The sequence below is a fragment of the Nymphaea colorata genome, chromosome 5 (assembly GCF_008831285.2).
Source record: "Nymphaea colorata isolate Beijing-Zhang1983 chromosome 5, ASM883128v2, whole genome shotgun sequence".
Taxonomy (NCBI): Eukaryota; Viridiplantae; Streptophyta; class Magnoliopsida; order Nymphaeales; family Nymphaeaceae; genus Nymphaea; species Nymphaea colorata.
In genome coordinates, this window is record NC_045142.1 from 23,391,688 (window position 1) to 23,452,635 (window position 60,948).

General features: G+C 35.9%; 5 protein-coding genes across 7 annotated transcripts; all 5 read left to right on the forward strand.

The window, feature by feature from the left end:
* Positions 1 to 15,232: 15,232 nt before the first annotated feature.
* LOC116253880 (40S ribosomal protein S12-like) lies at positions 15,233 to 18,433 on the forward strand. Its single transcript, XM_031628857.2, has 4 exons — positions 15,233 to 15,360; positions 16,773 to 17,064; positions 17,490 to 17,555; positions 18,119 to 18,433. The coding sequence occupies exons 1-4, from the start codon at positions 15,353 to 15,355 to the stop codon at positions 18,176 to 18,178; spliced, it is 426 nt and encodes a 141-aa protein (XP_031484717.1). The 5' UTR covers positions 15,233 to 15,352; the 3' UTR covers positions 18,179 to 18,433.
* Positions 18,434 to 20,356: 1,923 nt separating this feature from the next.
* On the forward strand, positions 20,357 to 23,588 carry LOC116253963 (40S ribosomal protein S12-like). The gene is made up of 4 exons (XM_031628969.2): positions 20,357 to 20,515; positions 21,952 to 22,243; positions 22,645 to 22,710; positions 23,285 to 23,588. The coding sequence occupies exons 1-4, from the start codon at positions 20,508 to 20,510 to the stop codon at positions 23,342 to 23,344; spliced, it is 426 nt and encodes a 141-aa protein (XP_031484829.1). The 5' UTR covers positions 20,357 to 20,507; the 3' UTR covers positions 23,345 to 23,588.
* A 12,578-nt stretch (positions 23,589 to 36,166) lies between these two features.
* Positions 36,167 to 53,762, forward strand: LOC116254886 (calmodulin-binding transcription activator 6). 3 transcript variants are annotated; one of them, XM_031630517.2, is made up of 14 exons: positions 36,167 to 36,317; positions 36,442 to 36,577; positions 37,346 to 37,471; positions 38,838 to 38,953; positions 41,467 to 41,555; positions 42,273 to 42,318; positions 43,757 to 43,922; positions 44,121 to 44,264; positions 44,344 to 44,390; positions 46,226 to 46,639; positions 48,133 to 48,842; positions 51,597 to 52,146; positions 52,297 to 52,599; positions 53,405 to 53,762. In XM_031630517.2, exons 2-14 carry the CDS (start codon positions 36,487 to 36,489, stop codon positions 53,435 to 53,437), a joined length of 2,835 nt encoding a protein of 944 aa, XP_031486377.1. In that variant the 5' UTR covers positions 36,167 to 36,317; positions 36,442 to 36,486; the 3' UTR covers positions 53,438 to 53,762. The 3 variants fall into 3 exon arrangements, with proteins under 3 accessions (XP_031486377.1, XP_031486378.1, XP_031486379.1); XM_031630518.2 differs by having other exon boundaries at positions 36,182 to 36,337; XM_031630519.2 differs by lacking the exons at positions 36,167 to 36,317; positions 36,442 to 36,577 and adding an exon at positions 38,651 to 38,725.
* Positions 53,763 to 55,649: 1,887 nt separating this feature from the next.
* On the forward strand, positions 55,650 to 56,518 carry LOC116254887 (uncharacterized). Its single transcript, XM_031630520.2, has one exon. The coding sequence runs from the start codon at positions 55,710 to 55,712 to the stop codon at positions 56,265 to 56,267; it is 558 nt and encodes a 185-aa protein (XP_031486380.1). The 5' UTR covers positions 55,650 to 55,709; the 3' UTR covers positions 56,268 to 56,518.
* Positions 56,519 to 59,821: 3,303 nt separating this feature from the next.
* On the forward strand, positions 59,822 to 60,608 carry LOC116254796 (uncharacterized). The gene has a single exon (XM_031630375.2). The coding sequence runs from the start codon at positions 59,928 to 59,930 to the stop codon at positions 60,402 to 60,404; it is 477 nt and encodes a 158-aa protein (XP_031486235.1). The 5' UTR covers positions 59,822 to 59,927; the 3' UTR covers positions 60,405 to 60,608.
* Positions 60,609 to 60,948: the final 340 nt, after the last annotated feature.

Below are 60,948 nucleotides of genomic sequence, written 5' to 3' on the forward strand. Positions count from 1 at the left end.
GTCTGGTAAGTCGTTATCAAAGTAATACTGGATAGCCTCATTGGCAAGCAGTCAAAAGAATTTTTCGGTATATTAAAAGAACAAAAGGACTGAACTTGTCTTATCAAGCAGATGAGCTAACTTTAGTTGGCTATTCTGATGCAGATTTTGCAGGCTGCAAAGATGATAATAAATCCACTTCAGGGTATGTTTTTCTCTTTAGAGGTGGGGCGATAGCCTGGTCCTGTAAGAAACAGGGATGTATTGCTCAGCACACACAGGAAGCAGAGTATGTTGCTTGTAATGTTACAACTACCTTTGTTGTCTGGATAAACCGGTTCTTGAAAGAATTGAAATTAAATCTTGATCATGAACCTGTTCAATTGTACTGTGATAATCAGGCAGCTATATCTCTTATGAAGAATGGAGCTGTTATCTCAAAAAGTAAACATATAATGGTGAAATACCATTATGTTCATGAAATGATCAAGAAAAATGAAATCTCGGTTGATTACTTGCCTACCAATGATATGGTGGCTGATCCCTTAACCAAGGGAATATCCAAAGACTTGTTTTCAAAACATGTAGCTCATATGGGGCTAAGATATATTTAAAAGGTTGCGAAGGAAAAACTATTGAATAGAAAACCTCGCTGTAAACCTTGAAAAAAGGTTTAGGTTGCGTTGGAAAAGCCAATTAAGGAAAACCACGTAACAGATTTGAAAGGATTGCGAAGGAAAAACCATTGAATGGAAAACCTCGCTGTAAACCTTGAAAAAGGTTAGGTTGCATTGGAAAAAGTCAACTATGAAAAACTACGTAACAAATTGAATAAAGAAAACCCACATAGAGTGGAAGCAAACTGGCGGTCTCATGACCAAGTGGGAGATGTTGGATATTGGATAGTGGCCAGTGAGCCCTATCCGGATATCTCATAACTGCCTGGCAGTTACGAGATCAACCCAAAATCAACTCACGAGATAAGAATTCATCTTTATCTCAATCAGTTTCCAAAATTTTCTCTCCCACTAACCGCAGCTGGGGTTTGGGAAAAACCTAAGGGGCTGGCTATATATATCCCAGTAATACTCAGTCTAACTAGTAGAAGAGAAATCCGTGAGGAGCCCCTTGGAAGGAAACCCCAAAATCTAACTTATTTCCCTTTCGTCTCTATTTCTTCCTTCTTGACTGTTAGACACTTCAAGTCTGGAGCAAACAGTGGCATGGTGAACAATAGGAGCTTCAGACGTCGTTTCACTGCCTTCATTCCAACAAACTGCCTACCGATCAAGGAAGATTGCTCACAATGCGAAAAAGACTTGCCTCTGGAAAATTGCAGGGATAACAAAAGGGAGGGCGCTTTCCTGCATTGCACTAAAGAAAGAGGACCTGGATAGGAGTCTCTCCTTGGAGGTTTCTTCCTCCATCACCCACCGCTGCCCGGGCCGCATTAGAGGGGATTTCTGTTTCGCAAAGCAGCCAAAGACAAAGGCCATTATCCATACCAAAATTGTCATTGTATGTCATTATCCATCAACAAAATGGAATGCCATTCTTCAAATCACTCTAGTGGTTGTTTCAGGACATCCTCAAATTTCACCCCTTCCGTCAGTAGGTTGAGCTAGGGCATTTATAACACGACCCAAATCAGCCTCACTCACCGGTATTTGAGCAATTTGTCCTATTGCTTTTACAGAACTACCCTCTTGTATCATCAAACTGTCACCCATTAATATTAATACAACGCCAACATTATTTGATTCAAAAAGCTAATAGCAAAATGAACTATCAAATCGATAGATGTCAAAGAAAGATCTTCAACGAACAGCAAAATCCCACCATAATGATGAACTCCATTACTCATATGATAGCAACAGACCCTGAAGAACCAAGAGATGTGATTCCATACCTTCCCGACAGGCATTAGCTCAACCAATAATCCAAGACCAGAAGTCTTCTTTGGGTGGCCTTTTGGCCTATGAGAGAGAAATGAAATTCCAAAGAAGGATTTGAGTCTAGAACCAAAATCTAGTGAAGAAGATGAGGGTTGAGACAATTCCAAATCCAAGGCTGTTGGCAGATCTCAAAATTCTGGGAGCTCCCATGCTTCAAACAATCAAATCCAAATGGAAACTTGTCACTCTTCTTTCTTTCCTCATGGGCAGGAAGCACACCAGTAGTGTGCGTTGCATGATTCCACTGTATTTGCACTTGACTGGGTGGACAGTTGACCGGAAGAGAACTTCGGTTCACCCGTCCAACGGATGGGTGGCGTGCTTATCTTGTGTGACAACACCAAAAAGCTGAACAAGAAGGCTTTGCTGTGATGTGACATGGCCTTCAGCCATTCAAAGTTGCAAGTGCTTTTTGGGTACAAAGGGAAGATCTTTGTTTTTGCCATAGATAAAGAACGAACAAAAAGAAGGGTCTTGCATGGTCCGAGAGTGTCTTTTCCTATCTCTCTCTAGAACGCAAGACCCATCCCGATTCTGGAGCCTCGGGGAGAAGACAATCGACTAGCTTTGCCTACTTTGTTTTTCTTCCTTTTAACCACAGCAGGGAAGTTCATCTGCAACCCGTCTAGGCAAGTGACGCCTTCATAACTTGACTTCACGGGGCGACGGTTGTGTTTTCTACCAGCCTTTCCCCTGTAGTCAAGCATAGTAGGTGAAACTTGACGGCCTAACGATGAAAAGATTGATCCAGAGACATACGCGATGCTATCCGAGGCTACTATGTGGAAAGGTTGGTGAAAAGTCTCTCAGTTGGTTAGAGTGTTCCATATGGATCTTTCAACACTACTTTCCGTCCTTTTGGACTCACCTCTGGTATCTACGAAAGACAAAAGACCGCTGCCATACATGATATGGGATCTCATGTTTCATGTTCATGACAGGTTGAGGTCTACCACTCCTCCTTTACTGGTTGATTCTGGTTCGTCCAATAGGTTCCTTTATGTGAATTTGAATCGAGCCCCTTATAGAAAGCTCAAGCTCAGCTCGGCTACACAAAATCGAGCTCGAACTCGAATCGTTTAACTCGTTTAGATGTTAACTTGTGTAAGCATTTAACTCATGTAAGCATCAACTTATGTAACTTGTGAAAATTTGTTTTTGCCCTAAAAGTCAAAACAAGTGATTCGGTGAACCAGTTTTGGTAATATTACATAGATTGTTGGTTTGCGAGTCGAGTCAAATATAAACAAATCGAATTCCTGAAACTCGTACTCGACTCGTCTACTATTTCGAGTACCTTTGGAAGCTCGAACTTGGCTCATTCATAAACGAGTCGAGCACAAGCAGAGCTCTTTCAAGAGAGTTTGAGTCGAGCTTGAGTTGGCTCGGCTCATTGTACAGCCCTATATGCAAGGTTCCTAACCATAGATCACGAACCTGCTCTCAAGGGCCGATTACTGGATTTTCCAAGGACTCAGAAAGTAGACTCCCAAGAGGAGCAAAGGAAAAGGAAGAACAATCCCCCTTCGAAAAAAAACTTAAAACCAACAAAGATGCCCAGAATCCATGCTTTTAACCTAGAGAAAGTGGAGGTGTAGAATAGCTGGTTAATAGGAGGGGTAAGATATGGCATGTCATTTATTCGATTCCCATACGCATTCCTCTCCTTGTGGTGTTTAAAGTTGTGTATTCTCAAATTTTAACTCCTAATTGCTGCTTGTTAATTGCATTTGGTACTTACTAGTCAAGCCTCAAACAAACAGATAAGCTTTGGTCTCTCTCTTGCCATCGCTCTCTTTGGATTTAAAGGTATGGATTCTGTCCATACTTAATGGTTGAGAGGCTGATCTTCCTTTTCTTTCGTTTTTTTTTTTTTTTGCTCCTCCTGAGAGTCTACCTTGTAAGTTCTCAGAAAATCACAATCTATGGCCTGATATGCATGGAAAAGGCTTTGAGATTCAAGCTTCTCTCTCATTTTCCCCTCGTTGGGGCTGCATATCCTTCCTGGATTTGGGATCATTAGTTCAAGAAAAAATGATTTGAAATATTGAGTGGAACACTTGAACATAAGCATTTTTTTTTAGGCAATATCTCATGTTGATGTTCAAGTGGTTCACCCAATATCTCATGTCCTTTTTTCTGGAACCAACGATCATGAATATCTAGAAAGGTTTTAGGGTTTTGTTTGAAAAGGGGCTGTTCTTTCTTTTTTCTTTTATTTTGTCTACCTTGCAAGTTCTCAGAAAATCTAGTAACTCATCCTTTGAGAACATGTTTGAGATCACAATCCAGGGTCAGGAACGCGACACTGATGGAAGATGAAATGGAAAAGGCTTTGAGATTCAAGCTTCTCCCACATTTTCCCCTCTTTGGGGCTCCATATCCTTTATGGATATTCGGGATCATTGGTTCGAGAAAAAATGATTTGAAATATTGGGTGAAACACTTGAACATCAGCATTTTCAGGCAAGTTCACCCAATATCTCATATCATTTTTTCTCGAACCAACGATCCCAGATATCCAGAAAGGTTTTAGGGTTTTGCTTAAAAAGGGGTTGTTCTTCATTTTTCCTTCTTTTATTTTGCTCCTCCTGAGAGTTTACCTTGCAAGTTCTCGAAAAATCTAGTAACTTGGCCTTTGGAAGCATGTTTGAAATCACAATCTATGGTTGGGAACGCAACACAGATGGAAGCTGAAATGGAAAAGGCTTTGAGATTTAAGCTTCTCTCGCATTTTCCCCTTTTTGGGTCTCCATGTCCTTTTTGGAGATTTGGGATCGTTCGTTTGAGAAAAAATGATTTGAGATATTGGGTGAAACACTTGAACATCAGCATTTTCAGGCAAGTTCACCCAATATCTCATATCATTTTTTCTCAAACCAACGATCCCAAATATCCAGAAAGGTTTTAGGGTTTTGCTTAAAAAGGGGTTGTTCTTCATTTTTCCTTCTTTTATTTTGCTCCTCCTGAGAGTTTACCTTGCAAGTTCTCGAAAAATCTAGTAACTTGGCCTTTGGAAGCATGTTTGAAATCACAATCTATGGGAACGCAACACAGATGGAAGCTGAAATGGAAAAGGCTTTGAGATTTAAGCTTCTCTCGCATTTTCCCCTTTTTGGGTCTCCATGTCCTTTTTGGAGATTCGGGATCGTTCATTTGAGAAAAAATGATTTGAGATATTGGGTGAAACACTTGAACATCAGCATTTTCTTAAGCAAGTTTACCCAATATCTCATATCATTTTTTCTCGAACCAACGATCCTGAATATCCCAGAAAGGACAGAAAGCCCTAGGGAGTGGGAAAATGTGAGAGACGCTCGAATGTCAAAGCCTTATCCATCCATCTTCTGTCCTTGCAAGGTTTCCAGCCATGGATCATGAATCTGCTCCCAAAGGCCGGGTTACTGAAGCAAGTTCTCCAACAGTTGTGATCAATGCAGCATGAAGATGGTTTGTAGTGTTCAATGCATCAGAAAAGAATTGATGCACTGGAGTTTACCCCTTTCCCTTCATTCTCATAATTTCATTTTTCTTTGGTTCTGATTTCAAAATGGGGAACCTTGATGGGTTTGATCTTGTGAATCATGTGAACCCTCTACATGAAATATTGGGCACAACTATTGGAGCAAGTGACAGTGCCTATGCTAGACTGCTCCAATGCCAAGATCTAAATTTTTAATGGCCTGTTGATGTTTCAAATCCATCTGGTTATATTGAACAGCCATCACAAATTTGGATCCTTTTCTTGAGGCAGGCAAGCTTAGGAGCAGTCACAAACAATGCCAAAACAGATGCAGATGCTCCATCAGTGTGTTCAATTGCTTCAACATGGAGAGGATCAACAAAATCAAACCCATCGGGGTCCCTCCATTTTGAAATCAGAACCAAAGAAAAAAAGAAATTATGAGAACGAAGGGAAAAAGGCAAACCCCAGTGTGTCAGCTCTTTTCTAATGCATCAGTCATGGTCATGGCCAATGCGTTCAGAAGGTGTTGAGGGATGTGAGGATATCAGGAAAAGGCTGGCCACCATCAGCTTCTTGTTGGTTGTCAAGTTTCTGCCATGAAAGGCAACAGAATAAAAAAATAGAATGAATTTCAGAAACCACAAAGCATCAGCCGTAGAGGTGATGCAAGATCTGAGAGTTAAAGAAAAGATATATATATATATATATATATATATATATATATATATATATATATTATAGAGAGAGAGAGAGAGAGAGAGAACATAGATAAGGCATACCTGAAACAGGCCTTCCCCATAGAGAGCAAAACAAGAAAAAGCAAGATATATCTACAAAAACCATAACACATCAGCCATGAAGGCGATGCAAGATGTGAAATAGAAAGAAAAGAGAGACAGAGAAAGAATGTGAGGACTATGGTTTTTTAAAGTCCAAACCTGTGGAAGAAGAACTATGAAGGTGGATTGGGGAAGAAGAAGAAGAAGAAGAAGAATGGTGGGATATGGGGAAACAGTTCAAGAAATAAAAATGAAGAAGAAGAAGAGGAAGAAACAATTTAACGTGGTTTAGTGTTTAATCACTACATTCAGGGAAGGCCGCAGCTTTTGACGTTGGGGTTGACAGAGCACAGCATTTCATTATATAGCAGTCATACATTCAATATTTGATCCTTATGTTAAAAGCGATTGCAGCTTCTTTTTGTTACCATTAAATGCAAAAGATTTTTCATTTACAAGGCCATTTTCTTCCTGCCATAAAAATATTCTATTGAGATTTTTTCTTTGTTTGCAGCTTGACCTTTGATATGTTTATTCCATGTATGTACTCGATTTCATACTTTATTTCAAGTTCATGCAATTTACTTTATAATTAAAGATGTTATTTGAAACTTAATTCAGTCGTTGCCTTTCTAAATAGAGCAACAATCTGCATATCGTATGCAGGTCATTCTCAACGCATATATTTTTCATTTAGCAACTTACTCTGATACCATGTTAACAAAAATAAAAATGAACATGAAAATGAAGCAATTTAACATGGTTACACGGTCATGTTTAAATCAGCTATATTCATAGAAGTTAACAACAGACCTTAGGGTTGACAGAGCGTAGCATTCATTGCATGGTACTCATACATCCAACATTGCTCCTTGTGTTGAGGAGCTATTACAACTTCTTTTTTATTAATCTTCAGGGTATGTCTATAATTTTTATGAATTTTAACACATTTTTGTAGTTATTCTACTGGTTTTTTAGGATTTTTTATAATGAATTTATCAAATAAAAAATTGGAACTAATATATAAAAGAAATTAGCTGCAATATTTTTATATACTATTTTGCAATATTACTAATTAAATTGTATCCTTACCATTTTAAGCAAAGTGTGACTTTGATTTTACAACTGACATATTTTATTTTCTTAATCTTAAAAATGCAAGCATGGAAAGAATCTTAGTGAAATCCTATAATAATAAGAGGGCTTTCAATAGTTTGACCTTATTCCCTTTGTCCCCAGCATTCGACCCGACCTCCTTCTCCTTCTCCTTCTCCTTCCAATATGCATACTTTCACAATGCATAGTGACATTATAAATAAGCTATTTATTTAAAAATAAATTTATGCTGATCTGATCTCATATTTTTTTATATATGAATCTGAATTCGACCTCTAATTCAAAACTTATATTCATTTAAAGACAGAGTTGGACCACACACCAATCATATTTAGATGCGAGTAAAAATTTTAGGCAAATCAAATTTTAGACAGAGGTAGTATTTGCTTTATATTCGGATCCTCATTCTGCCATCTCTTGTACTACATTCTAAATTATTCTCCAAATTTGCATTATATATGATTGTATACTCTGAGGTTAGGGATGTCAACGGGTCATATTCAGACTTGGATTCAAATTCAGATGAAAAAAAGCTTATGCCATATCTGAATCCGACTGTAAAATCTACATCCAAATCCGAATTTTAAATTATTTTTGAATCTGATCTGAATCCGACTTTTAAGTTGTATCTAAATCTGATGTGAATCCAACTTTTAAGTTATATCTGAATCCGAATACAATTTAAATATGAACTTAAAGCCATATGCAAGTCTGATCCAACTCTAACTTTTAAAAACTATCCAATTCGAAATGTAATTTAATTAATTAGATAAGTTTAAGAAATATGTTCGTAGATTCATAATTTGAATACTAGCCAAATATAATAAGATAAACCAAAGAACCTATTTTTTTTAACTTGTACCAATATTAAAGTAACAAGTAAATAATGAAGTAATGTATTCAAGTAACTATGAAGGTAATATGTACCAAAAATATACAGTAAACACCAAATGAACTAGAAAACCAATCTTAATCTCACACTAACCCAAACTTGACTAGTGATAATTGTCAAGCTTATTAAGAGAGAGAGAGAGAGAGGGAGAGAGAGAGAGAGAACAAACAAAAAAAAAAGTATATTAGTTAAACTACATCATCAAATTTCATTCTCTATAGCATGCAAATTTCAATTTTCAAAATTATACTTGGCTATTATTCATTTGTGCAACAGAAGACTAGAGGAGTCATCCTTAACAACTTCAAAAAAAAAAGGAAAAAACATTTCACCTTATAGTACAAGCTTGCAAAAATTTTCTTTCATTGCCTCCATTCAACACAATGGATATGTTCTTCCTATTTTGACATATACTTCAACCATGTTGACACTATATTGAGGATAATGCTATCAAATTAACCTGTATTATGCAAATAAAAATTTTAATTAAATAAACTGAATAGCCTCAAGCAATCCGTTTATCAACTAAATAAAATTTTTGTGAGGTTGCTTGTGCATACAAAAATAATATGTTTTATTAATTATTAAAATAATTTGTTAAACAAATAAATTATTCATATGATTTTCATTCTTTTTTCATATTGACTGTGCATATTGAACTATGATTTTTATATTTTAAATTTTAATTTAGTAGACAACTTTTTGTATGATGATCACTTATTGCTAATTATTACATCAGGTTACTCATACTAGTTCTCATTTACAAAATACATTGTCTAAGGAAATTTTCTCATTTCATTGGGTAAATTAAAATAATTTGCTTTACATATGTTTAAAAAGTGTTCAATGATGTCAAACCTTCATTCGCTCCACATCATCACTAGCTCTTTGGGTTAGTCCTCTTAGTATATTAGTTTGCTTAATTACTTAAATAGAACAACTTATAAATTGATCCATTTACACATTCTATTGTTTTTCTTTGAAACAAACTGTTCCATTTTCGCATTTGATGCTCTTAATTTTTGAATTGATTTCATGGTTCAAATATTCAATCAATATTTTTTTTCCTATTAGTTAAAGGTTTTTGTTTTGAAATTGGTGAATTATGTGTCATATATCAAATAAGCAAAACTTTCAAACAAGTTGTATGGTTATACAAAATAATTTACTTGATTGATTAAATAAGTGATTGATAAATTGATAAACAAAACCCTTTTTAAAAGTTTTGCAATTTTTTCATATTAAACATATTTATTTGATATTAACTTTCATATTTATGAAAATGCCAATTCTGCTGAAATTTTTTAATTGAAGTTTTCTTTATTATTTACAATTAAATAAATACATTATTTAAGATATCCTACTTAGTTGATGTCTTAACTATAATAGTTTGCTTGATTACATAAAATTATTCAATTAAACATAATATTAGTTAATTAATTAATTAATTAAATTTATTTTGTATGATGTAGTTGTAAATATTTTAAGTCAAATGGTGCATATGGCCATTATTATTCATAACTCCATGGCCGTATCTAGCATGATCGAGTCCATCTCCTGCTCTAAGTGCTTGGTTGGCTTCAGGCCCTTTCGGCTCTTGTCTCTTCTCAGCTCTCCTTCTCTTCTTTCTTTTTAAGCAAAGCGAACCTGCGCTTTCAGTGTACAAATCTGGCCCCTATTTCTTTTTAGTATTAGAGCCTAGTACGCTCTTGGTGTTGTAAGTATGTTTTCTTATTAATGAAAGTTTTTATATGTGTTTGAAGTTTTACTTTGTGCTTAGCTTAGAAGTTGAACGGAAAAGTCTCTTCCCTAGAAAAATGTATTTTTGCATACACCTATATAATCTGCTATTATGACTCTGTGTTTTGTACTGGAAGTTCTGGCCCTAGCCAGGATCGATGAGTAGGAACCATGAGTTATAAGAAAGAACTTGTTAGAACATGATCTGTTTTTTATGTTGTTTTCATGTTTCTAAGTTTTTGATTCCTTGGATGAGCCACCATATAAATCCTTAAGGACCAAAAGGCTATTATGGAAAAGAAGTACCCCCGAGGCAGGGGACCATTTAAAGAAAAAATTGGGTCAAATCTTGCTACCTTCTTTTCTATCCACCTTTACTTCCACTGCAGCTATTTTTTTTATATTGTCCATCCTATTTTCTGCTACGAGGATTCTTCTTTCAATAATACATCCTTTCGTCATGTCTTATTTTCCATAATAAATTAATACTGTCTATCTTCCAAATAAAATTTTCAGGCTTCAACCATACAAATTTTGCATTGGAATCTAAGTTTTATACTTGGATAACCATTACATAATATGCGTGGATGATCAATACTTCCTTATCAGTATTTCCATTCATGTTCATATTTATATTCTAATTTAGCTATAGTTCTAGAGATGTAATCCATGCTTAATGCAAAATTATTTGCTTAATCTCTTTTATTATTTTTACTATTTCAATATAGTTTTGATCTGATTTTTGTGGGTATTTAAAACTTTCTAAGGTTTGTTTTTGTAAAACTTCAATATTAAGTGTATATTCCTGCAGACTTCTGACTTTACTTAGGATAGTAACTTACTGGTCTTTTAAATATCTTTGGTTTTTTTATATTTCTTTAATGGTATGATTTCTAAATGTATCAAATATGGGCTGCCAAAAGGCCTGATTTTTTATATTATAAGATTTTAGGTTTTGTGCTAGGTAAATATGTAGGTCGGTTATACTATTCAGTTGTTGAGACATGCGACTAGTGTCTTCGTTATGAAGTAAATGTTTTCCATTTTGGAAGTAACAAGTATGGCTAAACTGGTTATCTTTTATGGTACTTTTAGATTTTTGGTATAGTTCTAAATTCAAATATTTGGTCTATTCATATGATGGTATGATGATATGAAAAATTGATATTTCTAATTAGTATAGTAAGTTTTAATATCTCTAACTAGTGGAGTTAAAATTTTTAACTAGTGTTTTAGTATTTTTTAAGTTTTTAACAAACATGGTTTTAGAAGATCAAAAGTTTCTTTAGCCTACTAGGTACTCATTATCTCGCAATTGTATGTATAATTCATACTCTGTTTACGAGTCTTTGTTTTAAGCTGAAAATTTTTGAACAGGGTACTACGAACAGATAACACATCTCTTGTAAAAAAAAGAACAAACTAGAACATGGTAGGCTTATGGTATGATTCTTTTGATTTTGAAAACCTTTTAGATTTCCCTTTCATAGAACACCATGTGCGACATGCGACATCATGTCATCCCATTCATGTCCTCCTTTGAGTTCATTTGCACGTAACTATTTTTGTTTGTTGGCGTTTAACTTGTTCAGGAAGGAATCCAACTCATTTTCCAAGTTGTATTTGTTTTGAAGTCTGATGCCTATTTAAGCATTACCCTGAAGTCTATAACCTTCCATCCACATCTACATCTACCGTCAAGTACTTACTTCTAAGTGCTTAGACCATCTCCCTTCTTCGCTCCTCTTCCATCCTTTCCCTCTCTTACTCTTCCTCTCATGCTTAATTACATAAATATAACAACTTATAAATTGATCCATTCGCACATTGTATTGCTAATCTTTCAAACAAATTGTTCCATTTGCACATTTTACGCTTCGAATTATTGAATTGATTTCATTATTCAAATATTCAATCAATATTTTTTTCCTATTAGTTAAAGGTTTTTGTTTTGAAATTGGTGAATTATGTGTTACATAACAAATAAGCAAGATTTTTAGACAAGTTGTATAGTTATATAAATAATTTACTTTATTGATTAATTAAGTAACTGATAAATTAATAAACAAAACCATTTTAGGTGTTTTGCAATTTTTCCGGTTTTGACATTAATTTTCATATTTCTGAAAATGCCAATTTTGTTGAAATTTTTTAATTGAAGTTTTTTTATTATTTACAATCAAATAAATATGTTATTTTAGATATCTTGCTTAGTTCATTTTTTAACTATAATAGTTTGCTTGATTACATAAAATGTTCAATTAAACACAATTTTAATAAATTAATTAATTAATTAAAAATATTTCACATGACGTAGTTGTAAATAGTTAAGTAAAATGGTGTATATGGCAACTATGTGGCCATTATTATTCATAACTCCATGAAAGTTATTAGCAACTAGTCAGGCTTTTCTTCATATAGAATTTATTAAATCTTATAATATTATGGTGTTAAGTTGGTGGGTTTGGCTAGACCTTTTACAAGTTGAAGCCGACTTATGGATATCAACTCTCATGATTCGGATTCGGATATCATGTTACAGTTCAAATTCGGATATCAATTCATGGTTCGGATTCGGATGTCATCTCATGATTTGGATTTAGATATCAAGTTACAGTTTGGATTCAGATATACTTGTTAAGGTGTTTATTATTTGATCAGATATTTAGTTAAAACCGAATCTGAATCCGATCAGAAGTTATTTCTTAGATCCGAATCTGATCTGATTTCTTAATCGGATATTAAATTTCTTTCCATATCTGATTTTTTTAAAGCAATTTAGATGGATATCCGATCCGAATCCGATTTGTTAACATTCCTGAGGTAGGGTTTGGATGACACCTGGACCTTTATAAAAAGTCCTTATGTAAAAACAAGGATTTTTTAAAACTTGGTTTTCAATTTGTTTTTGGAATTTGGCTTCTATATGTGGGTTTGAAAAATGATGTCAATGGATCAGATTTTTATTGGATATACCTTTAACCGTATTCACTTTTTCGGATATTTACACTTTAATACTCGAATTCGGTTTTAAATATGAACAAAGAAAAATATATCTGAATCCGAAAACAAATTTCACAGTATGAAACCATTCTGAATCCGAATCTGATCGAATATTTATGCATATCTAAATCCTATTGGGTATCATTTCTTAAATATGAATCAGATCTAATTTCTTAATTAATGTTTAATTTTTTTATGTTATTTTTTCTGAATGGTTCAATCGAATATCTGATCCACATTAGACATGTTCACATTCCTAGTTTTTGAAAACACTGTGTTAACATATTTGGCTCAGTATTGAACTCTTATTTTTCTTCAACTAATTAAAAGGCTTAAACCAACCAACATAATAATTAGATGTGCAATTCCATAAAACCATGCTCAAAAAATCTATTTTCCTCACCTTGGTGGCTTTGAAACTATATGTTATCTAATTAAATGGCCATTTATTCTTTATGGTGCAAAAATAGTTCATGGTGCTTTAACAATGGTTTATAATGCTTTTAGCAGTAAATTTTTTACCTTTAACTATATATTCAGCAACATCTGGAATCCAGGAGATTTGAATCCTCCCATCTTAAATTAAATAGTGAAGGATTGCACATGTTATAAAAGCGCCTGATTTTGGATATTTGTCTGTCTCTCAACTATTTAATGCATTAATAAATTTTAACAAATTTTAAATTATTTACAAAAAATGGCTTTAAGGTAAAATATTGTACTATGATATCAAAATGATGATACTTATGTTTTGTAGCAAAAAAATGAAAAAAAAAAAATAGAAAACCTAGTAGCAGTATGATTAACCACATACTTGCATTTTGTAAATAATAACAGTCATAAACCATACAACACAGTGTCCATGTGACTTAAGAAACTATTATGAATACCATTAATGTTATAACACAGTCTCCTTGTAGATATCAATATTAATTGTCATGATTGAAGAGATTGAATGTTCGCTATTTGAAGTGAATTCTCATTACCAACATCCGTAAAAAGAACTTATGAGATGATGCATGCATCCACATGCTAAAGAGTCGAACACAATCAATGCAAATAATTAGTGGAAATATGCAAGTTTTAATACATAACTGCACGGATATAGCTAATAATAAACAGTTTATAATTGTAAACCACCATAACATTTTTTCCAAAAATATAAAATGGTGGTGGAGGTAAAATTTGAGCCTGTTTGACAGGTAAATAATAGAGAATATTTTAGCTTTTCACTGTAATAAAATTGTTTTGTCATCTATAAATTTTTTTAGAATCGAAACTAATTAGATTTATTAAAATTGTTTGCCGAATTGACATGGCATCAGCGGTAGGTGAAAATCCGCTCGACAACCTCCTAACGTGGATCTTAAAAATTCATGCTACATTATAGAAAACATGGATTTGAGGTCGGATAGGCGGGGGGCTTTGGGCTTTCTTCGCCGATCTCAGATACATAGTAGCATTTATTGTTTCATGAATTTGCCTCAATGTTTAGTGTTTCATGAATGTGTCATGATCATTAAAGTTTCATAAATTTATGAAACACTCGAATCGTGATTCATGTTACTAAATGCTCTCACTACCTGAATCTATGTTTGTTTAGTATATATCCGATTTGAATTTGATATCCAACCGAACTGATCCGAAAAAAATTGGATATAAAAAAAATTAATATTCGATTAAGAAATTGGATCAGATTTGGATTGGATATGGATTTAGATTTAGATATGCATAAATATCCGATCAGATTGGTTCGGATTCATTTTTAAACAAGTATCATCTAATTCTATTAGATTGTGAAAATTGGCAAAATCCGGTTTAAAATTGGAATTTGGATATGAATATAAAAATCGGATTCGGATTATAAAATTGAATTTGGATTTATGTATGACTTATGTATGACTTTTCTTTATTTGTATTTGAATCCAAATTTTAATCTGAATATATGAATATTCGAAAAAGCAGATATGTTTAAGGATATATCTGATCCGAATCTTAACATCCCTATCCAAGAGTGCCACATATGAACTCTTAAATATTTTAGAATTCTATGGTTTTTGTACTTTCAATTAAGTTCACACTATTTTTCATTTATTTTTTACGAAAAATGATTTTTTTTGGCTGAATCGGTTGTAAATTGGACAATTCACCAAATCAGCCGTCCCGCCGATTTGGTCCACAAACCGTTTTTTGCAACTCGTATCGGCTTTTTAGTTTTAAGGGTTATGAATCCGAACGAACCAAGAACATTTAGTTTTCTGACCCGAATCCGATCCGTTTTAGCCTTAAGAGAAAAGGATCATTTTACTACGACAGCGGTTAGTCTAGGGTTTTTCTGTCTTCAGAGGATCAGCTGTCTTCCCTCACCAGTTCCCACGCTGTGACAGAGAGAGAGAACGAGAGATCTTGTCAGATCGTCACGATGTCGATGTATGCTTTTGCATTTCTCTCTCGTTCAATTCCTTTTCTTCTTTATGTTTTTCTTTCCTTCATTTTATTGGTGTTCTTTTCTCTTCTGCTATGCTGATTTTGCTTTCTGATTGTCCTTCCCTTCAATTTATCTGGTACTTTCAACGTCCTGATATGTGTTGGTGCTGGTTTTCCTTTCATTGTCGATCTTGTTGTGATGGTTTTTTTTGTTTATTCTGTGTTGTAGTGGTTTTGTTCTTCGAACAAATTAGAGCTACAATGTTTTCAACTTTTATGTCATTTGGTTTCGTGGGTCTAGTTGGTCCTTTGTGGAAAAAGTAGTCATCAAGCATTCTTCGACTCCTTGTCAGCTTTAGTTCCCTGGGCATTGAAGCGAAGCCGTGTTTCTTTGCGTTTCTCTTTTTACCGAATTAAAAGGAGTAAGAATAATTTTCCTCTGAGTGGGTTTGTGTTTGGGGCACCCGTGCGTTTAGGTAATCTGTTGAATATTGATACGAATTCCCTCTGAGTAGGTTTGTGTTTTCTATGTGTCTTGTACTCATTTTTCTGCTTCTATTTATATATCTGTGTGTGTCTGTGTGTGAATATAGATAATTTAAATTTATGAGAGAGTGCTGTACAACCTCTCGTTCTCTTCAAGAGAAAAAGCGAAGCCCGTAGTTTGCCCACCTTCGGGAAAAGGTAAGAGCATAAGGGAGAAAATAGAAACATGGGGTGAAGTAGCTAGGCTGCAATAATTAGTCAAATTGCTCGATCTTGAGTCATGATGGAAGCTCCACTCCAGCTTGAGTTGTAGAAGCTCCGGTCAAAGTCAAACTCCAGCTGGACTTGTTTACTGACCAAGTTGACATTGAATAAAGTGGTTAATGGACTAGTTACAACATACATGAGTTGTTCTCTAGTTAAGTGGGCTTGACTGGCTTAGTCTCATTGCAGCTCATTCTACAACTCACTTTACCTTTACAACACCAAGAGTACCTTTACTAAGTAGGGCGTCTTTATGCACATTCTAAGTTATCTCTTCCTTTCAAAACTCTTGTCTCCTCTTTGAAGTAAATTTGTACAAGAAAGTCTTCTTCTAATGCTTGGTTCAGGTGGGCTTGAGCTTTCTTGAACTCAATCGAGTTTCCCTCTACAAAAAATTTTTCACATGGATATGAACAAACTAGAATCTTGTTCAGCAGTGAATTGTTGAAGTGGGGTTTTGAGATGCACTAGAGATGAGTCCATGCAGGTGTGTGATGCATTTACTAAGTAGGGTTGTTTTTCTTGTGTATGTAATATGTGTACTTCTATTAATAATAATGATACTGTTTGTGAGTTGACGGCTCATTATGTTGATCTTAATTAGCAACTGTATGCTTTCCTACTCAGAGTTCATCATATTTGTTTCTTTACGGTGAACTTTGCAGGGAGGAAGGTCCTACAGTTGCTGCCGAGTCACCAGCACCAGCTCTAGGAGAGCCAATGGACATCATGACAGCTTTACAACTTGTTCTAAAGAAATCACTTGCTCATGATGGGCTTGCTCGTGGCCTTCATGAAGGGGCCAAAGCAGTTGAGAAGCACGCAGCACAGCTATGTGTGCTTGCTGAGGATTGCGACCAGCCAGATTATGTGAAGCTGGTTCGTGCGCTCTGTGCTGACCACAATGTGAGCTTGATAACTGTTCCCAATGCCAAAACTCTTGGCGAGTGGGCTGGGGTAAGAGAACACATGAGCATTTTCTTGTAGAAACTAGAAAGTATATTAGAATATTGCATTTTTTTTCTCAGTTTATGGAGATTTGGAAATGAAAATCTTTTTTTGGTAGGACATTCTGATGATCTTTACAACTTGCATTCGGGCTTCTATTACAATGCTTGGACAGTAATTCCAGAACTGGGGCTCATTCCATAAGAAAGAGTTTTTCTTTTAGACTCTCAAGCTTCTGGAAATGCCTGGGTTTTGTCCCCATGTCTCCATTGAAATGAACTACCAAAATCATCTTTAATTGTTTGTCTCAACTTCATTGTATTATCCCATGTTTGGCAGTAGAAAATTAATTTGCTTTTCAGCATTTCTGTTTCCTTGGTCACTGTGCCATCATTGTTTAGTGTCCTGAAATACCCTTTGCTTTTCTTGTGCAGCTTTGCAAAATTGATTCGGAGGGAAAAGCCAGGAAAGTTGTTGGTTGTTCCTGTGTAGTTGTCAAGGTATATAGAGGCATAAGATAGACCTCGTATCTGCTTGGTTGTGTTGGCAATATAACGGAAATTGAATGTCAGAAGCTGTTACTGACTGTTCTTCTAGTGGACTAATTCTTATTCTGATTCCCAACCAAATTATGCTTTTTTTTCTTTGTTAATCTGAAAATGGAGAATTGCTTTTCTCTTGTTCTAATCCTTGTGTCAGCAGAGCTTATGTTTTTTTCTGTTGAGAAATTTGGAATGTTCTATCTCCCTATTCTATGCATGCGCTGGCCTAGACAGCTTGGTGCCTGGCATAAGAATGCAAAGAGAGATTCTTGCACAAATTCTTCTCGTGGAATTGTGGGTGAAGATATAAATGGATTTCTTTGCTCCAAATATGCCATTATTACTTCTGCCTTTAAAAGAATTAAGATCCTTAGACTTTGAAAGTCCCACTAGTATGGGGTTGGTGGTGCAAAATGCGGGATGTATTGGCTTTTTGCATTTGGTTTTAGCGATAAATAATTCTGGCTCAAAATTATTTTTCCTTCAAAAGATGTTTTCTGATGATGTGTTGTGCACTGCAGGACTATGGTGAGGAATCTGAGGGGCTTCACATTGTTCAGGAATACGTGAAATCTCATTGATTTCAGCGGCTTTTCTTTAAAGTATTTGCTGAGGACTAGAACGGTCTTTAATTAGAAATCAATCTTGGTGTGTGTGTTGGCGGCTGTATTGGAGGAATGGATCAGTTTTTCTGGTCACTTGGTGGTCTCTTTCACATTGAATAGGGTAGATATCTCAGCTCTCTTTTTCCCTTGTTCATCAGTATTCCTTTTTTGTCAGAACATTACATTTTTATACTGAATGACAACGTCTCTCCTTTTTGAACCTTCACAATATTGTTGAGTACTTCTCAGTTCCTGAATTTCAGGGTCTAGTTTCCTCTTTAGTAGCAATGAGTGCAAGCCAGTTCTTGTTTTTGCTTCCTTTTTCTGAGAAAATGCTTATGATCTCGAGAAACTCTGGGCACATTTTTTGGGATGTCATAAAGTTAACTCACCTGCTGGAGAAATGTACAAAGCCATTTCACTGTAGAGAGAGAGAGAGATAGAGATGTTGCAAGGAAAAGACGGGGAAAGCTGAATGCCGGTGCTTTTTGAAAGTTAAGAGAGCATGAATTTTCCAGGTTATCAACACTCTAATTGCTATATGGTTTTTCTCCTAATATTCTGTTTTTTCCGCATATTGGTCTAATATGTGGTCAAGGGGGATACTTGAGATTGGTCTTGAGAAAGAGATTCCAACTTTTTCTTCAGAATCAAGGTTCACTTCCTCAGCTAGGATTTGCTCGGCTGTGAAAATGTCGTATGCTTGTTGATTTTTTATTGCAGAACTGCTCCTGATTCTCAGGTGTAGGGTTCCTTCTCAGGGCTTGCAAATGTACCATTAGTTCTGGACAAAAAGACTACAGTTGGCGTCATTTTGCCTTAATCCAAGTCTAACTAGACGGCCCAGAGAGCGGCCGAGTACTACGTATTTTCCCGTCGAATGGAGGAGCGCATTCTACTGAGTTGTTGCATTCCCATATACGAGATGTTTCTATATTTTCTTCCTTTAATTAATGTGTATGAAACTACAAGTTCTAGAGCTACGTACGAGTCGGAATGTAACCCAGTCCATACTTTAGCAGTTAGGGACTTGGGGCCAGTTTTCTCTGTATCCTCAATTCCATGTAAAAAATTTGCTTTGGAACCGAGTTGGTGAGGGTGCCTTGTCAGTGTATCGGCGATTTGTTGATTTCCAAACGCCCTCATTGATAGATCGGCTTGAATCTATGTTTTATAAGTTTGCACTTCTATTTAAAAAAAAAAAAAAAAAATTGGTTATTATTGTATTTAGTTTTTCTGATTGATGCGGTTCGCTCAGTTCAAATCCGCATCATTAAAATCGGCTCGAATCGGCCCGTTCAAATTGAATTGGTTGCAAATCGATTCGATTTTGTGGCCGGTTCAAGAGTACCGCGTGTAGGTCCTGAACTATTGTTTCAATTATAAGAATTTTTAGTTACATTAAAACATTGTTTCATTTATTAGCTTGAGTTGTAAAACAAAAGGCACGGTTTATATATTTAAGAGATCCTGAGAACCTATCACTATGTGTTCGCCATGCCAAATGTTAAAAAGATTATTGACTTGGCTGGTCACTTACAGCTAAGATTTGGATCTAATCTGACCCGTTTGCTTTTTTTCCAGATAACCAAATATGATTTTTTTATTTATATGTTTAGTTTATCCAAATCCGAGATATGTAGCCTCAAATCGAACTATTTGTCAGCTATTTGATAGAAAGAAAGTCTAGAGGGGCAAGCATCCAGTTTAATTACAGTAATATATCCAACTAAATCTATATTTTTTATCCAAATCTTTATATGAACACTCGGATCTGATTAACATTAGCATAAATGTTATTGCTTCAAAATTTGTCTTTAGAATTGGCCTAAATCAGCTGGAATCACCTGATTCGAATCGAATAGTGTCGTGAACCGATTCAGGAGTGCCTCATGTCAACTTTTAACTAATTCAGAATTCTTTGATTTTTTTTTTTGTGCTTTCAATTTTGTTTATACCATTTTCCATTTATTTGGAAATAGGAGTTTTTTTTTCAGGTTGAATCGGTTGTAAATTAGACAATTAACCAAATCAGCAGTCCCGCCGATTTGGTCCACAAACCGGTTTTTACAACTCGTATCGACTTATAGTTTTAAGTGTCTTGGATCCGAACGAACCAAGAACATCTAGATTTTTTACTCGAGTCCGATCCGTTTAGTGTCTCCAGGAAAAGGATCATCATAGTCCGCTGTCCGCCCCAACGGTTGTTGGGTGGACTAGGGCTTTTCTCTGTAGGATCAGGGTTTCACTCTTCCCTTCCCCGTTCCCACGTTGTGAGCGAGAGAGATCTTCTCAGATCGTCAGGATGTCGATGTATGCTTTTGCAATTCTCTCTCCTTCAATTCATTTTCTTCGTTATGTTTCTCTTTCTTTGATTCTATTGATGTTCTCTTCTCTCTTCTGCTATGCTGATGTTGCTTTCTGATTGTCCTTCCCTTCAATTTGTCTGGTACTTCCAACGTCCTGATCTGTGCCGGTGTTGGTTTTTCCTTTCATTGTCGAGCTTCTTGTTTTTTTTTTTTTTATTGTGTGTTGGAGTGGTTTGATTCTTCGAACAAATTAGAGCTCGAATTTTCAAACTTTTAGGTCATTGGTTTCGTGGGTCTAATTGGTCCAAAATTTTAGCTGTGAGTCCTTCATAAAAAGAGTAGTCATCAAGCATTTCTCGATTCATTGTTAGGTTTCGAACCCTGGCATTGAATCGAAGCCGTGTTTGTCTACGTTTCCATGTTTCCCAATTAAAAAGAATCAGAACGATTTTCCTTGTTTGGGCACCCGTGCGTTTAGCTAATCTGTTGAATAATGGAACTAATTCCCTCTATGAGTGGGTTTGTGTTTTCTACGTGTCTGGTACTCATATTTTCTGCTGCAATTCGGGGTTGTATTCATCACCGAAATTTTTTATTTCTGCTACTTTACATCGTTGCACCCTCTATTATATATATATATATATATATAGTGCTGTACAACCTCTCGTTCTCTTCAAGAGAGGGAGAAAGGGCCTTAGTTTGCCGACCTGCAGGAAAAAGTAAGAGCATGAGAAAATAGAAACATGGGATGAAGTAGCTTGGGTACAAATAGTCAAGTTGCTCGATCTTCGGTCATAAAAGCTCCATTCGAGCTTGAGTTGTAGAAGCTCAGCAGCTTGACTTGTTCACTGACCAAGTTTACTTTAAGCTAGTGGTTAGTTGGACTAGTTACAATTTACATGAGCTGTGCTGTAGTTGGGTAGGCTTGACTGGCCTAGTCTCATTTTAGCTTATTCTACAACTTATTTTACCAGCACCACTAGTAGCTTTACTAAGTAAGGCACTTTTATGCACATTCTAAGTTAGCTCTTCCTTTCAAAACTCTTGTTTCCTCTTGAATTAAAATTTTTTCAATAAAGTTTTCTTCTTATACTTGGATCAGGTGGGCTCGAAATTTCTTGAACTCAATCGAGTTTTTCTCTACAATATTTTTTTTTTTATTTGAATGGATATGAACAAACTAGAATTTTATTCAGCAGCCAATTATTGAGGTGGGGTGTTGAGATGCACTAGCGATGAGTCCATGTGGGTGTGTGATGCATTTACTAAGTAGGGTTGTTTTGGTTGTGTATGCAATTTGCATGCTTCTATTAATAATAATGGTTCTTTTTGTGAGTTGACGGCTCGTTGTGTTGACCTTGATTTGCAAGTGTATTCTTTCCTACTCCCGTGAAGTTTATAGCATTCATCATATTTGTTTTTCTACGGTGAACTTTGCAGGGAGGAAGGTCCTACAGTTGCTGCCGAGTCACCAGCACCGGCTTTAGGAGAGCCAATGGACATCATGACAGCTTTACAACTTGTTCTAAAGAAATCACTTGCTCATGATGGGCTTGCTCGTGGCCTCCATGAAGGAGCCAAAGCAGTTGAGAAGCATGCAGCACAACTCTGTGTGCTTGCTGAGGATTGCGACCAGCCAGATTATGTGAAGCTGGTTCGTGCGCTCTGTGCTGACCACAATGTGAGCTTGATAAGTGTTCCCAGTGCCAAAACTCTTGGCGAGTGGGCTGGGGTAAGAGAACAGTATTTTCTCTTGTAGAAAATATATTGGCAAATATTGCATTCCCTCAGTTTATAGAGTTTTGAAAATGAAAATCTTTTTTCGATAGGACATTCTGGTATTCTTTACAACTTGCATTTGGGCTTCTATCACAATGCTTGGACAGGAATTCCAGAACTGGGGCTCATTCCATAAGAAAGAGTTTCTTTTTTAGACTCTCAAGCTTCTGGAAAATGCCTGGTTTTTGTCCCCATGTCTCCATTGAAATGAACTACCAAAATCATCTTTATGTTCGACTCTACTTAATTGTATTATCCCATGTTCAGCAGAAAATTAATTTGCTTTTCAGCATTTTTGGTCACTGTGCCATCACTATTTAGTGTCCTGAAATACACTTTGCTTTTCTTGTGCAGCTCTGCAAAATTGATTCGGAGGGAAAAGCCAGGAAAGTTGTTGGTTGTTCCTGTGTAGTTGTCAAGGTATATAGAGGCATAGGATAGATCTTTCATCTGCTTGGTTTTTGGCAATAGAACAGAAATTGAATGTTCAAGGCTGTTACTGTCTGTTCTTCTAGTGCGCTAATTCTTATTCTGATTCCCAACTAAATTATGCTTTTTTGTTATTTGTTAATCTCAAAATGGGGAATTGAATTTCTCATGTTCTAATCCTTGTGTCAGCAGAACTTATGCTTTTTCTGTCGAGAAATTTGGAATGTTCTACTTCTAGCTCCCTATTCTTGGCCTGCACTGGACTAGACAGCTCGGTGCCTGGCATAAGGATGCCAAGAGATATTCTTGCACGATTGTTTCTAGTAGAACTGTAGAATTGTGGGCGAAGATATAGATGGATTTCTTTTTTCCAAATATGCTGTGATTACTTCTGGATTTAAAAGAATTATGATCCTTAGACTTTGAAAGTCCCACCATTTTGGGGTTGGTGGTGCAAGATGCAGGATGTATTGGCTTGTTGCATTTGTTTTTAGCGATAAATAATTCTGGCTCAAAATTATCTTGCTTTCAAATACGTTTTCTGATGACGTGTTGTGCATTGCAGGACTATGGTGAGGAATCTGAGGGGCTTCATATTGTTCAGGAATACGTGAAATCTCATTGATTTCAGGGGCTTCTCTTTAAAGTATTTGCTGAGGACTAGAATGGTCTTTAGTTAGAAATCAGTCTTGGTGTGTGTGTCGGCTGCCGTATTTTGAGGAATGGATCAGCTTTTCTGGTCGATCGGTGGTCTTTTTCACATTAAATAGGGTAGATATCTCAGCTCTCTTTCCTCTCGTTCATCAGTAGTTTGCTTTTGTCAGAACATTCCAATTTTATACTGAATGATAACGTCTCTCTTTTGTGTACCTTCACAATATTGTTGAGTGCTTCTCAATTCCTGACTCTCAGTGTCTAGTTTCCTCTTTAGTAGCAAATGAGTGCAAGTCAGTTCTTGTTTATTCTTCCTTTTTCTGAGAAAATGCTTATGATTTCGGGAAACTCTGGGCACATTTTCTGGGACGTCATCAAGTTACCTCGCCCGAGAGAAAAATGTACAAGCCCATCTTCCATTGTAAAGGAAGAGTGTGTGGTGTGTTTGTGTGTGAGAGGGAGGGAGAGGGGAGATGTGGGAAGGAAAAGACAGGGTAATCTGAATGCCGGTGCTTTTTGAACAATAAATTCAGCAAAATTTGAAAGAAAATGTATTTTGCTACTAAATTTTTTGTTGGATAGATTTTTTTTTTTTTGTCCTAAAACACCATCAACCATTGCTTAATACCTTGAAAACCCATTGCCAAAAAAACTATTGCTCGTCCACTTTTTCCGACCATTTTTTCGTACTTATATATATTGCATAGAGGAAGGAGCTCCTATGAGAATCAAAACTAAGTGGTACACTTCATATGCACCTTCTGCGTCACTAGCTATATTACACCGGAGAGTGGGAGGGAGAGAGAAAGAGAAATACTAGTATTAATGGCATCATATACTTCTGCCTGAGAGGAATAGTCTGTGTGCATACCAGCAGCATCATAAAGGTGTTGTAACTTTATAATATGTTTTCTAGAATCTAGTTTATGCCTTTCGTCACAATCTACCTTTGATGACCCAGCATGACATCAGACGGATAAATCAACTTTTTGCATTCTAAGTAAAAAAGCATGCGAGATATTTTCAGCCGTTTGCTTTTTGCTCATTAAAAAATGTGGCGGATTTCCACTTTAATTATCAGTTATCATATCTTATATATATATATATATATATATATATATATATATAAAAAAACTGTGGACGTCTCCATCAAGGTCTGGCCAGGCCACAGGAATTGTTCAGCCTCTGACATCTCAAGACATATATAAAAGACATGAAACTATGTGTTTCCTATGTATGAAGAAATGGACTGGACTGGTTTGGTTTGGTTTGACAGTATCTAACTTGACAACCTCAAAGGGTGCACGTTTATCATGTCTTCTTTCATTTTTCTTGTCAACCACAATGTGTCCCCATTTACTGGCGGTTTCCGTTTGTTCCTGTTTGGAATCAGTAGGCACGGCAAAATTGTCTCTTTAATGAATTCATTACTTCATTGATTTAGCTGAATCAATTGTAATGAACCCAGAAAAAAGTTGTATGGAAAGTTTCAATCCATCTTATTTCAGATGTGGTTTGATAGTTAAAAAATTAAAAAAGATATACTACTCAAAAGCAATCACCGCATGAATATTAGTAACACCAAAGGCTTATGATAGTTTTAACGATGGTTTAAAATACTTTTAACAATAAAACTTTCATTTAACCACTCAACAACATCGACATCCAGCAAATCCAGATACTCATATATTATATATAATACATTTATCTTTAAAAATGTTTAGAAAATAAATGAATGAACTGTCTATAAACAAAAGTTATACTTAAGATTGTGTTTGATAGCCTTGAATCTTAGATTTGAGGCTGCACAAAACCATGAATTACAAGTTAAAAACCATGGATTTAAGGTAGGAGATCTGCAGTGAAACCAACACACCTTAAATGGTAGTCGTAAAAGGGTAGACATGTATCAAGCTTCCAGGGCATCAACTTTTAATATTATAAAAGAAAGACATTGACATGCATGTTGAAGCATAGCAGCATTCAGAGAACAGCTTTTCCACAAAGTCCAAAAATTCGGCCCATGGCTTGCTTTTCAGACTTTAGAAAAGGTGGTCTCAGAGGGTTGGTATCCTAGAGCGCATTGCGGCTGACGCATCAAAGTGATAGGTGACACGAGAGTTTTTTTTCTTTTTCACATGTCAAATTGTACACATGTAACTAGAACCATCCAAAACTATAAGTTCAAAAAAAAAAAACTTAAAGTCTACTGTCTAAATTGGATTTTGTCTTGCCAATTGTTGATTAGAAAACATTTTATAAGATTCTGTCTAGATTTCTTTTTTTTTTAACTTTTTCTTTTCAATGTAATGGTTTTGGGAGTTCCAATTTCATCCCTGTGGTTAAACTCATCAAAATCTACTTCAACAAATTCAAAAAGTTGAAGGGCTTTTTACCGGAGAGCTTATGTGAGACCAGGCAGGTTCATATATATATATATATATATATATATATATATATATATATATATATATATATATAGCTTATGTGAGACCAGGCAGGTTCATATATATATATATATATATATATATATATATATATATATATATATATATATATATATATATATATATATATAGACCACTTAACATTGTTTAATAAAAAGCCCTAACGCAGCTGTCTCCCTTTCAAATGAAAAGGGAAAAAAGAATTCGACCTAACGGGCTCCAACAGGCTTTGGTCTATAACCTGGACCAAGGACCCAGGCCTAACGTGCCGAGCGCAACGGGCAAAAGCCCGACAATGACAATCCTATACCTGGACCCGGGACCGTTCCAAGCCAGGTCCCAGGCCCCGCCTGCAGCCTGGCCCGGCACCCAGGCCTATGAGAGATTCGGCATTCTTTGGGCAGTTAGTCAAACCCAGCTCACTGCTTAAAGGTAGATATATCAATGAAGATAATATCCAGTAGACAAATTGTACCTTAATGATTAAATGAGAAACCTTTAATTTGACCACTTTCTCTTTTATTATTATATTGCATGTCCTCATTCCTTTAATTTGATGCTTCTTCTTTTTATTATTATATAGCATTGTCATGGCTGCTGGTTGGAAGACTGTCATTTTCATTTTATTTTACTTTATAAAGTAAATGAAGACTGCAATTATAATAAAAAGGACGCCCCCAAAATATCTCACACAAGTGTGAGAGGTTCCATTGATGAATCTTTGAAATACTTTCAAAAAAAAGTCCAATTTTTTTCTTGATTTTCGATATAATAAAAATAGCTTTCCATTTTTAGGTTCAGAAGCAAAACTTGATAAAATAGGTACTTAAAAGTAAAATTAGGAAAAAAAAAGGCATCGGCTTGTGTGAGCAATTAAGTAAATTGTTTATTTATATACACATTTACATATAAATGTCTACTAACTATTTTTATCATTATTTTTATCATGCACATTTGGTAACTCTTAAAAATTTAAAATTTAAATTTTAATATTTATCGATCAAAAATTTCTGGCTTTACCACTGATTATAAGGCTCTACCACTGATTATAAGTTTGATTATAAGTTTGCATGCACTGATTATAAGTTTGCATGCGGCTAGCTAGTTCCTTTCTTTATGGCGAGATGCAAGAAAAATGACTCGTAAATAGCTGCATATATTTCAATTATTATGTCTACATATGTCTAGATTTTATTAGCTTAGTGTAACGTTTTTCTTCACTATTGGGACCTCCCTCTTTATTGAATGCACTACAACGTTGAAAAGTCAACATTGTCAAACTATGATCAGCCTATATATATATATATATATATATATATATATATATATATATATATATATATATATATATATTAAACACGTACACTATCTTTTTAAAATCATCGTTGTAACTGGGGTTGTTCCATTTATTGTAATGGATGAAAAGAAAAATAATGAGAAAAATGATTAATATTTTTGTTATATAATATTTGTTCGCATCTTTATGTTCATGTTTTTTCTCTTTAATAAATGGATAACCTTAGTTGAATGGTTGAGTGATTATAAATAGTTAGAGTCATCATTTCCTTTTATATATATATATATATAATAATAATAATTTCCAAAATGTAAGATGGCTAATATTGTCCGATGATTAAAAAAAAATTAAAATGAGCTTAAATTGCTATAAACTGGTCGTCAAAAGCTTTGCAAATTCTCCTTATACCATAAACCAATGCTTATGCAACAACTCTTTTTCAGTAACAATTTTTTAAAATTTTCAACCAATTAACATCTACCTGGCAGATTATATATATATATATATATATATATATATATATATATATATAACTTATTGAATTCTTCTACAGGGTGCATATGTGGGACATCGAATGGAAAGGATGACCAGGGAATTTCAGCACATACATTATGAAGGTCTGACTAATTCAGTCAGTTTTTTTTAAATCGGACTTCATATGGGAAAACTAAGTGATTTAATTTTTATAGGTCTTTTTGTTTAAATGGATACGAAAATTATTTTTTATGAGGATTTAAAATAAACCGTTTCATAATATTTCAAAGCTACAAACAATTGAAGCGATATAAAATCTAAATTTTTGCATTAAATGTCAGCATTTTCTTTTAGCCCATAAATTTAAGAAGAACTATGAGCTGGTGATGCACGTCAACGTCAAGGTTCCTATCAATCCAGTCAAGGAGATCAGATTTGGTCAGACATGACAAACAATTATTGACAGTAAAAGGTCTGGGTTCTTAATAAATATCACCCATGTGTTAAAATATTTTTAAAATATTTCAAAAAGATGATCCTCATAAAAGCCTTAGCTTCTCAGTTATTGACCTGCAGTTAATACTTAATAGTTACCGCACTAAAAAGGAACATTCTCTTACCTTTTAGCTTTTAATTGTGGACATATATGCCCATCGTTGCCAGGGTAGGTGCTTATGAGTTTGTCCATGCGAAACCGGGTCAATATGTTCTCACTAAAAAATTGGTTCTATTTCACTAGATCAGATTGGATAATGTACTTAAAAAAATAATTCAAAATTATGTCCTATTTATAGACCGATCGTATCGACCGAAATGACATATTACTATGGGTGTTTTTTTTACTTTGTGAGGCTGCTTGGCAAATAGAACATTCTCAGAGTGTTTCATGAATTTATTGACACTTAGTTATAATGTTTCTTAAACATGTTTATATATATATATATATATATATATATATATATATATATAACATGAACAAAAGATTACCTCATAAAAGTTACATGTTGTGAAAAACAAAACAAACAATATGTTTTACGTTAACATGTGAAAATTTCAAAAGTATTAATCTGTAAGATTTTTCTCCTGAAGTTTTATAGGGGTCAAGTTGAAGTTTTCAAAAATATTGACAAGGTCTATGGATGACAATTGCTAAAAGACTTCACCTATCAATGGTTTGTGGTGGTTTTAGCTACAGAAATTTTTTAGCTATGTGACAACATCTAGCAGATAAATGATTTCAATTCTCCTAATATTAAATCTGTAACCTACGAAAATTGTTTTTTTTATAACATTACTGCAATAATCATCTAATAAAATTATCAATATTTGATGGAAGCCTATTGCTATCAGTAGGTAGGGCTGAACACGAATCGAGCTGAGCCGGACTGTTGTTTTGGTCAGCTCGAGCTCGGCTCGAACTCGAGTCGAGCTTTCCAATGGTAGCTCGAGCTTGACTTGATCAATTGTGTTCGAGCTCGAGATTGACTCGACCAACTCGTTTAACTCAATTAGTTACTTGTTTCAGATGCTTTTGCTGTGGAATGCGACATTGTTTCATGTATGAAATATGGAAGAAAAAGCAGAAGGTAGTTCTGCAAAGGAGAAGGAACAATCATAAGTTACAAAAATCTAAAATAAGAAAAAGAATGATCTTCGCTCGAGCGAGAGTTCTGAGGAAGAACAATGTTTCTCCCTCGGTCTTTTTCACAGAGACATAACCAAGTGCCTCTTTGGGCGCCTTCTTCTCCAAAAAGAGCTAGAATCAGGCGCTTCTTTCTCTTTCTCCTTCTCCTTCTTCTTCTCCAACACAAAGCTAGAATCATACACCTCTTTGTCCTACTTTTTCTTCTTTATTGGAAGAGAGATCTAATCATACGCTTTGTCTTCATCCTCCTTACCCTTTGAATCAGGAACTTCTTCGAAGCCCAAAATGCGATGACCACCCATCAGAACAACCCTATTTGTACTACCACACATGGTCTGACCACTGGACTCTGAAGGCAGCAAGAGGAGGGAAGAGAAGAATATGAAATGGAAGAAGCACACAACACCCATCTTAGGCTGCTGTTTCAATCTTCTCAAACTCGGATCTCAAAGAAAGAAGAACAAAAATGACTCGAAGACGAAAAGATAGGTTCCCTCAACTTCTACTTCTACCCCAATAAAGGATGCAATGTGAAATTAAGCTGAAGATGAGAACTCTGCTTCTGCCTTTCCCTGAAAAGATAGTCTAGCATAGTGAACGTTGGAGCGAGGGTCTGAGAGAGAACAGACCTTTGCTAGAGCGAGGGTTTGAGGGAGAACGGAGCTCACTCTAAGAGGTCAGAGAGAAAAAAGGCATTCACTCGTCCAAGGGTCTTGGTTCAAGCGAAACCCTTACTCGAGCAGAAATCATTGGGTTTTTGAGACCTTCTCTCGTTTGAGGGAGAGAGGGTTTCAGAAACCTTGTTTTCTTTGATTTAGAGAGAGAAAGAAGAAAAAAAAAAGAGAAGAGTACCATTATTGCAAGGTTGCCATCAGTAGTTCCACCGATCGCCCCAAGGAGGAAGAGATTGAAGAAAGAGAAAAAAAGACGAAAAATGAAATTGAATGAATGAGGAAAACAATAAATATTTGTTACTCGACCTAACGAGCCAAGTGGGTTAAGCAAGCTTCGTTAAACGAACTCGAAGTTGGCTCAATAAAATAAATGAGTTGAACGACGAACTCGAGCTCGGCTCGTTGAGTAGAAAGCTGGCTCAAACTCGAATTTGAGCCAAGCTTTAACCAGCCGAGTTCGAGTTACTAGACTCGTTGTTCACCCCTATAAGTAGGAGAAAAAGCTAACTTTATAAAAAAACTCAAAGGACCCTTTTGTAATTATAGGATATAGAATGGGTTTGCTTTAATAATTTTGATAGCTGTACAAAACAAAGGTTTTAAATTTCATTTTCAAGCATAAATTAAACTAAGAAACTCTTAATGATTGTTTGACAATAAGAACACCATGTGAATGTTTCAAGTCTGCTCCAAAGCAGGGATGGATTCATGAATATATCAAACAAGTGTTTCATGAATTTATCCTTTTTTTGGAGCATATTTATGAAACAGTCACATGGTGTTCCTAATGTCAAATGGCTCTTTAGGGGTTGTTTGATAGTTAGTAATTATTCTATGAATATATCGAAAAGTTAGGGCAAATTCAGAAACACTTATTAAAGTGTTTTATAAATCTGCCCAATTTTGAGGGTACCTTCATGAAACAATTGCAAATTGTTTTATTTACCGAATAGACCCTTAAGGCACGTTTGGATGACATTGTAAAGTGGTGTTTTGGAAGCAAAATCTTGATTTACCTCTAAATTAGTGCCGATTCTAGACATGTTTGGGTGGCGATTAACTTAACTTAATTTTGACAATGAACTACTTTTAAGTTTTAAAAGGAGGTGAATAACTCCACCTCTCCTAGGTTCTTCCAAAAAACTAAGTTTCAAAAACTTATTGAAAAAATTAAATTTGAACCAAAAGTGATTTTTATACAATCGCTTTTTTTTTTAAAGTATTATCCAAAAGCTGCCCTAGACATTGTAGTGTAAAAGGACAAATATCTAAAATTTGTAATCAAGCTGAAACAATAAGGTCCCCATCTGTGCATTTGTTATATTGTTTAGATAAGCCAAAAACAAAACATCTCTATGAATGTGCAACTATATGTCCGTTGTGATATAGTCTTCGATATATGTTGGGAGAAAGTAGACCCACGTCCCGGTGGGCCAACTATTAGAACCTACCAAAACGCTCTCCAATCACAATTTCTGATGCATGGTATAAGGAACTTGAAGCATTTCACCACGAGTCAACTGTCTTAACCCACAAGTCACTCTCCTTACCCATGTATTGGTGGCAAGGAAAAAAGAGTCAAGTGAACTTCCTTACCACACAAGTCACTATCTTTACCCATGCATTCATAGCAAGGAAAGTCAAGTGAACTGCCTTAACACACAAGTCACTCTCCTTACCCATGTATTAATAATAGCAAGGAAAAAAAATCAAGCTTTAACATTGAGCCACTCCTCTTACCCATGTATTGATAGCAAGGAAAAAGGAGTCAAAGTTTGAGTATTCAAGAAAATGGAACCACCAGGGTTATATTAACAGCTAGCTTGTGTGTTTGAGTGTCCATTTATATATCTTTTTTCTTATATATATAAACTTTTAACTAGGCCGTATATATATCCCCAAGACGGTTAGCACAATTGAATTGGGTAGAAGCTAGCGGACGACTAGTCATCGCCTCAAATTCTCGGGGTGCCAACTTTTTGTACCGCAAACGAGGGGCTACCAACACGTAAGTTGAAGCATAGTGAGGGCGACATGTCGAAGCACCAAACCAGACCCTATATCTTAAGAGGATAAGAGGTTGGGTGGGGAATTCGACCTTTTCAAATGGTGAATCAAGTCTCGCTCACTAATTCTACCAAAATATCGCATGTCATCATTCCTTTAATTGACTGCATCTTCTTTTGTTATTTATATAGCATGTCCTTGTTGTTGGTTGGAAGATTGTCATTTTCATTCTATTTTACTTTCTAAAGTAAAGGAAGACTGCAACAATAATAAGATGGACGACCCTAAATGCCTCACACAAGTGGGAGGTTACACTGGTTAATCTTCTCAAATATTTCCAAAAAAACTCCAATTTTTTTTCAAAAAAGTCTTAATATTTCATTAAACAGTAACAATTTTTTTTTCGAAAAAGTCTTAATATTTCATTAAACAGTAACAAAATTTTTTCGAAAAAGTCTTAATATTTCATTAAACAGGAACATTTTTTTTTCCAAAAAATCTTAATATTTCATTAAGACTTTTTATTTGTTACTAGTAGCAAACAACATCTAAAGGTTTAAATTGTAAAAGTATGAATCCTTTTTAATTGTAAACCATCAGTATACCATAAACACATGCTTATGTGATAATTATTTTTAATGATAAATTTTTAATTTTCAGCCAATCGACGTGGAATATAGATGGAGATGATGGCAACAGATTTCACTGAATATATATCATCAACGTCTTGACCAATTCAATCAAATTTTTGAAATCAGAACTTAAATTGTTTACCTTTTATAGGTCTTTCTTTTAAATGGACATGAAAATTAGATTTTATGAGGATTTACAATAAGTTGTTTTATATTATTTAAAAGCTAGAAAAAATTGAAAGGGATATAAAATCTAATTTTTTGCATTAAATTTCAGCATTTGCTCTTAGCCTATAAGATTTAAAAATTTAAGAAGAATCACTGAAAATGTTTCATGTCAACCTCAGACTCCCATCGAGAAGATCAGATTAGGTGAGACATGACAAAGAATGAATGCTCACGTCCCTAACTTTTATTAAAGGTTTAGGTTCTTAATCAATGTCACACATGTATTAAAATAATTTCAAAATGTTCCTTCATTGGAATCCTAGCTGTGGACTATGAGAGCCTCTCGATTATGGCACTTAACTGCAGTTAATAGTTACCGCACTATAAAAAGAATATTCTCTCACCTTTTGGCTTTCAACTGTGGACATATATGCCCATTGTTGCCAGCATAGGTGCTTATTGGTCTGCCCATGCGACACAGGGTCAATTTGGTCATACTAAAAAATTAGTTCGATTTTAATAGATATAGTCCGATAATATATTAAAAATTGTTCGATTTTAATGACATATTATTAGGAGTATGATATGTTGTAATCTAATAATATTAAAGGATCGTTTGATAAATAGAACATTTTGTGAGTGTTTCATGAATTTGTTTTTAAAAATTGAAGGCAGATTGATAAATAATTTTAAGTGTTTATGAATCGTATCTTATTTTTTAAACAAATTCATGAAACACTTACATAATAGTTCAACAACGGGCAAACAATCCCTCAAAAACTTGAATCGATTATTTGAGATTAAATTAAGCTCCTTCATTTAAACTCAAATATTCGGTTTCCATAATGGATTTTTGATGAGATCTGAAATCTGAGTTTTTCAATGCAAGATGGAACCAATTGTACATATCTTTTTAATATAATAACATGAAACAATAAAATAATAATATGTGACTTATTTAAGAAAAAGGTAAAAATATAAAGTTACACCACTATATAACATATTAATAAAAAATATTTAAACGTGCCAAATCGATGCAACAAGTGCATACACAAGACAATGTTGAAACGGAAAGCCTTGATTTTTTTTGTCTTGATTGGTGGCTTTTGGTGTTTTTTGTTCGTCCAATAATGTTAAAAGAAAAAACAAGGGGCTTGATTTATGCATGCACACGAGACTATGTTTTTTATATATAACCACCGACCTCACTATTGGCCCTTGTTTTACTTTTAACCACCTAAAAACAACTGAACTTTGTTGGGCATGTATTTATTTTCTTAATTAAAATATAAGTTCTAGTTGTGTTCCAATTCTGATAACTCTAATTTATTTTTTGTCTATTATTTCATTGAATTCTTAGTAATGAACATTCAATGAAGAATTAAGAACATACCTGATTACTTGAATTCAGTCTTAATAGACCTTGCATTCACCCGGGATACACATTTCTTGAAACTTAGACTTAACATGCAAATTAATTCTGAAATTAACAATTACAAAAAACAAATAATCCCTAATTAAGTGAAAATAATATAAAATTGTTGTTCATTGTAAATGTTGCAAATTTAAGTGATTGAAAATCTTGTAACACCCCAGAAGTTTAGTCTCATATCGAAGATTGTGAGGGATCTTCAAAAACCAGGGGCTCGAGCCCAAGAGTGGGTCGGGTTGTTATAGTGGTATCAGAGCCGGTTTAACACTCGGACCTAGGGTTTCACACGCGCGGACGCGTGTGCCTTAATAAGAACAGATATAGTAAGTTGAAATTGAATATAAAATAAATTGGGGAGATTCAATAAGAGCAGATCTGGTAAAGAACGACCGACCGTTTGAAATCCCTAACTTCTTCTTGAGCCCCTTATAACAAATTTTACAACATTTAAATGGGTCTTTTAAATTAATACAAATAAGTGACACACCAACGAAATATTCCGTCCATCAGAATCCCATTTCCCTCTACGCCATCACCTACCAAAAAGGCGGTGGCCGCCGTACTGCAAAAATTCTCTTACTTTTATATTTTATATTTTTTCTCAAAATTAATTATAACAAATATAACATGATTGATTTAAATAAATAATATAATATTTTAAAAAATTACAATTTGGTGCCTATAACAATGTTGGGAGTTTTTTTAATAGAATGTTTGTTTTGCCCTCCCTCCACCTTCCGGTCAGCATGTGGGAGTCAAAAATAACGAAAATGCGCTCATTAGTTAAATGAAAGATTCGTCTTCACAAAAGGTCAAAATTGGAATTCAAAAAATATCTACAACATAATTACAAAAATGACCCTACCAAAGAATGTGGGGACATGCCTTACAATGTCAACGTCACAACATGGTCCCACATCCATGACTTAGTCAATTAAGTGGAAAAGGTAGTACGGTTAAATGAATTGTTGTAAATTTGAGTGTAGTTAATGTAAAGAGTTGTAATTAAATTTTATTTTTACTGATTAACACCTTAAAAAATTTGGGTTATGTGAAACCTGATTTTATCAAAACCATTTTTTTTAGTGAGTTTTGAAAACCTGGTAGGTGTGTTTTGGGTACTACCACAAAAACTAGGTTTTGACTTTTTAGTACCTGGTTTTTGTTTGGATGACAAAAATTGAGCTTTTGAATATATTTTTTAAAAATGATTTCAGTTGAATGGCAGTTAATTTACAAAAAAAATCGTCAAACCTTTTGCAACCAACTTTTTCCTTTTCTCAAATGCACTCTTTTGATAATGTAAAGTCATAGATGAAAGGTCTACAATATGGGTACATTTAAAGCAACTTACTAAATGAATTAAATATATGTTAACAAGTACCACACTTCATCTCCTCATGCTCATGAGAATCGAATTGAAGACACGTACTTTATGTATGTCCAATTTAACCAGCTTTGCTGTGGAGGTGAGTTAATTTAAACGGTTTCTTTCTTCATAAGTTTAGTTTAGTTTAGTTTGCTTGTTAAAAACACAAAAAAAAAGTTATTAAAAAGGGACATTTTGCCTCACCAAAGCATGCCATATGTTATGAACCTTAATAAATGACCATGTATTATAGGTCAAAATAGCCAAAGTACCTTCATTGGTTAAAAAAAAAAAGGTACAGCTTAAAAATCATTAAAATACCCTTCTAATAGAAGGTCACATAAAAACAAATCCGACTTTAAAGATTTTATGGAGAAGGCAGTTTCCATTAAATAAATGTAAGTTAAGATATGAAAAAATGAACGAGCCTGTTTATTACACACAACTCAATACGAGGGTTTTTCATTTCACGCCCTTCCAGACAAGTTTATGACAAATAACCTCCATCTAAACGTGAATTTGGAATAGATGGAACGTATATTTATAAATAAGCACTAATTTTTGGGCCTCAGACGAAGATTTCCCGCCGGCCCACGGGCTTGCAAAGACTTGGAGTCATTGAAGGGCAAAAACAGTCATTTTGTTTTCTCCGCAGGCTTTGAGCGTTTCAATTTCACTCCTTTGGAGAGCTGTTGATTTTCTTTGCTCTCCTCGGAACCCCCATCCTCTCTCTCTCTCTCTGAAGGTCTGATCTCGTCTGGCTATTCCACCTGCGGGTGGTGGTTCTGTTACGATCTCGGTACAAGAATTGCTTCTGACGTTGTTTTCTAGGAACTTGACCTCTTTTATCTTCAGCAGACGCCATCTCTGGACCTCATCCTTCATGTTTTTTTTTTTCTTTTTCTTCGTTTGTTTGTTGTTAGTGATTACTTCCTTAGTTTGGATGCTCTTGGGGGGATTTGGAGGGGATGGTGATGTTTAGAACCAATCCTTCGGAGGATGGCAGTCGTCAAGAGCGCCTCGCCGGGTGGGACATTCATGGGTTTCATACTATGGAAGGTGGTATTCTCTGCTCGATTCGATCGTGTTCTTTTTTCGACGGTTCGTTGGTGGTTTTGACATGTAGATGAGTGTCTTTGTCTTTTATGACACCAACTGTCTGCTTTGGAGTTTGTGGAACAGAGGATGGTTTAGTGTCTTTGCTGCCGCTGTTTAACAGGGCTTTATTTAGTAAGTTTTACTTGAATTCCACCTTAGTTGGATTCCATGAATGGCGGGGATCAAAATTCGGATTTGAAGTTTGGGGTTTAGGTGTTTGGTGTCATTTGAGTTGCTGGTTTTAGGTTTTTCCTGACTGCGTCTTTACTTGAATTATCTGTAAATTGGAGTCCGTGAGTTTGGGGTATTTGATTTTTGGAGCCATCATGATTCTCCTTAGTTTTGAGATGACACGCACTCCAAGAATTTAGCTAGTGGGCGGGAAATATACTTATGACCAGAATTGCATGATCGAACGACCCAGAAGATAGATTAAGTGGAGAATAGCTCACACATTCCATGAGAGGTGCAATAATGGGTGTTCTGGGACATTTTAATACTTTTCATTTAGTTCGCTTTCTTGAGCAGGAAGATCGGAGATCTTTGTTGTTACTCGTGCTCTTGCTTGTGAATGTCATCTGCGGATTGTGTGCATGTCGGAGGCAGCTCTTCTTCGTCTAGTGGATGATGTTCTTTTGTTTGTTTACGCTGTTCTCGTGCGGTATAGAATGTTGATAATTTGTAGGGCATAACTGAGTTGCTGGTTTTTCCTTTTAATTTGTTTGGCAGATTTGGATATTGAGAAGATAAAAGCGGAAACATCATCCCGGTGGCTTAGACCAAATGAAATTCATGCGATATTGTCGAACTATGCAAAGTTTACCGTCTCTGTCAAGCCTGTTGATTTGCCACCAAGTAACGCAAAAACTTAACTTCTTGGCAGATGCCTTCATGGTTGTGTATCTCTTATATGCCCTGTGTCGTTCTTTATGTATGTACTTGTTTTTGGGTTTCAAGTTCTGCTTCTTGTCGTATAATTTGTTGATAATTATTCTCTCTAAATAAAACGTACAGTTATTTGTTATTTTTGTGTATTGAAGTAATGGCAAAAGTTTCCCTTAACATTTAATTAGTTTTTATCCTTCTCTATACTGGTCGTAATGTCTGTCCATCTTTGAAGTTTGTAAGTAGTGAACCGTATGTCTTTGTTCAAGGGAATGAGTTCATCTAAGTTAAATATCGGAATAGTGATGTTTGGTATGATTGGTTGATTGACAGTGAACAAACAAGAAATTTTAGCATCATTGAGTCCTGTAGAATATGTTGCTATTCTGCAACTTTGATGAACTATGCTCTACTCACTCAAAAGAAAAACATGCAGACCAATTTATTGGTGAAAGAAACAGGAAAGAAAAGTGTTTTTCCCAATCCACTGTGCAAAAATTTTAAGATAGAAATTGGGAAACAGAAAAGGGGAAGAATGGAAGAAAAAACTTTTAATTTGAAAGGTTAACAATGATAATTGTAGTTTTGTCGCGATAAGGATATAGGGCAATGACAATCATTTTTGTCCTTTTGCATGGGTTTGTCACAGTAGCATACTAGTGGTAGAGTATGTAAATGTGACACCTAAGTCATTTTAGTATTGCTTTATATGGAGCCTTATGCAGACTTGTAGTTCTTTTGCAAATTCCTCATGCTTCTTTGGTAGATGTTCTTACTTTTACGTACATTAAAATTGAATGTCATTTTAAACTCTTGGGTTTTGCCTTGCAACAAAGTATGATCTTCCTTAGTTTATCTACTGTATTTCACTTTTATTATTGTATTTCCTTATGTAACTTAGTGAACATTGGTTAACATTTGCAAGCATGAAGGTTTTGTGTTCGACATGTCACATTCAGAGAGAGAAATAGAGAGCCCCTTATTAAGAATTTTACGATACATAAATATGCCTTTCAAGTTAATTCAAATAGGTGATCCTTCAATGAAATGTTCTGACCACAGAAGCCCGCTCTTCACTAAGGGTAATACCTACTCAGCATTCATAGTTGATTTAGTAATAAAAGAAAAATGAGGATCATATCCATGCAGGTAGTTTTCTAGAAGATAATAATATGGAGTTATGTACATGAAACAAGGGGAGCGAATTGCGTCTGAGTTGACATGGTATTTCCTTGTATCTGTGTTTGTAAGGCATGTTTACATGTACATGCAATTACCCATCTGTGCTGTATTAATTTTTTTTCTTATCTTGTTTGTGTGCGTTGATGATGTTCAGGTGGCACCCTGGTTTTGTTTGATCGTAAAATGCTTAGGAACTTTCGGAAGGATGGCCATGTTTGGAAGAAAAAAAATGATGGCAAGACAGTCAAGGAAGCTCATGAACACCTTAAAGTGAGATTATCATTTGACAAAATCTTCCATTTCTGATTTTAACAACTACTTAGTGAAAGAGATATGTAGAAATTAAAATGTTTCTTAAACTTTTTTTGGGTTAATATTAGTTCATTATTAGTTTATTCTCTATGAGTCTAGTTTATTCCTATGCATTCATTTTGAATCTTTGGTTTTCTCTTGAAATGCGTAAATGGTATCATGTTAATTGATTTTAGCCATCAATGAGAGCCTTTAAGCTAGATCTCTATGAATAAGACTTTGGTGGGTGGGGCACAGCTCCTGATGGGCTAGGTTGTTCAGAACTAATGTTAAAAAAAATGAAAATATACTTATAAACTGATTTAAGTTGACGGTCTTAGTTTGCTCAGTTCATAAAATCCAATTTGAATTTTATATTTTTTTTCTCATATCTACATTTTTTTCAGTATTCCGTATTTTGCAGTTAGTTTTTTTGGGGAAATGCTTATAACACGAGGCAACTGAAGGGGGAGAGCCAAATCTGACAATATTTATTTTACTCGAACACAAATGTCCTTTGAATTTGGCCATCCAAGTTTGGGCCGTCTAGTGGCCATTCAGCCATTTGGTTTGATGTTCTCTGAAAATTTGACTGTACAGATAGGGTCAGAATGTCCAAAAAAGTATAAATAGAAATATTTTGTAAAAATTGAATGTGCAGGTTGGATTGTAGTCCAAAAAAAATTAAGACATTTGACTTTTGAACCCTTATTAAATCCATTCCCTGCTTTGGTTTTCTGGTCCTTCGGAATATATAATTTTTGAAATCCTGATGATATATTTTATATGTGCATCATATTTGTGAATGACAGCCCTTTACCTGTCAAAATAGCTGGACAACCAAATTTAGAAGATCTAACTCTCTCTCTCTCTCTCTCTCTCCATATATATATATATCAACTATACAATGCTGATGCAGATTTTCTTTAGACCCACAACCATGAGCGCTCTATCTTCACAGTTCCTGTTTCTAAGCAAGCCAAGGCCGGACTCATGAACTTGATGAGTCAGTCTGTTGACTGGGCCAGCATAATCAAAAGCATGCTAGTGTTTTAGTTGAATAGCCAGTCTATGTTCTTCCGAATTTAATTAGGAAAGGTAGTTGGAGATATATGGTGTGGGACAGTTGCAACTTGTTCTTGACAGGGTTTTGAAACTTCAAGACCTTGGTTGGACTAACCAAAGCTGAAAAAAAAAACTTCCAAATCTGAAGTTAACTTCAAACAAGAACAATCGCAAAAGTTTGCATATTAGAAAACTGGAAGCCCTATTGTTTGTTTGTAATCTTTGATAGAAAGAAAAACTTTTATGACTTCCACCAGAGATATGGGGCTTGCACCAATAGGGCCAACCAGCTCCCATTTGTAGCTTGTGACCACACACACACACACACACACACATATATATATATATAAGTTAAACCATCTTGGGACTAGCTTTTTAGGTTTTTCTCCTTCCTATTATCAACCGATTTTAGGGTGGAGAGGATGGTTGTAGAGTGGGAAAAAAAAGAAAAAGAAAACACAAGAAGAGGGAGGTAGTGGAAAAAAGTTGGTGTGAGAGAAAAGGGAAGGGTGAAAAAGTCAGTCCCCAAAAGGGACTTCTTTAACCCATTCCTCTATATATACTTATATATACACATACACATGCACACCAATACATATGCTTATACACATTGTTGGGCGCTATGTGTGAGCATATGCTTATGTATCTACTATGCACTTACACATGCCTCCTGCCTGTGTAAGAGATGGCATGCGTAGAGAATTCAATTTGTCTGAATGCCGGAATATTTTGCCTCCATATGTGAAATATCTGCAATCTTAAAGATATATAACAAAATAAAGCAAACGCCATGTTTTTCTCAGATATATGTATATTGTATATCATCCATCTCCAGAAAATGGGGTGGGGAGAGTTTGACCGAAGGGGTCCAACATTTTCACCCAGCAAACCTGGATACCCCAATCACCTTTTACGTCTCCTAAGAACCTTTTCGAAGATAGATGAAGCTGCACATGCATACTTCGGAAAAGATGAAGGTGACTCTTGCAGAAGAACTCCTTTCTTGAGTTTGCAAACAGGGTATTATTCAATTTTTGCACAATGAAAATTAAGGTGCAGAGTTCTTCACTTTTTTCCCCCTCTTTTTGCATTTTGTGGATGTTTTTGATCTGATCTGAATTCAATTGGTTTATACCCTTGACTTGATTATGTTATGTCTTTTTTTTTTCACGTAAGCATGTGTCCATTTGATTCAAACACAAAAAGTAGAGTCTAACGTGTCTTTTCAAACACAAAATATTTGGCCCATGGTACATAAGTATACCCATCATGCTTAAGATGAACAATATTTTCTGCAAATATTATCCATTGTGAATCCTGCCAAGGCATTCAAACACTATCTTAATTTGTATGACCTTCTATGCTTGAAAGTTGAACCATACTTTACATGCAACTCATTTCTTTTATGCTTTTATTTCAAACAATAGGTTGGTGATCAGGAAAGGATACATGTCTATTATGCACATGGTCAAGAGAAGCCTAATTTTGTCCGCAGATGTTACTGGCTGCTTGATAAGTATGTACTTTGTCACCTGAGTTTACTGTTAGCTAGTCTTCCTTGTTTCATATGGTTCCTTCCTTGTTTCATATGTGTTTCATGCATCTCTGAGCTTTTGAAATGTAATTGTTGTCAATAGTTTTTCCTTTGTGACGTTTCTTTACTGCATACATTTTATATAAGCAAGAAATTTCCTTGTGAAATGTGATGAATGTCAAGTAAACTTCAAAAAATGCACACAAGCACTTAAGAAACTTCTAGACAATCTTCTAAATTCTTAAACTAAAAGGTATGGATAAATTGTCTTTTGATGTAAATGTATTGATGAATTTAGTAGCATATGCTATGTTATTATTCTAGCAGTTCTGCCTTTCTATGCTGAAAAGCATTTTAGACTTCCGTGGTTGTATCACTGGCATGTAAATTGACAAAAAGGAGTTTTGCCAGTATGTGCATCTGAGTTCTCCTTCATAAGAGTAGGACTGCAGGATTGATGTGTGTCTCCATGTGATGTAGCTATGGTACTTAATCACGAGCTTCTTGAAGTTACGTTAAACTTTTGCAGCTTTCTATAGTTTCTTAATAAAATATCTAGTTTTGAGATAATATTTTGTTTTCATGTTCATGTGAGTATCTTACCTAATATTTTCTTTTGATGGATCATGGGGATGTCATACTATTTTAGATTTTCATGTTAAAAGTATATGGTCTAACATGTTTTTTTTTGCACCACAGACATCTTGAGCGCATAGTCCTTGTTCATTACCGTGAAGTTCTAGAGGTTAGTCAATTGAATTTGCCACTTTTGTAATACATTATTTGCAGTCTCATTTTTATCCTTTTTAGTAGCTACTTGCAATGATATCCATAATAAGTTATTTACTAACTAGAAATTTTGTTTTCACTGCTGGCTGCTTACTGTAAGTATCTTTGGATTGGCACTCTTTGAGTATGTAGAGATTTGAACATGTGCATTTTCATCATCACCGAAATTCAGTGTTAGAGTAGATTAGATGCGATAAAACTTGTAATGTTGTCACTAGCTAATAGCCTAATATGTATCTCTTGAGCGACAATTTTTTGAAACAAAGAGGCTTTAATATGCTTTCTTTTTTTATATTTGAGAAATTAAATAACAGCGAGGCATAATTAAGCTCTCACATGTAAATGAACTAAAAATACATGCAGGTTACATGCATATAAACTGGAGGAAAGGAACTCTCCGTAGATAATTGATGGACTAATAGAATCCTTCCTTCTTCAACCACTGCCCTGCAAACCTCCCTCCTGAATTCTGGATAAAACTTGGTTCATATCTAACCTGTACATGATCTTTTTCATTTTGATCTTTCACTGCTTTCTTGAGAACTGCTGCAAGTTGAAGATGGGAATGCACACATGCAGCTAGAACTTTTTGGATGACCTTCTCAAGTTCTCACTTGTTGAATAACTAATATGTTTTGCAGGTTTTCATATTGGGATAGTCTTGTATGCTTCACCCTAGTGATACCCCTATATAATGTTGACACTTGTTATTCCATTTATGCTGCTCCATCATGATTTGACTTATGATGCGTCACTCCTTGGTAGGAGTCAACTGCTACTACAAAGCATAGGGAATATAAAGAAGTAAAATAATAGAGAAAAAAGTGCTCTTAACTAAATGCATATTTAAGTCTTTGGCTGAAAAATGCTTAATCATTAAGATCTTTCGCATAATAAACTAATTAAAAAAAAAACCTTAAATGAAAGTACATTCCCAATACAGCCAAAGTTCTCTTTCATAACGAACAATAAAGTTTTCCATAAAAGAGGGAAAATGTTGTAATGTTTTCAGAACAATTGTTGTAATGGCTCTTTCACAGGCTCCTCGCTTCCTCACTCATGTGACATAGATGAAACTTGAAAGTTGTATTTTGTCCCAAACTCGTGTCTTTGCTGTTCTGACAGTATCATGTTCATAAATTGTGGATCTAGGACAATTGTAACTTACTGCATAATATGCATTGTATTGAATTTTTGTTTGCTGGTTTAATGCAAAGCATTTTCCTAGTTTTGGCTGCATTTTAGGAAATAGCAAGTAATAGAAAATCCATTTCGTTCCTGGTTACATTTCATATTGGTCTGAGTAAATAGATCAGTTAGTACCTCACGAATCAGTCGATGACATTTTGATTGTAAGCATTAAATCACAATAATCATCTAGACCTTCAATGCAGGATGATGCACAAAAAAAAGAAAGCAAGGAACCTATGCCCCTTTCTAGTCAATCATGCATCCTGCCTGGCTCTCCACTTGTTCCAACAAGTGTTGGTTCTTGTTCTGGCAACTCAGTCAAATATGGTTCTCCACAAGATTCCACAGTTCTAACAGATTCTTATGTTTGTGAGTGAAATACCTTCATAAATTTGTTATGTATATGTTCTCCAGTCATGTCACCAAGCTATCTTTTGTGTGGATATTTGGTTTCAACCTTCTTGTAGTTCTCTTTTGCTGAGCAAAGAGTTATTTTTAGCTTGTTTTTTGAGTAAATGATGCTTCCTGATGTATTCACACTAGGCTTGTTCCATCTTTTGATGACAGGTTCAGCTTCTCCAATCAGTGGTGCCAGAGCGAATCAGATAAATGAAACCATGTGCATTGGCAATCAAGAATTTGCAATTAACGATGCTGGCTTTGATTTGGATGATCTTTTTGAATCACAAATATTCAGTACTCCTGTGAGAGGTAGGGCATATGAATCTACACATGAATTCATCAACTGTTTTGCCTCAAGACATGCTAACAGGACAGGTCTCTTTTCCAGAAGAAGCTTTACCTGGAGATACTACTTTGGGGACCTATGAAGACAATGTGAGTAATGAATCACAGTTTACTTTTATGAACTGTTCCTGCAATTTTTTGCACTCTGTTATTTTCCAGGTTCATAATGACTCATGATTACATGAGTCCTAAAATAGTGAGCCTTTTGATTGTTATATGTCTTACAATAGTGGGGTTGGATGTCTCTCTCTCTCTTTCTCTCTCTCATATCTCAGCTTAAGTTCGGTTTGCAAAATTAATGGACTATGGTACATATGGCTGTGAACAAGGAAAGACAAAAACACCAGAAAATTCTTGCCCCATTCAATTTTCTTTATTTTTATTTAAAAGAATCCCTTGCTGTTGAAGCTTGTATTCAGATTATGTTTGATAATTAAGCTGGTATATTATGCAAATGTGCAGCAGCTAATAAGGCAGCACAAGAAGTATTTAATTTAAGTAGTGATATAACTATGAATCCTGTTACTTGTATGATAGCTATATTTTGGTTCATATTCCTCTACCCTATGATTCCCTACCATGATTGTGGTTTTGATGGTTGGGTTAGTGTTCCTCATTTGAAGAACCTTCATTCACCAACTTCAGGTTGTTCAGCATGCGAATAATAATTACATATTGGCTCTATATATATCTAATAATCTACTACCCAATAGCCATTTGTATTGTGTTGCCTAGTGCTGGGCTGTAGGTACTTAATTAACAAAAATGCTGGTTGGGCAAGCTTGCTATGATAGGATGGTTTTCCTTGAGAGTGCTGGCTAAATGGTGGGGAATTCTGGGATATTTTGGAGGCAAGTGAACTTTAGGAAATCGAACTATCAATTTCAACGGGAAGGATAGATATGACTTGGGAGCAACCAAGTTTAAGAAACCAAATTGTACACTTCAACAGAAAGGATGGGTATATAATCCAAATCTGTTGCTTGCTAAACTGTTTCAATGCATTACCCATAAAAAAAGCTCCACTGAGAGAAAAAGTTTGTGGCTTTAAGGTACATTGCAAATTGTAGATAAATTGAAAACCAGTGATGCTTACCGTGTATTCCATAAAATTGTCTGTTTTCTTTTTCTTTTGATCTGGCCAATGGCTTATGGTACCTTTCAGAACAAAATGTTCATTTTTTCTGGTCCCTTTGATATCTTGATATTTGATCTTAGTTTCTGAGAACTGGAGATGGATTGCTTCCATAATGATATATATTGTCCTTCATTTTACTTCTATAATAACATCCATGCTTATCCTATATTATCTTAATGGATTCTTTTATTCCATTGCTTTCTTGTGCTTGATTATTTCCATTGGACGAGCTCTGGCCCTTCTTTTGTTGCTTTCTTTATTATGTGTGAACATGAAGAATATATATAGATATATGTTCAAGAGTCTTGACATGTGATGGTGCACTTTGCAGGATGAAATGATTGAATTTTCTTAGGTTTTTGTTGTATTTGACGTTAAAGTGGTGAAAGTCTTCTCCAAGAAGCATTGTGCAAATCTCTATAACGCCTATACTCACAATTGAAATCTCAACGGACTAGCACAAAGTCTACACTCGAACTGCACAAGGCACTAGCAAGTATTTTGAAAAGGCACATGAGAAATTCTTAGAAAGAGCCTTAATTTAAATGGAAAGCAAACCCCTCAATGTATACACCATAAGAGACGGAGCTAGCCCTGGTCAAAAGCCATTCTTGACCAGAACTGAGCTAAAGCCCAGAAAAAGGTGTTCCCCATCAATACATGCTTTGTTCAACACAGACCTGAGTTGTATGGGGCATGATATTTTCACATTTCAAATTCAACTCCTTGTATTTCCATTCTTCAACATATAATGATTGGGTTATCTTATTTTTCCTTTTATTTTTAGGTTATGTATGAAGGAGTAGCTTCAGGTGTTACTGGAGTTAATGCCTCTCAACCAGAACCTCATGGAACATTCTTTACTCACCCAATCGATAGGTTCACTGGAAGAGATGGAGATGAAATTGTAAAAGAAGAGAAAGATGCAGCCCGGTCATACATTTATCATAATAGTCCCTTACTTGGAGCCACTGACATGCCTCTAGTGAATGCTTTCCAATCTCAGGAAAGCTTTGGAAAGTGGATGGACTCTGTCCTGATGGATCCTTCGTCTGAACCTCTGGTTAAGGAACAACTACAGATTCCAGCTTCATCTGGTGGAGAAATCAATTCTCATCTAGTAGATCGACCACAGCAGGATAGAATTTTCTCAGTGACTGAAGTTTTGCCTTTACGTGGTTTGGCAACTGAATGGACAAAGGTTTTTGTTCTTTTAACCATCAGCCATGTGAAACATAGCATTTTTGTTTTCTATTATCCAGTACTAAATATGCATTAATTCTATCTGCTCCTCATTGAAGTTGTATCTCCATTTTTATGATATAACGGGTGATGGCAATCAATTATAGCGCACTCCATGTATGTAATCACTGCTCTAACCTCGAGTCCGTTATGTCATAAAAAGGTAACAGAAAATGATGGCAATGTGTAGAAACTAGTGTACAGATGTTGATGTCTCATTTATGTCATGTGGGGGTGTGGTAGGCAGGCTGCCTCACCTGAGTCGGGCATGTGCCTGGTGCAGTGCAACATGGTTTTGTACTGTGGTTCTCACTTTTACTATTTGATGGTAATTATATTTTAAGCCCTAATCCAAATGCATATATCCTTGCTGCATCTTCTTCCTGCGTTTTTCCCTTCCTGACCAACGACCACCCCAACACCCACCCACCACCACCCCCCTCCTACAGGGTGCACACGCAGCACCGGCAATCATTTGACATAGTGTCTCATCTTTGTGAGCCCATTTATGAAGGTGCTAACTTGTCTGACATTATCCTCACACAATCAACCTTCAGTACTTTAGAGTTGATCTTTTTTCCTCACAAATTGATAAGCTGTCCAACACTAACTGTCCGTTTGTCAAACAAAGTTGGATTGGCTTCTAAGCCACATCATTTTCATTATAAAAGGACAGTGAAGGTTTCATTCTTGTATGCCTATCACATATAATAACCTTTTTGAAAAAATTGTAGCTGCAATTACTTTGTGGCTTTGTGCCTTCCACATGAGCTTGTTTTCTTTTTTTTTTCTCCAATATTTAAAACTTAAAAGTTTCCTCCGGAACTGCGTAGTAATCTGTCATGTTAGGAATTAGAATTAACCCAGTTTACATCGGTTACATCATTTTTCTTCCTAGCTTATTACTTTTATAAATTATTGCTATGGCGCTACTTTATGCACCTTATTTTTCTCTTCAAGGCCTTCATGTGAATAAATTGGTGTCCTGTTGGTCAAAATATGAAGGTCTGACTGCATTATTTATAGGCTATAGCGTAGGTGCTTGTGCATTGTATTCTCAATGCCTCAAAACTTAAAACATAAGACGAATTCATGTCAGTCACTTGCAATGTGAGATCACAACAAATTGCTTCCAATTCTGCCTAAATAATTTAAACAGTTTACATGAATCTCAAAGATATAATTTTGGAGTACTTCATGCATATCCTTGATCAGCCTATTTAACAAGAACATGGAGCCAGCAATCAAGGGTAACAAGGATAGGTGGCCCAACTTAAAGCACAAAGAGTTGGCAAATCACTGAGAAAAAGCTTAATCCAATAGCTAAGTCAAGCTAAGCCAATATACTTGATAACCTTGATTCTTTACGGTCACTGGCTTCATTAATTGTTTATAAATGAAGGTACTTGGTCCAATGTGCCATGCTGTCTTATTTTTTTCTGGTTTGTCTAGGTATTGGTGACCGGTTGTTTTCACAAATCCTACAGTCATCTTGTGGAATCTAGAATCCTTTGTGTTTTTGGTGATACATCTGTTCCTGCTGAGATGGTTCAAGCTGGAGTGGTTCGATGTATGGCTCCACCACAGTTGTCTGGCATATACAGTTTTTATTTAAGCTTTGATGGTCGTGTTCCTATTAGCCAAATTATGTCTTTTGAGTACTATCCTGCTCCCAGCCATTCAGCTAATAATGGAATTTCTGCACCAAAATTTGATGAATCTAAATGGAATGATTTTGAAGTGAAAAGAAGGCTTGCTCATTTACTCTTCTCAACAAGTAGTGGTGTTTCTATCTTCACAAGCAAAGTGTCTCCAAAGACATTAAATGATGCCAAAAGATTTGCACAATCAACATTGTTGCATGAGAAAGACTGGATGTCTTTGGAAAATTCGATGGAGCTCAATGAAGCATCATTTTTGAAAGCTAATGTTAGTTTACTGGATCTGACTTTGAAAACCAAGTTGCAAGAGTGGCTTCTGGAGAAGCTTATTGAAGGACGTGGTGCAATTGTTCGTGATCATCAGGGTCAAGGAGTTATTCATTTGTGTGCTGTTCTAGATTATAGATGGGCCATTCACTTGATTACCGAGGCAGGGATATCTATTGATTTTAGAGATGCTTCTGGGTGGACAGCACTTCACTGGGCTGCAAATTTTGGGAGGTAAGTTCTTTTTATCCATGTATTTTATTTTCCCGGAGAAAAGAGTTCAGTTCTGCTGCTTATCCAAAGGTTTTGTTTTCTGCATCATTTTTCTTCTCTTTGAAAAGAGAGAAGATTGTTATCCTCAAACCCCAATCATTTAAAAAAAAAAATTGGTGTCACTTTGGCAGCCGATTAGGCACCCTACCTAATCTGAGCAACCTTGACTACCTAGGGATGCTTATGTACCTACCTAGTGGATTTCTTAGGCTGTCCATGCCTGCACTTTCCACCTCATTCTTCTTACGTTTTGCTATACATATTTTTAGTTAATTATTTGTATTTTTTTTTTTACTCTACTAATGTATCTGCGCATGTGCGTGTGAAAATGCTAGTTGTCTTTTTTCCTTCTATACATGCATATGTGAAATCAATGTCACAAATATCTCTTGGGTTTTTCTTGGAAATTTTCCAGGGGAATTGTTTTTCTTTGAATAAGATTGGGTATTAAAAAAGTTAAAAATCAATATAATAGCAATAGAAAATTTTATGAACTACAATTTTCTTACAAACAATTGATCAAGATTCAAGATGGTTTTTAAATTATAAAACAAAAAACGGAAACATGTACTAAACATACATTAATTTTTTTAATACAACAAGGGGAAATGTGATGCTAATAATAATATTGTGTTATTATGACAAGAAATATTTCTTTGGGAATATTTTGAAAAGATCATGACATTTTCCTGTTAAACATGTTTTGTTGTTATCTTGTGATAAAAACACAATATTTTCAAAATACTACCATCTTTTGTTGTCCGTGTCAAATTAGTTTTTTTCTTAGATTTATTATTACATGTTTTATGTGTCAAATTATTGTCTCATGCATAAATAACTCTATTGAAGTTTTTCCTCTTTGAAATAAATCTTGTGGTTTTTCGAAGCATTCAAACCGAAGTTGTAGACATGTTCCAGCCTTCCAGCTAAAACTGGGTTAACCTATCATCAGTTTCGTTCTTTAGATTCAAGTATAAAAAAAAGTAATGTTATCATCTTGAAAGTAGTTGTGGATAATCAAGGTTTATCAAATCTCTCTCTTAACTAAGCTCATAAACTTAGCTGTTTATACTGTCCTCAGGTGCATTCTTAAGTTTCAGCAATAGTCCATCCAGTGATTGTGAGATCATAAAATGAGCTACTAGTGAGGGAATAAATCTTCCTTTGTTTGTCATGCTCAAGGTTACTAGAAGCTCCACAAAAGGTGGAAGCATGCTTTTTAGGAATTACACTCTGGAAATGCAATATGTCATGCTTTTGAAGCTTAATAGAAGGTTCTGATTTTTGTATCGACTATTAGTGGAAATGTGATTCCCTTTCTACAGGAACTTACTTCCTTTGAAGGTGGAAACTGAGTTTCTTAAGAGGAAAGGTCATTTCACTTATTTTTATTCTTCTTTTACTTTTGTTCACTTCATATTTGTTTTCAACATTCTTGCTAACTTGCTTCTTGTTTCCTTCCCTTGTCGCTTCTTCTTTTTCCTTTTTCCCCTTTTCCTATTTTCCTCTGGTTCTCTTCACTTTCTAAAAGTTTTAAAGTGCCTCACTTCCTACTCAAATGAGATATGACCTCATTCCTTCTGCTTTCTGCATTGGCTTTCACTTTCTTGAGTTACTTTGGTCCTACCAATTCCAAGGAGTGTTCAATTCTTGAGTTGAAACTCAGATTTGTTAAGTTTGCTTCTGCACACAATATTGCTCTGCATAAAATACACAAATTTTACCTATAGTTCTTTAAATTCCTGCTTATTAAGTTTTCACTAAAATGAAGCATGACAGATCGACTTTAGACTGAACAAAGGGTACCTGTTATTTGGAGATATGTACAAGACATCCCTGTGTGGTCTACATCGACAATCAAACAGTTTATTAATCTACAAAAAGTTCATAATTTGGAATTTTTGAACTGTGTGAGCTTTTAGTAGTGAGAAAAGGAACCGTAGGATTCCAGTCCACAGAAGTGGAATGAAAAGCAGCTCAGTTGATGTCCATCATCTTGTCAGAATTTACTGCAAAACAGCGGTTGATAATGAATGTACAAGAAGGTTGGATAATGCATGTAAAAAAGAAAAAAGGATAAGGTTCGTGCTACTAGATAAATGGCCCATACTCTGGACACTTAACATGTTGATGTTGTTCTTATATTGTTTTTCACAGTTCAATTTTTAATTTTATTAGTACTTAAAACTGTTCAAACTCTGAGCTAACCAAATGTGTAGAGTTCTTGCATATGTTAAATTGTGGAATCGAGGCGATGGAAAGTCACACTCCGATGGAAAGTCACACTCAATATGTGTAAAACATAAGCATTTTGAGATATTTAAGGTTTAGATGCATGTCAAATTTTTGCACAAAAAGAAAAGCACGAACACCATTAATTAGAAGTTGAAACAAATTGGAGAGATCAACAGAATATGTAGAAATCAGATCGGGAGCGGCCAAAAAATGGAAAAATCACGAACACAACACTGATCATTTGATCCCTACGTTTAATCTTCTTGTGGTGAAAGTTCCTATGCATGTTGCTTTCAAATGGAAAATAACAATAAATAATACAATTAGGTGGCAAATTTAATCTCCAATTTGGGGCATCGATCTTGAATTTTGCAAATTTTTATAGAACTGTTTGATTTCTTGGTATTCCTTTTCTGTAGTGTATATAGGTAACAATCCCTGTCTTATCCTGTATTAATGAAATTTTTGATACATGTTCAGAAATGAAATGGTCGCTGTTCTATTGCGTCAGGGTGGAGATCCAAGTTTGGTTTCTGATCCAACTCCTGAGTATCCTGGTGGATGCACGCCTGCTGACTTAGCTTATAAAAATGGTTATAGTGGTTTGGCAGCTTATCTTGCTGAGAAAGGATTGACAGAACATTTCCGGAAAATGACTGTTGCAGGCAATGTACGGGGTAACTTACAACATAGTAATTCAATTGAGTCACCTGGTGTGGGAAATCTTACAGAAGAAGACTTGTGTTTGAAAGATTCATTAGCTGCAATGCGCACTGCTGCTGATGCAGCATCCCGGATACAAGAAGCATTTAGACAGCGTTCACTGAAACAACGTACCAAATTAGCTCAAGAGACAAACCCTGAGGCTGAGGCCATCCGTATAGTTGCTGCTTTGAAGATTCAACATGCTTTTCAGAGGCACCAACGAAAAAAACAGATTGAGGCTGTTGTTAGAATACAGCATAAATTTCGAGTGTGGAAGGCTCGTAAAGATTTTCTCAATATGCGCCGGCAAGCTATCAAAATTCAAGTGAGTTGAAAAAAAATTCTTTTGCAACCGTTTTTAGTTCATGATGCTTATTGTATCTGAATATTGTTATGTTTAATTGCTGCTTGTTTCTGGTTATAATGATTCTCTTGCTTGTTTTGATCTTTACTTCTGTGACTTTGTCCTCCATAGGCTGCCTTCCGTGGCCACCAAGTGAGGAAGCAATATCGTAAAATTCTTTGGTCGGTTGGAGTGCTAGAGAAGGTTATCCTACGTTGGCGTTTAAAAAGAAAAGGCTTGCGTGGCCATCACATGAACCCCAACAATTCTGCAGATGGAAAAACTGAAGAAAATGATGCTGAAGAGGACTTCTTCAGGATTAGTCGAAAGCAGGCTGAAGAACGTGTGGAGAGAGCTGTCACACGTGTTCAATCTATGTTTCGGTCACACCAAGCACGTGTAGAGTATAGGAAGATGAAGCAGCTCTATGAACAGGTGACGGTTCGTAGTCAATTCTTTTCTAGTGTCCTTGTGCATGCATGTATTTTTGCATGTTGTGAAGATAAGTTTAAGCGAAGAAAACATACAGGAGGTAACAAGCTTTTGTTGGATAGTTTTTTGCTTGCCGGTAAGAAACTGCAACATTGGAAAATCTTGAAATGGGAACATCAATTTAACTTCTGAATTTGGCAGATGCCCTTCGATGGTTTATGAAATGGTGGTGAACTTTTCTAGACAAGGGACTTGCTCACAAATTGCCGGATAGTAATCTTGCACTATTGAATGTTCCGATTTCTCTATAATTTCTTAACGAAAATGACAGTAGCTCTTGCTGAAAACTGACACAAAAATCTAGTTGCATATTTTCCCCCCTTTTTTCATTTCAAGTTAAAATTAATCCTCTTATGGTTTAAATATCTTATGTTGTTGAAGCTTTCCGCAGCAAAATGTTGTGGGTGGTAGGCCCTATGCTTCCACATGATTGGAAACAGCTTCTTTTTCTTCATTCATTCTTAGAGAAGGTGGAGTTGTTGGGAATGTGTCTATACAACTCGTCAAATAGCAGTAGAATAGGAGTTCCATATCCAGTAATTGTTACAGATTGGTTTGATTTCTCAATCCCATTGATCACCTCAACTTTTCAGATTGTGCTGTACTTACCGCCATTTTTTTAGATTGTTCTTCATTTACCGCCATCTTGCTGCTAATAAGCTTGTTTTATAAATTACTTCAGGAAATATAGATGTATCCTGGTGAATTTGGTGTAATTTGCATTATGACAAACCACTTTATCTTGCAGACGGAGTCAGGTGAACCCATTGACCAAGATTGACATGAATGAGTCGCAGGATAGCAGACCTTCGGTGAAATTCACCTTTGTACATTTACTGAAATAGCTAGATTTTTAATATGACCTTTGTAAATGTGTGTTGTCTTTGACTCACAGTGAACTCGCAGAGTTGCGATGTTTGTAATGCTCTATGCACTTGATTGGCCTACAGTTCATGGTGTTTGAAAGGCTAAAAGAATAAGTCAGCAGTCTCTTTGTGTGTTTCAGATTTGTCTTTGACAGTGTTGGGGTTTTGCTGATATTTGTATCCTGACAATCAATTTTGCATATAAACAACAATAGAAGTGCTAATCAGTTCTCTCTCTCTCTCTCTCTCTCTCTCTCTCTCTCTCTCTCTCACACACACACACACACACTGGCAATTAAACGTCAGGCAAAATTTCTTTTTCAGGCTTACCATGTCCCTATAATTATAAAAAAGTGGGTTCCACTTTTTTTGAATTTCCTAACTGCACCTTTCATAAACTGTCAAATAAGGGCATGAATTGGACTTCCATTAACCTGAGAAGTAGAAACTGAGCTGCAATTTTTTCCCTATATATTATTCTCCACTAAGTGCATTCTTTCTGTTTTTTCTTTCCGCGTTCTTATCAATGCCTAAGAACGTATTTAGTGTTAGAAGATAATATTAAAAAAAGAATTGGAGCTAATGTTTTTCCATTCCAGAACTGGAAAATAAAACTAACTGATTATAACTGAATGCAAATGCATTCAATTTCACTAAAAGGGTCCCAAGGAAAAAAAAAATCTAATGAGCAACAAAGAGTTGGAAAAAGTAACACTTAATTTTTTCATTTCTGACAAACTGTGGTTTTTAAGGAATCAAACGCAATCCGACTCGAATTAAATTCGGACCCATCAAATACAAATCCAGTCTCGTCTCCTAACTCTGTTTTAGTGATGCCAATGTGAATATATCGGGTTGGCTTTGTAATCCAGGATCCGGTTTGGCTTGAGGGGTTGGAAAGCAGAGTCGAGGATGAACCTGACAAGGACTAAACGAGATGACTCTTAATAAATTTGAAAAAAAAATTATATGGATAATATTAAATGTTTAATGATAAAAATTTCAACATTGATTTCCTAAATCTTATCAAGATTTATGGACAAATCTTTCCCAAAGTTATAAATACATAATGAAATATTATATTAGGCCGAAGAGTTAATCAAAATTGTTATATATGAAATATGGTATTAATTCAGGTAATGTGAAAGAAAAAAAATCATTGCAAATACTCAAATCCAATAAATTTGATTTGATTCGGATCTGAATCAAAACCCCCAATCCCATTTTAATTTTCATGTGCAAAGTATACATTCTTTAGTCACTTTTCATCACCCATGTGTAACCAGGCCATTTGGAACTGATTTTCAGTTCGAGGAAATTCTGGATTTGGACCTAAATTTGGTTCTGTTTAGTAGAAGGAGAAGGAGGCAAGCCCCAGTCGGAATTTGATCCACTTTCTTCATAGCCTGAAATATTCAAGTCAACCCGATCTGGCTCATCCCGGCCCATGCCCACCATTGAACTAAGAGCCAGCGTCGGAGCCAGAAATTTGTCGCTAATAAATAAATTTTAAAATAAATGAGAAAATTGCTTTGAAGGATTGATATCAAAATAAATATTTTGTGGGCTTACGTAGGCAATTGCCCACACATTAACTCTACCTAAGGTTGGACATCGGGTTGGGCGGGCCAACCCAAGGCTTTGACAAAGTTGGCCTTGACCTGAAGCCCTTGCCGGCAGTTCAAGCCCAACTAGCTTAGTTATCTGGTCAGACTTAACTCGTTGGGTACTTTATTCGATGTCCACTCATATTTGAAACACTTAACATTTCATATTTTAATATTTCATTAAACCTTTGGCGACGTTTCAAAAGTTTTCAAGTTATCGGTGATGTGCCAACAATTTCTAAGTATGTGTGCGCATATATATATATATATATATATATATATATATATATATATATATATACCAATTACTCACCCTCAACTAGACCTACCTTTGCTGAACCATAGGAGCAAGTGATTAGGTTGGACCGAGTAAACACCCACCGACTCCATTTCATCACTTCATACCAAGTCCTCCCCCTTTGGGACCTCACAGATTTGGAGCAGTTCTGAACCAACCCATTCAATTGGACCCCATTTATAACGCTCACGCACACACATTTATTCCTTCTGCGGTGCCTCACCTCCCTCTTTTAGCTATTAAACACCTCTCCCCCACTCTCTTTTCTCCTTGCCAGATGGTATGGGAAACTCCATTGCCTCCAGGTTCGCCGGCACCGGCACCGGAAAAGTCGTGTTCTCCGACGGCACGATCCTTGAGTTCGACAAGCCGATGGCCGTCGCCGAGCTAATGATGGAATACCCACAACAATTCGTCGTCGAATTCCAGTCAGTTTCTGCGGGGAAGAGACTAACTCCCTTGCCTGCTGATAAGGAGCTGGAGATGAGTAAGGTCTACTACATGATGCCCATGAAACGGGGAAGGGTGACCTGCTCGGCCGAAGACGCGAACAGGATCCAGACTAAGACGAGATTCGTGTCTAGATCCGGCCCGCTTCCGGGCAAGGCGGCTCACCGGCCACGGGTGGCAGTGGCTGGTAGGGGATGCAGAATTGAAGGGAAGAAAGAAGAGGATGTGGCCTTGAAGAGGAGGCATGACTGGGATGAGCTTGTTTCCGACAGCCTTTCAGGGCTGCCGGAGTTCGTGAGCCGCCAATTTTCCGGCAAGGCCTGGAAACCGACGCTCGATACCATCGCGGAATCAAGGGCAGAGAAGAAGCGCCGTCACTGGTTGTTCTAGGATCAATAATTCCGTGTTTGTTTACGATGTTCAGTCTTGTAAACATTGACCTCTCCTTGCCATGGTTGGAGTAAACAGATGTAGTGAATTGATGAGCGTTCTATCTTTAGAATTTGTTGCATTGCATCCGATGTCAGATGTGGACGCCTTTTGTTTACACGGCTAACTGTATACGTGTGATCTGCATGTTTCAGATCCTCAAAATAAAAGAAGTATTTAACGTGAAAATTAAGCAGTTTATAGACTAGAAATTCGGATCTTTTCCTTTTTATCTCCGGTTTTCAAATTCGTAATCTTATTGTTCTCGTGTTCCCCCCAGGGGGTTGACACAATCGATGGAGCGGGGCAGTAGATTTGTATGCTCTCCATGGCTCGATCCGTTTCTTTTATTCTTTTTATTTTTTCAAATTATGAAAAAATTATAATAATTTAACAAAATTACATGTTGGAATTAGAAAACTTTTCCAAAGGTCCCCAATGAATGAATGTGTAAAAAGAATATAGTCATATTGGTGCATGAATTCTTAGTTAGTATGGTTATAACTAAAATGCCCTTACTGTGAAAACAAAAATGAAAATTGAAAAAAATTTAAAAAAAAAGTAAAAAAAGACAGTTCTTTCTTTTGAAAAAAAAAACCAAAATGTCTCTTTGCTATTATTGTGTATATGAGTTGCAGTGCACACAACTCAATCTGTGTGTAAAAAGACTTTTAAAAGCTAAATCTTATTTCAGAAAAAATGAAACCAGTGAAGAAAACAGCCTATGAAAATACAATGTAAAATTTTTTGAAAATTTTTAACTGGGGCTCACTCATTTTTTTCAAAATTGTTACAGAGTCCAAGTTAAATAATTATATGTATTCACTGCCAATAGGAATGAGAATCCAAACCCTGCCAAAAGGATCAACAATGAGCTGGATCTGGCCCCAGTTGGCACTAGATCTGGTCCACCAGTTACTTGAAGACTTGGGTCCAGGAAACGACTGAAACTGGGAAATGACATTCAAGTAGACCCTTTACCTTGCACCTTAAAAAGACAATGAGTTGATTGAGGGACAATATCCTAGCTCGATATTGGGACCCCCACCTGGGTTTACGGGTTGATGAATTTTGAGCCGATTACCTCTATGAGGCTAACCTGGTCCTGCTAACAAAACCTTTAATGACAAATATTATGAATGGTTTTTGCATTGCAATTAAAAAATTAAAAATAGAAGATTAACTACGAAGTTAGTTTTATATATATATATATATATATATATATATTATGAATGGATTTTGCATTATAATTTTAAAAAAAAATAAAAGAAAAACTATGAAGTTACTTCTCAAAAAGTTTATATATATATATATATGGGTCAAGAAGGGTTACCCAAAGAATACCTAATCATCCTTATATACCTAATAATTTCGGTACTTGTCTTTGCTACCTGGGCCCAGCTCGAGCCCTGGTCGAGCCAAGGCCCATGCACCGGCCAGTGGAATAGGCACATGTGGGCCGGCCGGTGCGAGTTCTGAAGATAATGAGTAATTGTTTATAAGACCCATATTTATATATTTATGTCATATTGGTTCATTTACTTATTTACATATCAGTTCCCCTAAAATATTGTTTTTCAGCAAAAAAAAAGTTTTAATTCAACTCTTGTGCCCCCTAAAGGCGGAGCCAAGGGGGCTGGCAGGGGCCTTGGCCTCACCTTTAGTTTTTTAAAAATTGAAAAAATTATATGTAGTTTAACCTATATAAAAAAATTAAAAAATTTATTTTGACTCTTGTTAAAGTTTTAAAATTATAATCCTAACTTGAAAAATTCCTGGCTCCACCCTAGTGCCGTCCGATATCTATGCAATTGATTTCGCAAATGGACGCATCCGAAGCTGTGACATTCCGCATATTTTTGCAATGTTGCTGATTACATAAACATTATTTGAAAAGTTACAAAAAATTGTTCAAGTTTGAGCAAATAAAAGTTTAACGTTTAAAAGTTAACAAATAGGCGTTCGAAAAAACTCCTGAAGAGCCACCAACTCACGGAAAACATTAATTTTTTAATATAAATTAAGCGTTTATTTGTTAATTTTCTAAATATTCAGAAGTTTCGCCTAAATGTCAGGTGCCTTCTTGCAATTTTTTTTTCTAAACGGTCAAACTTGAATTTAGAGGAAAACTCCGAACAGCACTTCCGCGGGTGTGTGAAAGAAGCCTCTAGGTTGAATTTTGGGACGCGTAAATGGGTCCAAGGTCCATGATGGTTCGTTAATTGGGTCCATTGACGGCAGTTAGGATCCAAATTTTACTTTTTGCTTTGGTCCAAATCCCACTGATTGACCCGATAAAGGTCAAAGTCCACGTTGTGGATTAGCTAGAAATCTAAAACAGGGTAAGCCGTTTTATGGATGGAAGTGGTTTGGATTCAGGTGGGATCCACCGTTTACCAGATCCAACTTACTCGGTACTTTCACAAGAGACTGGGCATGTAATGGGGTCACATGACCAAATTTGGAGCAGAGTCTATCTCATCAGATCTCCTATAGTTAGGGATGTGAGTGTATTTTATTTGGATTGGATATCTAACCAAATCGATCCAAAAAATCGAATAAGGAAAAAAATTCATATCCAATTGAAAAATTGGATCAGATTCGGATTTAAGAAGCAACATCCAATCAAATTCAGATATACATAAATATCGATCGAATTCAAATACAGATTTATTTTAAAAAGATATCCTATATCCAATGTTTTTACATTTGGAAAATTGGTAAAATTCAGATTTTGGATATGAAATTTTTTATTCGTATTCAAATCTAAATTTAAATATGTGAATATCACAAAAAATAGATACAATTAAGAGCATATCCGATTTGAATCCTATACATTGGATTCCCTCGACTCCTGGTCGAAATTGAATTTTCTAAAGCAAATCTGAATCAGACATAATATTCAACTTTTATATATAATTTGAAGAACACCGACTTGGTTTCAGATTTGATCGCCTAAAGGACGAGCCGGATCCGAGTTTGATTAGGAAATTCGGGTCCAGTTTCATTTACCGGATCCGACTAAAACGGGACTAGAATCAGGTCGTAATGAGATACTACCGACGCGTTGACATTCTAAGTCAAGATGCCCATTTTAAATCGGACCGTGGATGATATACCCGACCCGGTGATTCCCCACTGGCCTCTGTGCTCCCTCTCAGTAACATGCTACGGGACACGCGGCTTCTGGATAGCGTCCGATTGTGATCGCCAGCTCAGATGGAGATGCTTACGTCATCTTGGACACGCATCTCCTTTCTTCTGCCACGTGCCTTTAGCGCGTCAACTCCTTCCTTATGGTTGAAGGCCGTTGACATCGACTTACAACTCCTTCCTTCCACCTTCCACCAAATGACAGTATTACCCTCAATAGTTTTACCTGAATAACTCTGTAAGGGCGTAAATAAAATAAAAGATGCGTACAACTAAGGTAATTTGGTTGTTTATCGTTTCCACCGCCCAACTTCTCCCGGCCAGGATAAATAAGCCCTGGCCTCTCGTGTTTGGGAAGGCAAGATTCGAATTTGGGAGATTCAGGAAGCCCTAGAATTTTCCTCTACCTGAGAATTATCGATTGTCAGCATACAAGCGGTAGCGCGGTTTCTGGAGGTCGAAGAAGCCATGGGAAACCACTTCTCTTGCGTCTGTGCCGTCGATTTCCCCGTCGTCAGACTCGCCGACCTCGCCGGTAACGTCCACGAGTTCCCGTCCGCCCGCGCCGTCGCCGAGCTCATGATCGAGTTCCCCGGCCGCGTCGTCGCGCCGGCCGACGAGGTCCTGAACTCGCGCCGGGTCCGATCGCTGCGAGCCGACGAGGAGGCGAAGCCCGGGAAGCTCTACGTGCTGTTTCCCATGGAGAGAGTGAACTCCAGGGTTGCCGACCACGAGGTGGCCGCCGTGGCAGCGGCAGTGTCGCGGCGATCGCGAGCGAAATCCAGCGGGGCGAAGGTGTTTCCGACGGCCGTAGTGGAGGCCGGAGCCCCGAAGAAAGTGAGGATCGAGGCGCCGGAAACAGGTCTGGCGGGGTTGCGGCTTCCGAATTACCGGCGGTGGCGACCGGAGCTTCAGAGCATCAATGAGCTCAAGTGCATCAGATAAATCCCCAACAGGATTTTCTCTTTTCCCAAATGGACAACACTCTTTTGATTTTTACAAAAAATTCTCTCGCGGGTCTCAATTATTGACCCGAAAGTATACGGGGCTAATGCCCCATTATCTGGATCTGTTAGATTCTGAAAATTGAATTTGTCAAAGATGGAAGGTCTTCTCCCGATAATTGTTAGAATTTTATCTTTATGATGACTTACCTAGCTACTTCGATCGACTGATATTGGATCAGATTTTGGATCTCTTAGTACGGCCTATTGGAATCCTTTCAGATTCGGTTCAAGTGTTGAACCCGAAACTAATTCAACGGGTAATTAACTAGAACCTGCGCCTTGAACTACCAAGATTGCCGAAGTTTAAATGGACGTGGATCTGATCTTTACCAAGTCTCCATATGCTTTATCTCAAACACCAGAGTGGCAGTTATCATGGCAGTATAGATAACTGTGGAGATCGACAAAAAATTATGAGAAAAAATCGGATGCTTAAATGAGATTTGAATGGTCTTCATCGCTATTGAGAATCATTCAAACAT

Bases quoted from the DNA above. Each gene is read 5' to 3' on its own strand.
- LOC116254886 (XM_031630517.2), top strand. From the start codon at position 36,487: ATGGTGATGTTTAGAACCAATCCTTCGGAGGATGGCAGTCGTCAAGAG. The intron at 52,147-52,296 runs GTGAGTTGAAAA...TGTCCTCCATAG, and splicing joins GGCAAGCTATCAAAATTCAA to GCTGCCTTCCGTGGCCACCA. The intron at 52,600-53,404 runs GTGACGGTTCGT...TTTATCTTGCAG, and splicing joins TGAAGCAGCTCTATGAACAG to ACGGAGTCAGGTGAACCCAT.
- LOC116254796 (XM_031630375.2), top strand. From the start codon at position 59,928: ATGGGAAACCACTTCTCTTGCGTCTGTGCCGTCGATTTCCCCGTCGTC.
- LOC116253963 (XM_031628969.2), top strand. The intron at 22,244-22,644 runs GTAAGAGAACAG...TTTCTTGTGCAG, and splicing joins CTCTTGGCGAGTGGGCTGGG to CTCTGCAAAATTGATTCGGA. The intron at 22,711-23,284 runs GTATATAGAGGC...TGTGCATTGCAG, and splicing joins GTTCCTGTGTAGTTGTCAAG to GACTATGGTGAGGAATCTGA.
- LOC116254887 (XM_031630520.2), top strand. From the start codon at position 55,710: ATGGGAAACTCCATTGCCTCCAGGTTCGCCGGCACCGGCACCGGAAAA.
- LOC116253880 (XM_031628857.2), top strand. The intron at 17,065-17,489 runs GTAAGAGAACAC...TTTCTTGTGCAG, and splicing joins CTCTTGGCGAGTGGGCTGGG to CTTTGCAAAATTGATTCGGA. The intron at 17,556-18,118 runs GTATATAGAGGC...TGTGCACTGCAG, and splicing joins GTTCCTGTGTAGTTGTCAAG to GACTATGGTGAGGAATCTGA.